This window comes from Tympanuchus pallidicinctus, unplaced genomic scaffold (assembly GCF_026119805.1).
Source record: "Tympanuchus pallidicinctus isolate F22 unplaced genomic scaffold, pur_lepc_1.0 scaffold8, whole genome shotgun sequence".
In the NCBI taxonomy this organism is placed as follows: domain Eukaryota; kingdom Metazoa; phylum Chordata; class Aves; order Galliformes; family Phasianidae; genus Tympanuchus; species Tympanuchus pallidicinctus.
The window spans coordinates 32,946,103-33,018,191 of NW_026294802.1; the positions used below are offsets into that span (position 1 = coordinate 32,946,103).

Here is a 72,089-nt window from a genome sequence, read left to right on the forward strand (position 1 = left end):
CAGAAGTAAAGCAGGTGGAAGAAAAGTGAAGAAGAAATAAACTCTTGTGATGCAAAGTTAATAAGGCAGAGGGATGTGACTTGATTTTTAATGACATGGTGTACCCAATGAATATCTATACCAATATGAATAGTGAGATGTGATATTTCCATGGCTCACTGTTGTGGCTGCCGTTTCATTAGGGGAAGAGGTTGAGACTGAGACCTCCCCTTCAGATCAGAGATCAAAGTCCAAGCAAAAGCCTGTGCTCATGCCAAATCTCATTTTTAATAAATCCAGTTATAAATAGAACCTTGTCTATTCAGGTCATGGATTCAAAGGGAGCCGAGCGCATTGCTGGTCATGTCCCACCTCTGTCTGTCACTGGTTACAGAAAATGGCACACTTCTGTCACACTTGTTTGGATAGCCATATAAGCAAACCTTTGGCTCACTTAGATACGGGTTGTTGAGGGTTTACTGATTTATGTTGACAAGGACGAGTAACAGCACAGATATACCCCCATGACTGTTAAACAGAAGGACCTCAAGTCAATACAGGGAAATCGTAGCCAGCATTGATACTATGCTATACTAGCATTGACTACTTACATGTCTACAACTGCAGTGAGTGTATGAACCTAAATCTTTAATCATAATCTAGATTATTATTATTTTCTAATCAGTTCAGTTTGCATTATTATTTCAGCCATCTGAGAACTACAACCAACAATTCCTAGTTTTCAGTATCTAACTTGTGGGGGATGTCACCATAAGAGACAATGCCAAATCCAATAGACACCAAAGAGAAAAAGGAAACAAACGGTACCCTTTCCACAGAAACAGAATTGCAGAGGTATTATTACTTGGAAAGGAGGGTTGGAGAAGATAGGAAGCTAAGGCACGTCTAGGTTGCTCTGCAATACATTGTATGACCATGGGAACATGGTTTACATTATCCCTAGGCTGGCCAACAGCACAGTCAAAACTGAGCATCATGAGCATCTCAAAGAAAATTAGCTGGAAAGTGCACTGTAAATCCTGGCATAGGCAACCTTCGGTGGTGTTTCTCTATCAGAATAGCAGCGTTATACCCACTAACAGTAATAATCAGAGGTTAAATGCATCTTAGTGCAGTACTTCTGTGAGGAAAGGCATCCATCCCTCTGGGGTCTTCAGAGGGCAGATTTCTGGGTCATATGGAGAGTTGAGCTACAACCAGAAGCACCCAGGTCCTAAGGTAGGGGAGAGATAGGCTTACGAGCCATGGTCAAGGCTGCTTGGGTCTGGGGCGTGGAACACATAGTATTGCTGGGAATCATCCCTTTTGTTGCTGTGGATCATCAGTTACTGTGAACATAAATAATGCTCCATGAGAGAAAGAAAACAGAAAATACAGTAGGGAAACAGTGCTGTAATTGAAATAAGTTACATTTGAGGTGGATGCGCTTCATGAGGAGATTTCAGCATAAGATTTTTAAGCATCTTTGGTGAAGAAATATGTTCGTTTATTTTGTGTGTATACATATACACGTATGTATATACACTTAGAGCCATTAATTAAATCTCCAATTTTGTTACTAAAAATATTTTCATTATACTTCAGGTTTTTGCATTTCTGTGCCATGGGAGAAGACCTTCCTGAATTTTCCTATTTTGAAATGTCATGAATTCTCAGGACAAATGAAGGAGCGTGTCAAAATAATGGGTAGTTCACTGGTTAGCAAACAGGCAAAGATTGGGAGATCCAGTATGGCAGCAAGGGCTTCATGAAATGCAGCAGTAGTTTAAACTTTTAACTTGTTTTCTGAGGTATATAAGAGCAAGAATTTTGACAATAAAATAAACTTCACTAAACAGTTCTTATCTATTTTCTAAATCATTAGAAGTCTAGAAATTCAAAATAATCGAAAGGTATTGGTAAAATAAGGCAGTGATAAACATTCATCACTAAGCTAAAAATCAGTTTTAGCCATAAGGAAGTTATTAAAACTATATTCCATGATAGTAAACTTTTTCATTCTTATTCATATATATACATATATATGTATGAAGTCTGATAGTTCGCACAAGTCTATGATTTCTAAGCACAGAAAAAGCAACTTTGAGCATGAAAAAAACGTACATTCAAAGACATAAATTTCAGTAATCTGGGGGCAGCACCATTTCAACCCTAATCTGTGTCTGTTGGCACGTATTTCTCAGTAATAGCAAGGGCACTTTATCCAAGCATATACTCCTATTCTTACTCCTACCTCACATCTGACAAACCAGAAACTGGAATTATTAAAGAGTAATGTGTCTGAGCCTGTTTCAAACAATTCTTTTCATAACTTCTACATTTAGGAAGATCCTGGTTTCTTTAAAAGTTATATTTTGAGAATATTGCCAAAAAAATAGGTTATACTGCTTAGTAAAATTCTTTTAAATAATTATTAAAGAATATAGAACTTTTGCGTATTAATATCTGTTTTAATTTTTTTTTTTTTTTAGATTTATTTAATTATGTCTCTGTCACTGAAGCTGTTTCAGAGCACTACAATGGTTGCTCAATTTTCACATTATTTTTTTTCTGGCAAAAACATCTATGACATCTTCATAGACTGATAACTGATATTTTAACAAATTTGTTTTAACATAGCTCAAGATTTTTCACTATTAATATCTGAGACAAAATATTTCTAACACAGAGTTCAGAATATTAAATAGAGGGCATAAATCTAGAGTACGTCTGAACAATAACTGCTGGATCATATTGTATTTGCTTTTCTGAACTTGGACATTTCAGAAAAATTTCAGTATACTGAAGATACCTACATATTTTGCAGTAACATCTTTTGCAGAGATTGCAGAGATTGCAGAGATTGCAGAGATTGCGGGGTTGCAGAGATCTCTCATTTGGCCTTCAACTGACGTTGGAGCTGAAGCAATATTGCAGTGCCCAGGTGTTGTTGATGTTTTTCATGAAGTACAGTGCTTTCTTCCATGAAGTGTAGAAAGCAAGTGCTACTGTTGATTACATTGGATAAAAATTCAGAGGTAAAGCCCATAGACAATTCATGCAACATTCTTAATTTTTATTAGTTTTGTGATATTCTGTAGAAGAAATCTGTAGGTATAATGTTCTATAATGTACAGTGTTTCTATTGACAATTGGCATCTAGGTACATTATGGTTCATCTTACTGTGTTGGCCATGTTGGCCATCAACAATCACAAATGCGAAGCATTTTTGTATCCATTGTGAGCCACTATTTTGAACAACACCCTGTGTAATCTTTTCTCCAGAAAAAGAGTAGATGTCTTCAGATATCCTGTTCACTACAAATTAGTTAGTTTTTTTAGTGCAAGGAGGCTAAAGTAGTCTTAGAAGAAGAAGCAAGAAAAGATAACCAGATAAGCCTTTATATGAGTAGTAACTTAGTAGAACTAGCAATCTCCTCTGTCTCCTCTTCCACTTAGTCCCCATGGGCTAGATACAGAGGGGAAAGAAGCCTTTAGCCCTTGAGCACATAACCAACTGATTAAAGATGTTTCATGTGTCTCCCAGGAAAACTCGCCAGCAGTAACAGAAGAACCTACAGAAATAAATGCAGGAGAAAGAAAAAGAGAAGAAGAAAAAAAAAAAAAAAGAATATTATTAATCTTCTTAATCAATCTTAGATGATGTGAGAAAATGTGTGATCCCCTGTACAAGTGAGATCTGGGAAGAGAAATTACAGTTGATTGATATCAAAAAAAGATTAAAGCAGTTGTGATCACTTAGTTCTCCTTCCAGAAGCAGCCTGTTATGGATTGTTGGGTAAAGTACATGGAAGAACTGACTGCAAAAGCTGCCTTGCAGCTAACCCACCATGCTAACCCACCAGACATCATGAAAATCTTGTTTTTTTGATCCATATAAACAGGCATGCTAGCAAGAATTTTGGTCAAGATGAAGTTGGTGATACATCAGTAGCAATCTAAAAGCTTTTATTAAGATACAAGTAATACTGGATGCATTAAAGAAAAGGCCTCCAAAGTAAAAGTGCCAAAATTAAACTCAACAGAGGAAAAGCTTTTATCAGCTATAGGAGACTCACTAAAAGGATTAAACATTTAAATGAACAAGCAAACAAGCAAACAAACAAGACATTTTGCTCATGTATAGGATGGAAATTCAGTCTAAGTAAGGTCAAACAATACAAACACATATTAGAGAATAAAATTCAAACTGAATAGATAATAAAGGGAAAACAGTTGTAAATTTAAAATTGAGCTGCAAAACAGTTCAGCAGAAAACCTATTTCCCACTTTGGATGAATTCATATAATTCCGTTGGATCTCTTGTGGTGAACAGTAGTATTTGTGAAGAGACACCAGAAGGAGGCCTAAAAAGGACGAGACTCCTGGTTAAGAATTCATAGGGACGTTCTGGAGAAGCTCAGTAGAGCTCTTGCCACTATTTTGCTCGCAGAGATTGGGCAGCTGCCTAAAATTACATTTTGAGGCAATAATCATTGGACAACAAAAGGCAAAGTCCAGTCATAAATCAGTAATTTATGTAACACCAAGCTACATCACTTTTTGTTATACTGTATAGCAAAGTATTTTGAAAAATAATTTGAAATTGATAGATGTTTACCTCAAATTCAGGTACATTTCTTCAGAAACATTTGCCGTATCTTAGAAGCAGCATAACTGCAATGTGAGGCAGGAGTTGCTATGGTGAGTTCACATCTCTTATTTAATGCTGCACTTGAGTAAATACACATTGTAACAATCTCTAGTAGAGGTGCTATTAGTAATGTTATGTCAGCATTTCTATCATAAATACTTATTTTCATGTTGCAACTTCTCCAAAAAGAAAGAAAACTATTCCTAGGCAAAATCCATAGAAGACTTTGCACTCATCTATTTTATTTTTTCACAGCTTCCATCAATTTCTGAAATCTTCTGTCATAAAAATGAAATAAAAATTAGTGAGTTTGTTTCTATTCTTTTGTTGTTAGTGATTTCCATGACATTCGTAACATTTTCCACCTATAAAAATACTATAAAAAATTGGGGAGGTCAATTTTCATTTCACTGTGCCAGTCTGTGCCAGTAGGCATTTAGTCAGGCATTCATTGTGCTACTTGTTTTACAGCTCTTCTGTACTGTCAGAGTGGTATAAAGAGACTTTTGTTTAAAGAAGAATCAGGTCTTTAGTTCACGTATTTAAAGGCTCAATTTAACTGAATGGCATCAGAAATTTAACTTGTAGACTCCAGTGTATTCTTCCTGAGGAATTTCATTTGAGTTTGTCTCCAGAATAACACAGAAGAAAGAAATGTTTTGCTGGAAGTAATAAAATATGTTTAACTTTTTGTCCTGTATTTGTTTTTCTAATAGTTTACTTTGAAAAATAGTAAGTAACTTCCTGAGAAGGTTTTTCTCTCTGAGATTCCCCCATGCGTGTCAGAATAACTCCTACGTTATGCATTTGTATAAATTTGTATGTTGAAATAACTAAATGTTTCCATTTTATGAGTTTAACTAAAATAACTTTTGTAGGAAATGTCTACTTTCATCAAAATTGTCTCATATCTAACAATGTTTTTGAAACAAAACTATCTTTGAATCAAAACTATTTTTGGTACACATCCATTTTTGTTTGGAAATGCAGGGATTAAGCATTGGTGGAAAAGTCAAAAAAGACAAAAAAATCTTTTCCAACTTGCCTGTAAAATCAGATAATTATACAGGAATTTTCATATGTGTTTGTATGTTGACATTATGAAGAGTATAAGTTTAAGTAGAACAGTTTATTCTGTACTTCATGACAGCGTATAGAGTGGATACTGATTACTGGATTGGCTGAACAGTGAGGCTAAACAAACACCTCCTTCCCATAAGTTAGGAAGGTTGGATGAAGAAGTTCAAACAGACCATAAATGTGCATCATTAGCTGGTAAGAAGGGAAGGATATTTTTTAAGAATTTACTTCCAAAGTCAGAAAGAGAGAAATGGGATGCCACAGTTTTATCTCTAGATCTGTGTCCGTGACAGAGGGACAGCAGGCCCAGAAGTCCACCAGCTCAAAAAGCAGGGAAAGTGAACAAAAGGGAAAAGAAAAAAAAAACAGCAGCAATGATCCGAGGAAGAAAGCAAATGTGGTTTACAAATTATAATAGCAAAAATATAAGTACATTGGGATTGAAGCTAATAAATCAAATAAATGAGAGTTTCTGAAAACCAAAGTTCTTACTCTGATTCATAAGGGTCAAGTCATAAAACCACAACAGATGTGTTTCAGATATTACCTTAACTAGACTTAGAAGCTGGGTGTTACCCAGCACGAACAAAGTCTGTTCATATAAAATGGAGTCATAGGAATAATCCTTGAAGTAATTTTGATGGTGTTTTTGGGTGGTGACCCTTTAGGCTTATTCATCGATGTCCAAGAAATTCCTCTGATACTGAGTCAGCATATTTGTCACTTTCTTTCACTTGTGTGTATAAAACTATAGAAAAAAAGACTAGAAGGAGAGGACTTGTGATCTTTAGTGGCAAGGCTTTCAGTCCCCAAGGGTGAAACTCCATATAATACCAGCAGAGTAGAGCACTGCAGCCAATCTCATTCATGATAAGACAAGTATGAGTTTTTCCAATAGGTGGCTACAAAAAAGTAGCCTTGTGCTGTCTTGAGAAAAGCAACAAATACCATGTGTGTGATGCATAAATGTGCTCCATAAGCATACCTCCATCATCCGGTAGAGAGGTCAGCAGCTCCCTGACCTCTCCTCAATTCCCTGGTCTCCTCACAGAAAATATCAAGCAGAAACATTCTGTGTATATCCTTGAGATGGCAAAGATGTTCGCTATAATGTCTAAAACCTACAAAAGATGGAGAGAAATCCAGATCTCTTCTTAGAAAGTCATTCTAGTGTGATATTGGTTACTTTATGTACCACTTTTCCGAGGCACAATGGATCACTATGAAGTTAACCAAACATTTTCATAACTTTTCTTCTGTTATAAATCTAGCACTTCTTAGTGAACCTCAATGGTTTGCAAGACTTATTGTTGTTACCTTCTCTATTCTTACAACAGAAAATTAGATAAATCTGTAAATTCAACATCATACGTACATATTTACCACAAATCTTATAGCATACCATTGGGTCACAGAATCCATATCTTGAAAGTCATGCAACAGACACTCTTAGTACATAATTTGACACGATTGTAGCCTGTTGCTATAAACTGCTAGTACCAGAAAGCAAAAATTCAGAACCACAACCTGATAATACTAGTCATATAAAAAAATCAGCAGTATTATCCACGTATGTATAGTTCAGAGAAGGGGAAGATTCTCTATCTTGGCAATATTGTGATATTCTTTTTCAAATCATGGAACACACAGACCTTTATAAGATATCAGCTGATAGACTGTATTATAGGTTAGAATTCAGATTTTGAGGGAAGGTGTAAAAAAATTAAGATTTATGCTCTTAGGAAATATATTAAGAAAGTTTAAGCAGATTAAGTTCAGACATGCAATCAAAAGATGAGTATTCATAGAAGTACTCATAGACTTTAACCAATCAAAACATTCTACAGGCACTAACTGAATTTCACAAAATCATTGTGAAATAGGGAGAAAATTATCATTACACTTTTTCTATCACCAGAACTAAAAATTGGGACATGAAGTATCACGCCATTGCCATTGGTGAGTTTTGCAGGCAGTAACAGTCAAGATTGCTATCTGTGATACATTTGATGGTTTGGATTTCATAACTACCATGACCAGTTTCTCTAAAAAACATAAAAACTGCAAAAATTGTCTATTTTGCCTCAAAGTATTGTGCTTTTTTTATTATTTTTTTAAAGACATTTTCATAACACCGCATCAAAAAATACACAATATTCCTGGTTGTTTTTTTTTTTTTTTTTAGCAATTTGTGACATTAATGATAGAACAACTGATTCCTACGATAGCCCGTTTTCTGGTATTTTTCTTTTATTTATCCAGAAATTACACTGGAAAATTTAAAAGTAATATTTCAGAAATAAATCTTAAAGGCATTGAAAAAAAAAAGCAGAAAAGGCATAAGTTAATTAAAAATAAATAAATAAATAACCAGAAAATTCTGCTAAAATGTGAAAGAAAATATTGAAATTTAAAGGAACAGCCCCTTGGTTCTGAACCCCTCAACACAGGTCCTGTCAAGAGGCATAGTTTTACCCTTCTTTCAAATCAGATTTATATGCAATGTTCTGATTAGCAGAACAAAATTGCTGGATGAAGTAGAAATATGGGTTTTTTTGGTTTTTTTTGTTTTGTTTTGTTTTGTTTTGTTTTTATTTTCAGTATTTTTTTTCGCTTTTGCAGTAAAAACAGTAAGGTATGATGGGTTACTCAGATAGACATTCCTTTGCCAGTAATAAGAGTTTAGTTTAAATGAGTATTTCAGGATTCAGTCCATGTTTCTACTTCACAATTTGCTCTCCAATGACAGTGTAGGTGAAGACACAAAGCAAATTAAAAAGTAAGCAGCTGATGGACACTTCCAGTTTGGTTTGATACAGGTGTCAAAGAACTCTCACACATCTTAACAACATGATTCATCTTGTACTCTGTTTCTATTTTATTATAAAAACATCATCTCTGCCCTGAGCTGTTTTGTTTTTGTGGCACTTAACGTACCATTTTGTGAGCTCTAATCTTCTTCCATGCAAAAGTGAAGTTGGTCACATGCATAAACGCTGCCAACAGCAGTAGAAGAGACATTGGACGCAGCCCCTCCTGACAACTTACATCTTTGGCCAGGGGTGGAGGGAAGGAGGAATGACACCACCTCGCCATCATGTATTCATGGTCTGCCTTTTTCTCAATCCTGACTCCTTTCTGTGGAATTTCTAGAATTGCTGCAGAAAGTAGCTCCAAGAATGAGAAACTTCTCCAGCTAATTAAAGTCAGGTGCTGACAGGCTGAAATGATTCCCTTGCAGACATTGGCAGAAGAAAAGCTAAAACAGAGCCCAGAAAGGAAGTGTAAAGTGTGACTGGCTCAGGAGATGCAAACTTTCCCCTCTAGGTCACAGTGCTGAACTAAGTCCAGAACGGGGGTGACTGAAAATTTTCAGTTATTACAAGTTACTGCTAAGAATGCTATGTGTAGTTAAGTGATGGCTAGTACAGCTGTACACATCATAAAATTCTCAGTATTAATGTCACTTATTCACAGTTTAAAAATCATAACCAGATCTGAAACAAGTTGTATATCTTGAATTGAAATGATATTCTCTACACAGTAATTCTTATTTCCTTCTTTCCAAAATGGGGAAGCTAGAGTAGCCAGATCTTTAACACCAAGCCAAATATGGACAAGTAGGATCTCTATATACAAACAATTCTAGAAATAGAAGTACATTCATTTTCAAATTTAAATGTGACTTAGCAGCAGTACACACAGACATTGCATCTGTACAGGAATATGGAAACTTTTCACATTCCTATTTCAATAGAATCATAGAAAACAAATTTCTCACTTACCACGGAGCACTACTTGCAATAACAAAACAAATTTTATCTTCTGAGTCTCCTTGTTTTGCTGGAATGGAGGTGGGGATAAATCCAGCCCAGTTCATCAACATGTTTAAATAGTGCCTTTGAGAAAGGATTCAGAAGCAAATATGTACCGTTGCACTGGGCAGCTGCTCTGGTGGATTTCCACTTAAACAAACATCTATTGCAAGGTACGTCTCGTAATGAGGTTGTTTTCTCAAAACTTTTTCTAGGGTCATGGTCATCACCTGGGAATTGTGTTTTTCAGATTTACGAAATTACTAATCAATATTTGAGCAAAATTACACAATGATATAAGAAACGATAATGGTGTATGAAAGCGCAGCACATAAAAGTAAAAATTATTTTCTTGTGATAACTGTTGGTTTCCAGATTTTTATTCAAATTCTGCTTAACAGTAAGTACTCAGAGTAGATTACAAAACTTCTACTAGACACATATTAACCTAGGAGGAAAAAAAAAGACATATAAACTACTGGTGACAGTTCACAAAAGCAATATAGAAACACATCTGTGCTCTATCAGTACTCATATATATGTATTTGTAATTCTAAATTACAACCAGTAGACATGTGCAAAGTAAAAAAATATAGATATATGCTGAAATGGTGAGCATCACTGCAGTGCGCTCATACACTTCTGAGCCAAGTTTATTCAGTCTACTAAGCCTGGAAAAGGCTTTTACTAATAAGATTTGATTAAAAGAAATGTTAATTGCCATTGGAAATCAAGAACTGCCTTTTTCCTTCAATAAATTAAAAAAAAAAAAAAAGAGAGAGAGAGAGAGAAAGACTCATTTTTCTCTCTTTTTCTCATCAAGTACCATTTTAACCAGTAAGATGAATACACACATTTTCAGCTTCCATAAAACAAAACTTCCCAAAACAGACTTATTTCCTGATTGCTTTTATAACTGCACAAAGTTATTACAGGTTCTCAACTACTGCCAGTAATACTGTACTCTCTTTCTGAGCTCAGTGCTTAAACTGCAGTGAAGTGCCTGGCTTTTCTTCTCTCTGATTTTTAGCAGCTGTTTTCGAACTGAAAGCTTGATTGACAATTATCCCATCTTGATGTAGAAGGTTGATTACTTGGGCTGTGAAAAGATTCTTCAGGCTATTTTCTAATATTTTGTCATAAACAATTACATTTTTGTCCCAATTTTTGATATTAACTCTTACTAGTCCTTGAAAAACCACAATCACAGTCCTTAAAATAAAGCCAAAAGCATGAGGTGGTTGTGGTGGTGGTGATGATTCAGTGGTTAGTAGTATTAGTTCTTGGATTTGCCTGTATCAGCAAAGTTTTGCCACTGATAAAATCAATTTTTCTCAGAGTTGTTCTCAGCAAGAATTTTGATAAACTTTTACTTTACAGTTAAAGGCAGGCTAAAAGCCAACAATAAAAGCGTTTTGATAACAGTGAGAGGGATGAGGAATGGAAAAGGTTCTTGCTGTGATCTAATCATAGTGAAATTGCTAAAAGAATCAAACTTTCATTAATTGAAAAGGCAGTGAACTCCATTAGTCACAGTGCCAAAATATTGTAGTTCAGTCAAAGAATTTTTTTGAACTAGTTGTTGTACATAGTGCTGTTACAAGATCACTGTTAAGAAAATTATTCTCAATATCATTTTCTGAAGCATAAAAACTTTTTGTAAAGCAAGAGATTTTCTTTTTTTTTTTTTAAGATGAGAATTATTTTGATTTAAAAGAGCAACTTGACAAGGTTATTTGTATATATATGTACATATATATACAAATATATATATGTATATATATAAGGTCATTTGAAATTATCAGTACTTGATTTTAGACATCACTGTGGGTAACGTGAAGCACTTTGTAAGTGAAGGGCACATCAGCTATGTTTAGACTAGCTTAAGTATTTCTGACAGCATTATTCTGGAGGCTGAAATTTGGTTTCATCCTGTATCCCTAACATGGGTGTAATGAACCAGGGACATCTGCCTCCTGCTTTTGCACAACCACCCTGAGAGAACATAATACAAGGGCTCTTCTGACTTCCACATTCAGTTTAAATTGGAAAGAGTAGTGCTGGCTTACCTTTCAGTCTTCACCTGTGCCTATTTACTGCCCCTGGCATTTCTCTCTCCCTTCTTCCAGATGTTTGTGCATTCACATAATGAGGGGGAACAAGGCTATGCGATGGGCTAAAACTGTGCTCTTTTTTTCCTCTCATATGTATTTATGGCTATTTGCAGTCCCTGGGGAAACAAAGAAAGTAAAAACTGTGATTGGGTCTGTGGGAAGCTGGCACTGCCTTTTTTAGCATCAGCATTTGCCTATGTTGACTCAAGGGAGCTGTGGGACTACAGCATTAGAATGGCCCCTCTGAGGACCATACCCAGCAGGGTCTGTGGAGCAGGAAGCAGGTGATCAGATATGTCTGTCACAAGTTCCCTTCCTTTCCAAACAGTATTTTGAGTGACTGAAAAACCCGACTTGCTGGCACCAGTTATGATGCAATTTCACTCATATTCAAAAGCAGAAGGAGAGTGTTTTATATAACCCTACATGAACCACAAGTGCAACATCGTCACCAAGACTGTGTAATCTTCATGGGTCTGTGACAGTGGCAATAAATATTGACATCACTGCAAAGCCAGGCAGACTATCTGAGAGGTTTTCATGCCATAACGACACTGAAGTGTATTTTTAACTACATCCCACTGGTTATCCAGTCATAGACAGTCCCGACAGCACAGGATTGTTAGGAGAAGGCAAAGCAATTTGTCAGACCAAGATGCAGAACTCAGAGGAAACATGCACATCTCCAGATGCTGGGTACAAAAGGCAGAGCTTGTTAGGCTTTCAGATACAGACCACAGTCACAGAGTATAAGTTCTCATAAGGTGAACTTTCTTTGATTTCTATTTGTATTCAGGAAGACACGTGGCAACGTTCTTGCCATCAACCTGTGGAGTCAGCAAGGCACAGGAGTCCAAAATGCTCTCCTAAGTGCCTGGAAAGTCTCTCAGCCAAGGTTCTGCACATATTCACTGCAGCTGCAATATGGAAGTAGGGATGTCATTACTGTTACTCTATTGTTGTTATTTTTAGCTATTGCATATGTCTCCTACAACTTGTCTCCTTGATCAAATGCTACTGTGCTAACAACTATAAAGATAGGCAATATTGAACTATTTGTAATTCAATTTTTTAGTAAAGAATAGAGCTCAAAACTCAGGAAATTTCATGAATGAGGACTCAAAGTTGGAATTAAACTTTCCCCATGCAGAGCCTCTCATGCTTAGGTGCAGCACTGAAAGGTAGAGGACAATCTGCTGGGTCAGATACTGAGTGTCATCACATGATGCTGCTGAGCTCACTGGATGGATGGCTTGATCAGAGAGAGCAAAACCTTGCAGAATTTTCACACTTAGGTCAGAGCAAAAGTATGTTCTTCACAAGGTAGCAGGAGGGATATGAAAACATGACAATGTAATAAACATCTTTCAGCTGGTATAAAAAACAGTTTAGAGCCTTCAGAGCTGAGCCAGATTTCTCTTTTTAAAGGGGGAAAAATGCAAAGCCAGGCATTGTCTCATATGACAAATGATAATAATGAGCAATAACAATAACATGAATCAGTGTTGTAAGTCTTCTGGTGATTTTACTTATTGTTTTTTATATAAACTAATAAAGCATTACAAAAAATTGACTACCATGGGGTAAGGAACACTATCAATAGAAGTATGTGGTACTGACAGAGACAAAGCTTTTCTGGATATGAAGTTCTAACAGAAAAAAAAAAAGTAAAAACCAAAATGTTTCATACAGAGTATGTTTCTGATCTCTTTAACCCTTTTTATATTTTGATCTTTTTAATTTGCCTTTACTATATCTCATTCATTAAATAGCAGTGGATAAATGACAGCCAGTTTTCCTTGAGGACCTGTACACTACTTTGCATCTTAACCTTGGAGATACTTATCTCTACAATGTTCAAGTGAAACGGATGCACTACATTACTTGTTTTTCAGGTGAATTAGATCCATGAAGGACATAGAGACATCTTATTCTGAGGTGATGAGAATTTGTCTGCATGTTTATTTTCAGGCAGATACATTGACAGTTCGTATTTTCCATAGAAATAAATAGCAGGCATTACTTTTGGAGTGATCTATGTAAATATAATCTTTTTTAAGAGTGATACCCCATCCTGATTTATTGTAAAGAGCTGACTGCTTCCAGGGTCTAAGTAACATCATTTAGTTGCACAAAGTGTTATATGCTGCTCAGACAGTACAAATAACTATATTGCTCTCCTGCAGAGTCAGCTAATAAAAGGGAATTCTGATTGTTTTCGTTAACTGATTTTAATCTCATCTCATTTAATGAATATGTTGTTACTTTAATAAAAAGAAATCTAGTCATAGGACCCTAAATGTGCCTGTTGAAATTAAGTTATTGGTGGCTTCTTTTCATGTGTTTTATAAAGCTTGTTGAGTCCTAATGTTACATCTACTGAAACATAAGCAGCTAAACCACGGTAAATACAAACACGTTCAAAGAAAGACTAGACAAATGCCTGTTAGAATGGACTTCCTCATTTTTTTCCAACTAAGTCACTTGTCTGATAAAAGTTGTGCCCTATGGCTTTGCCTGCTTCTTTTCCTTACCTCTCCTTGGGAGCTATAACATATGCTTGAGGTCACAGTCAGAAACAACCCACGTATTGCTAATCCTAGTATAAACTTTCTGTGTTAGTACCTCTTTGACTCCATGGACAGCCTGACTCTGTCTTCCCCATATCCCTGTGAAGTGGTTTAGATAGGATTAATACAGACTTCTTCAAGCTGAACAAGCATAGTTCCTTCAGCATCTCTTTGCAGGCCCTGCAGTCCACCACCATCCTGGTACACTTCCTTCCAGTTTGCCAACATCTTTCTTGAACTGGGAGGCCCAGAACTGAGACATATTTTCAGAAGTTCCAGATAGAACAGAATAATCTCTTCTTTTTCCTTGACCTGCTGGCTGCAATCTAATACAACCCAGACCATATTGCAGCTTCATGAGAACTCTTCCTGCTTTTCAGCCTGTGATCCTGAATTGAGGAGTGATGGTGGCCAGCTCTCCTGCCCTGGTACACCATGCTAGCACATATAGAGGCATTTGAAAGCTTTACATTATCAAACAAATATAGGTTTCCCCAGATGAGTCAACACGAGCAAAACTGCACATATGTTTGTTGTTAAATGAAAAATGACGAGCTCTCCACAATCCTGTGTGGATGAAAGTATGTTTACCTCATGGTAGAGAACTGTGGATGCAAGTTACAGTGGACATCTCTGCTCATGCAATGGGACAAATCCTTTTGGGACCCAGAGAAGAGGGGCAGGAATCAGGCAAGCTCAGATCTGAAGGGTCTCCACAGGAGATGACAGCTTGGACTGGGGACTGCCTGGGTGAAGAATTTCCCATCTGAGCTGAGTTGCTTATGGTTAAGACTTCAGGACGCAGAGGTCAATCCAGCAGCTGTAAAATTAGGCACCTTAGATGTGCACAAAGACCAAAATATCAAACTAAGTATAATGTGGCAGCCGCTAAGAGAAAGCACAGGCATTCTGTCAGGAGCCTTAAAAGGCAGTTCTCTACACTAAGTGAATGGCACAGTGCAAAGAGAGAAACTGCAGTGCACAGTAGATAGATCAGGATGCTAACGCTTTTTAAATATACCAGTATGGTAAGGGAATAGGCCATTTGGATCCTACACTGAAAAATTTCTCAGTGAGATGTTATATGTAAAAAACACACAAAATCATGATGGTATCCAGCAGTGGCTATTCATTAAATGAATTCATCATTCCTCTGCTCTGCAGCTTTGTTTGCTCTCTCTCCATGCAGAGAATGGACAGTATGTTCTTTCTAGCACACATGGACACTTTCAGAGCAAACAACAGAGACAAGTATACAGTGAAAATCTCTAGGTAGCCCCTGTCTTCACTCAGATAAGTCTCAAAGCCAATAATAATTTCCAGACAGAGCATGATGTTCCCAAATATGCTATGAAAATAATTTAGGGGGGATTGACACTACTGAAGTCATCATTTTTGTGAGGGTGTGGAACAACAAGAAGACGTGGGGCAAAAAAATTAGAGAGGATGTATTTGTATATTCCTAGTATCATTCAAATAGAAATAAGTCAACACATATTTTGCATGGTCAGACCCTCATGTATATAGTATAAGTAATATCTATACCTTGCACAAAGCTCAGGCTCATACCATCAACCTTTAAGCACCTGACTGAAGTGTATCAGTCAAGTATCACACTGGCTTGTGACCATAAACCCCTTCTAGGTGGGCTGAATCATTGACTAAGAAGTTCCTGTATCCCTCCGTTGTGCTTATACATACCTTAAGACAAATTTTGTCCTTGGTCAACCACTGTAGTGAAGTCTTTTGTCAGGGAACAAAAGTGTCTGGAATCTCTCCCTCTTTATCTTCTATTTAAAAATATTGGATATTAATAAATACTTGCACTCTGCATTGGCAGGAATCATTACAACAGGGAGATGTGTAATGTCCCAGACTAAATATTCTGTGTCATCCATAATCATGTTGAATGTGATAAGAACATTGTCACAAAGCACAATAATAAACTGATTAATATATTATAAATTATAGCCATCATTCTGAAATTCTATTTATTAAAACAAATCACTCAAGTTTTATTAAACAGCCTACTTTAGCTCTTCCCTAGTTTACCACAGGCAATTGCAAATGCAGCTTTCATACTTGTCCTATGAAGCTCATTATACCAGAGAGATTGGGTTAAACATGTGGATAAGAAGAAATTATGTGTTTGGAAGTGAAAAATAGGACATTGCAACCTTCTTTCAGAACATACTAGTAATTCTGATACAAAAAAATATTAATGCATTTGCCAACTATCCTGGGGTTTTTTTTGCAAAATTTTTGAATACTGATATTTTAAATGAACACTTTCACCTGTGTGTGGGTGGCTGTGCGTTTAGTGTATGTGTGAAGATGAAAAGACGTCTTATGCCAAAAGTTTTAATACTTTCTACAGAAAATCTCAAGTAATCAATAGACTACTGAGTTCCTCATTAGGTCTTTCCTTTTTTAACCTGCTTGTGATGCATGATACATTGTTTGCCTAATCTCTGGCCATGGCACACTTAATCACACTACCATCATTGGTAGTATTGAAGGCATCTTCAACATCTTTACATTTCTGCTTGTTTTCTTATACAGCTTCACAGATTTATCACAATGTCAGCTGGGAGAAACCTGTGGAGGACAGCTGGTCCAGATGCCTCCACAAAGCAGAGCTGTCACAAACACCAGGTCAGCTCAGACATGGTTTATCCTTGCAAAATCTTGAAAACTCCCAGTGACTGCAATTTTGCAGCATCCCTGAGCAATTTGCATTACCTACCTATAAAAAACTTTGTCCTATAGAATCATAGAATCATCAAGGCTGGAAAAGACTTCCAAGATCCAGTCCAATTGTCCATCTACCACCAAAATTTCCACACTAAACTGCATCTCTCAGTACGTGTAAGAATTTCCTGAACACCTCCAGGGACAGTGACATCACCACCTCCGTGGGCAGCCCACTCCAACATCTAAACGATCTTTCAGAGAAGAAATTTTTCCTCATTTAGCCTGAATCTCCCCTGGCACAACTTGAGGCCATTCTCTCTAGTCCTATTACGTGGGAGTGGAGGCTGACCCCCAACTCACCACAACCTCCTTTCAGGTAGTTGTAGAGAGTAATAAGGTCAACCCTGAGTGTCCTCTTCTCTAGTCTAAACAATCCCAGTTCCCTCAGCCATTTCTCACAAGACCTGTGCTCCAGACCCCTCACCAGCTTCATTGCCCTTCTTTGGACATGCTCCAGGGCCCCAGAGAGTTTGTGGATGCCCTGTCCCTGGAGGTGTTCAAGTTCAGGTTGGATGCCAGGTTGCTGACAAGCAGGAAGTTTGTTTGTTCCAGTCCTACCTTCCCTACGGCCTATGGTTCCTGGCATCTTTGGGGTATCATGTGCTGTGCTGCAGCAGGAGCACTCCTGTGTACCAGTTGTCTTGATAGCTCCATCCCTTCACATCTACCCAAGCACCCTGATGTGACTAACGAGGAAACTGCCACACAAGTGGATGTTAGACAGAGGTACTGAAGTACTGATATCTGTTGTATTTGAAAAGGAAATGAACTCTAGTCTTGATTATTATTTTTTTAATCATGCTCAAAAAATGTATCCACAGTAATTTTCACAGCTGCTGCTGATTTGTTAGTACAACTATCCCCAGATCTCCCCGCTGTTTGCCTTATGGTTTACAATCTTATTTTCATTTGTTCAAAGAAATGTTTTTCTCTCCCCTTCATTACATGAGGCACTCACGTGAACAACAGCATGGGGAGAAAACTGTCCATACCCACACCCCTGTCAAGCATGCAAAGCAAACAGACATGAAAGCGGGGCCCCCCAGCCCATATCACAGCCCCACTCATCGTGACAAAGGTATAAACACTTTGGTGTCCATCTAAGAACTGCTTTAATTCATTAAGAACACCTATTCTATGCCACATGCTTCATAGGGAAAGCCTGTTTCCCTCATTAGGCCAGTTGCTGCAATGGAAAATACAGGCAGCTTTGAGGCTCAAAGACCGCTCAGCAAGTTTAAGTCCAGAATTTGGCCCATTTTTCCAACTGTGCACACAATTCAAGGCAAGATAGGACCTCTGGCTGTAAACCATTTGCCTCCTAATATCTGCTTTTGGCATCTTGCAATCCGACAGCCCTCAGAAGCAATCCCATTTTCATGGGAATGCAGAACTGAAGGAGACATAGTTTATTTTTGTTAAACTATTTGTCTGGGGCTATGTCAGTAGTCAGATGTTTTTGGAGGAAAGAACATGAAACAACGCACCACAGCCAGCAATGGCAGGAAGCTGGAAGGAATCCTGCTCCTCCATGCTTTACAGGGATGGTGATACCCAGGAAAAGACAACCAGAAGGTGCAGAGCAGCTGTAGTTCCAACAGATCAGCAATGGCTCAGGGAGAAACACAGCATGGAAAAGCACCCAGACAGAAGTGCCAGTCCCTCCAGGCTTCACCCCCCCCCAGAGCTAACTTGATCTGCTCCACAGAGACTCAATGTCATCCCGGCCTTCCCACCTTCCCAGGGGTGTCAGGCTGAGGGCTTTTTCACAGAGCCTGCATGAGAGGGAGGAAAGGAGGTAAGGAAGAAAAGAGGTGCTTTTTTGTTTGCTTTTTTTTTTAATTATGGTCATTATGTAATTGGATAAAAGGTAGTAAATTCTGAAATAGAAAAGACTCATCGCAGACAGCGAAATTACTACTCCACACGTCTATACTGCAGTTAAATGAATAACACTTGACATATGCCTCTGCAATTGCTATCATGGTAAATATTTCAGCTGCGAAACTAAGGCACAGGTCAGGCACCTGGCTGCAGTCACACACTTCCGACCCAGCCCTGCAGTGCACACCTCGCTGCCATCTCAACATGTGTCTCTGCACCATAGAGATAAGAGCCATGTGGGAGCCCAGATGCCATTTTCAAGGCTTATCACTATCGTGCTACGGTAAGTTTAATCCACGCTGGTCACTCAAAACTCAAGATTGTCAAATGAAAGCACCATCAAGCATGGGTGAAGCATTCTGCAGATACACGTTTTGTAACAGCGCTAAGCTCTGAGAGCAAATAGCTCCGGAAGGGAGATGTTTGCCCTCAGTGTGCTCCAATAAACTGATTCACTTTTTTTTTTTTTGACCACTTTTTTTTTTTAAAAAGCTGACGCAAGTTTGTCAAAGGGAGTTGTTGGGGTGTAGCTGCTGTTGATTGGCTCATCTGATACACTCCCATTTGTCTTTAAATCACTGTCCAACTGCCGTGGATTGCACACAAGCAAACTTTTCAACACAGGTGCAAATCCTAAAAGATAAAACCCGCTTAGCAAGCAAGAGAACCAGCTCAGCTCACAGGTAAACCTAAAACATTCTTCTCTATAATGTATGATCAATTCATTTTAGACACCATCCATACTTTCCAAAATCACAAATGAGAAATGCAATCAATTAATCTGTAAATTTAAGTGCAAGATGAAAAATGGGCTCCTTAAGATTTACTGACATGGTGATTTATGTTGGCGAGTATTTATTTGTGGTATTTCTTCCAAAATGAAATATAGCTTTTTTTTTTTTTTTTTTTTGATGCAGAAGAACAAAATGTAAACAACCAACCAGAACTAGCAGGAGGTGTCTAAAATTGACCAGACAATTAAGAAATGCTTGCTTTCCTTTGGAACCCTTGCCTAAATTCAAGGCTCTTGATTTACTTGGCTAAAATTTCAGAAAATAAATGAATTTATGGAAGCAGACTTTGCATTTTAATTGTTTATTTCACAGTGATAGCACATTTCATTTTGAAATAGCTGTGCAGACAATAATATTGCAAGGAAGACGAGGAATCTGGCAGTCTGCTAACTCAGATACCATGGTGGAACTTACAAATCTTGCCACTACAAAACCTGTAAAAATGTTATTAGTTATATCTGTGACCTGGCATTATTTGTGATCAGTAACCATTCTCTAAATGTTCTAACTGCAGATCAGATGGAAATCAGTAATACTATGATATCACATGCCAAATAAATCCACTGATTTCCAAGTCCCTTCTGAAAACCAGTATTTAATAAGCAAAAATAACAGTACTCGGTACTTCAACAGTAAAATAGTTGTATAGGAATTAATAACTTTCCTCTAATAGTGGGCATATCACTTTTGCAACCAGTATTTCCATTTTAATGCCATACTTCTTTCTGTTCATCAGAATGACACAGGAAAGAATAAAGCCAAGTTTAAGGAATACTGTAGAGCTAATGCAATTTTTTTTTTGCAGGAAAGCCTAAAGGGAAAACGTATCAATTTTAAGTGCAAGAAAAAGCAATGGAGAGATTTTCGGTTACTTGCAAACTTAGAGAATTCCTCTGTAAGGCAGAGAAATCTGGGTAGATTATGATTGGTTTAGGTTCTTCCAGAGTGTTTTAGATTCAGAATTATGAAGTAGGAATCATTAAATCTCAGAGGAGCTAAAGCAGATGATCTTTGATTTACATCAAGATCATCTCATGTGATGAGTTATATTCCGGCAGGATGCAAGACCACTGGCCTTGGTGGCCATGCCCTGATATGCAGCCCTGTGCCTGGCCCTGACCATCACCCAGGGGCAGAAATCACCTGTCTACCAGTCTACAGGGGTTCAGATTCAGCCATGATTTTCTTCTCAACATAGCTAGCTAGTATGTGCCCCTGCTCCTAAATGACATCTCACAGGTACAGAAGCAATCCAGCAGTTGTGTTCACATGTAGAATGGTGGCAATGATCCCTTTCGCTTTGCTTGCCCTCAATAGATCTAACATTGCCATCTGAGAGCTTGTGGCTCCACTGGAAAATTCCTGCTTTATGCAGTAATTCCATGGCCTCTTGTGATGACGCCCATAAGTCAGATTATTCACTTGTGTAAATGTTTGACAGGACAATGTCCAAACAATTCTTATTCTGTAATGTGTATTTCTAGTCAATTTTTTTTCCCCCTTCCAAACTGTTTACTGTGCTGTACAAAATTTCCTCCTCAGTCTAACCTCTGTGTAACTCAACTCTATGCAACTATTTTTGCTTACTTCTCTCGTGTCCAAATCTTTGAAGATGTGTATGCTTTGGACTGCCACATCTGGAAAAGACATTTCTCCAATGAGCAGCAGGCAGTGCACACAGCAGAGATTTGGCTCTATATTAGAATAGGGTTAAGTGCAAGCAGACGTGCCTGTTTGGTTTTTAGACATTAAACTCAAAATAAGCATCAGGAAGAGGAACAACTCTCTTCCTTGAACAGGACAGAGTCTGTATTTAAAGGTTTTGTGAATGAAGCCGCAGTTGGGAGGGCTCTGGTTTTTTAATTTTTTTTATTCTCCCAGCGTTATTCATACCCCGACTGGGCAGAATCCCCAGGTTGCAGGAATGTGAGCCTGCCAGCTGCACTGCCTGCTGCTCACATCCGTGCTCACACTCCCCGAGTGGCAACAGAAAGGAGTAAACAAAGCTGCGATCTCTGGTAGGAAACCTCCTAATGCACTCTGATATTGCTTTTCCTTTTCGGTTGTCTGGTCTGGGTGGATGGTTTTAGTAAGAAGTAAGGAGGCTGACTTTATTTTCTGGATCAGGGTCAGTTTTAGCCCCTAGGACTGGTATTTAAAGTTTACATTTGCATTTTAAGCCTATGCACTGTAACATTTTGCCACTACAGATACATAAGCAGATGCTCTTAAAGACAGCATGTGATAGTGAAGGTCTGGTCATCAAGAGAGAATGTACATTCACAAATGCAGAACCAGGAGAAATTGCAGATTTAGTGCAACAAAGGACCAAACGTGGAAATTATTAGTAGCATTGTTTTCTGATATTGCTGTTATGCAGTGTTGGTCTGTACTTAGCATTTGTTTTTTATGAGAAAGGAAATGGGTCCAGCCAGTGTGCTCACCTGCGAGGCAGAGGCGAAGGGCCGGGAGGGTGCAGGGCTGGCACAGGTGGGACAGGGACTGCAATGATGCCCAGTCTGTGCTCGCTTCCTCCTTGTTCTGCTTTGTTGTCTCCCAGGCTAAGAAATAGAGACGTGACATGCCTCAAGGAGTATCTTTATGAAGAGAAAAGTGTTATAAAACCAGAAGGTTTCTTCCAAAATAGTTTGCTCCTGAATGTGGGAATAAGCAGATGAATGTAAATGTGTGTTTGAAGACTGTAACAAGAGATTGCTGAAATACTTCAGGTGAAGTCCTTTTTGTAACTGGTTTGCACAGCTTCTCTTGACCCATACGGAAATTGGCCTATAGAATATATAAAAATCCACAGAGAGCTGAGCATTTATTCATACCATTTTTTAAAAGCAAGATTTTTTTCTAATAAGAGTAAAGATCATAAGACTTTTATCTGTGTAATAACCCTGTGTGAGCCAGATCTCCAGCTGCGGGGTGAGTGAGGGCTGGACAGAGAAGAGCAGAAACCACTGTATGAGAACTGCACCTGCTATTTATCAAAATAGTGATAATGCACAGATGTTCGTATTTACAGATAGAATCTAGGGAAGGGGATGAATCATCAAGGCATTTAAACCTGTGGCAATATTCATCTTACAACAAATGATTCAAAACACTGAGAATTTCTTCGAGTGTGTACATTTGGAAGCAGTGTTAGCAAAACCCTGATGTACTCTTCATTTCTAACAGTGAGCTTTTCTGCATCACCATCCTCTGGCAATACAAGATCAGCAATTCCAGTAACTACTTTCACCTGGATTAGTAATTATGCCAGATGCGTCTATTGGCCACTATTCTCTCCACCATTTTGAGGGAGATGGAAGGGCCGAGTGCCAGCATATAAAGGAACATTATGCTTGCCCAGAATTTTCCCAGTCTGCAACAGTCTCCTTTCCTAATGCTATTTACAAAGAACAAACACAAGCCCAACGATTCACAGTCGTTTATCTAATTTGAGGAAAACTCTAATGAGTCCTGTTGCGCGTTGTTTGCAGAACAGAGTGTTCTGGCAGCTCCCCATGGTAAGGAGAACCCACGGGCAGGCACCGCACTCCTGTTTACCCTGAAGAAGAGACCGTATGTTGGAAAGTACTGACCACTCTATGGATTGCATGGAGCAGCAAAAAGTAAACATTGAACTGGAAGAGCAGAGCAACAGTGGGGAAAGCCTGGAAGACAACTACACAGAGCTGATTGAGTCTGAAAAGGCTGCAATTAGGAGGTAAGCATTTAAGTGGAGGACTTATCTGTTCTGGCTAAAAAGCAGTAATCAATAAACAAGCTTCACTAATGGCATCTGGAGCTTAAAACATTTCCTAGGTAATATGCTTAAATTAGTGTGATTGCTTAGATAGTGTCTCCCCCGAGTCCCAGCCTCCCTGCTCTGCTCTACAGATACAGTACCCAGCACAGCAGGGGCAGCCCAAAAAGCGACCATCACCTGGCGTGACCTTTGCAGGCTCCCCATCCCAATCTTGGCAGCTCCCACCCACACAAATCAGTGTGAAAACTGATACCTACGTAGGGCAGTGCAAGCCATGCACGCTCCTTGCGTGCTCCAGCCATCTGGGACAGGGGCATCTCTGGCCAGGGCAGGGGATAGAGGGCAGCAGTTTCCACTGGGAGATGCTCAGGCACCTACAGCAGGGACCCAACGTGCTGCCAGCCTCTGTGCAGCCTCAAGAAGATATTCAAAACCAGCCATCAGCCTCCAGCCCCCGCTCACTGAATCCATTTCCAGCAAGACTGCCGCAGGGCAGTTTCCTCCCCTGTGACAAAAGGCATACACGTAATGTGTGTCATAGGCCTTATCTGATGTTTTCTTATTTTTCTTTGTGTTTAGTCCATTTGCTAGTGATGATGCAGAAAGTCAGAAGTTCCTAACAAATGGATATCTGAATAAAAAGAAATTGGAAGACTATAATGAAGAATATGTAAGTTGTATTAATTTTAAAGTGTAATTACAATTAAATCCCATTAAGCTGATACCAGAAGTTTCAGTAAACAACGTTACTCTGCAGCTTGATCAGCAAAATCTTGGCATTAGAACAGTAAGCAAACATTTTCTAAGTTAATGTAGCAAACTCCTTCTGTTGCCTTGCAACTAAAACTAGGTCTTCCCAGGCAACAAGAAAAATTTTCTCAGATCACACTCTGTACAGCACTCATGACATCCCATCCAAGATATCCAGCCCAGAGTGGATCTACATACCTATTTCTGATAGGAGTTCTCGTTCCCAGATACTTTGTTTCTTCCATTTAAGGCAGATGTGGGCCCTGCTTGTTTCCAGCATCCATGTAAATGAATCTACACCCAGTTGCATTGTGTTAAAGAAGGGATGCTCTTGATCAGATCCGCACAGACATCCTTCCCTTTCAACCCCTGTTGCCTCCTCTGGCACATTTTTAGCTCCACAGAGAAAGCAGTATATCTAACTTTGAGAAAAATAATCCACTTGTTAAGCCAATGACTGGGAAAGTTACCTGATAGCAACATGTATTTCTGTTGAAGTTGGTCAACACGCAGCCAGCTGTGGCTCCGTTACCACAGCAGTTTGCTGGCTTCAAAAGGCTCCACCTCTAAGGATTGAGAGCAATGAAGGAAAAGCCAGTAGTTAGAACAGTTAACTTATTGCACCCAGTAAAATGCAAGCTAATAGTCATCTCTGCTCTTGCTTCGTACAGCACCGGGGCAGAGCTTCCTTTGGCATGTCCTCCTTCAACCTCAGCAATGCCATTATGGGCAGTGGTATCCTAGGGCTGTCCTATGCCGTGGCCAACACAGGAATCATCCTTTTTGTGTAAGTACATGGAAATAAAATAAATAGAATATTAGCGCTAATCTAGAGTTGATTTTCTTTTGTGGTTAGAAAGGTAAGTTAAGCTTAAGAATCATGTTTTGTTAGCTGAAATGTTTTATAAGAGTTTTTGTAATGAAAACGTTTTAGCTGCACCACAAGCAACCATCCACAGATGACATACCTTTTTTTTTTTCCTTTTTTTTCCTCTCTTGTTTCAGCTTTTAGCTCTGTTTTATGTCAGGAACACAGCTGACAATGGATGCTGTGTAGTCCAAAAAAAAAAAAAAAAAAGAGGGGGGGAGGGGAAGGGAAGAATGGGAGAAGAACAGCATACTTGTCCTAAAATAATAATACCTATCTTACTGGTTCATTATGGGGAGCTCACAGGAGAAATAAATCCCACGTGAAGTTTTACACCATCCTAACTATCTAATCACTATGTAGAAATGGGAGAATAGTATTTGGTATAGGTCAGAAATGGCAATAGATTTTGATTGCAAAGGCATGCACTGATTTATTCAGATTTGATGTGGCTCCCCCAGTCTATTTGTATTCAGTGTGCACATATGACAACAGAGGAATGTGGCTGAGATATTCTATCTATACAAGATGAGATTTGATAGACAGTAACAGATAGTCATATGAAGGTTTTTAATTTATGGATAATCCTATCAAATGAGAGAGACTGTACAAAAAGTTAGTGGGGTTTGTTTTGCTTATTAATAAATGTATTTAATCTTAACTCTGGCCTTAATTTTAATCCTCCATAAGGTTAGAACACAGTATGATGCTCCATATGACACTAGGTCACTGTTTTCCATTATTGAACTCCAGGGAGCCTTTAAATCAGGCTGCATGGCTATCTCTACATGGCTTTTTTCTTCTCAATGTTTTTTTTTTTTTTAACTAGAACAGCAGCAATATTTGAAATGCTACGTGTAGCTCCCAGTTGCTAAGAAACATCTCCTGTTTTGCCAGCCAAATCTGTACCTGAACATTAACTGTTGATGCAACTGCTGCCACAATCCTGGATAAGTGTTTCCCAACACCTGTATTCAAATGGTTAAATATAGTTCCTGCAGATACAAAAATGGAACTTAGTTTTATAACTGAGTGCATTAGAATCTGGAAAATGTAGGATTCTTTTTCCCCAGCTTTCTCTGAGCACTTGTGCTCTGAGCACAGTATTGTCATAAATTATCACTGCAAAGAAAATCGTGATATATTGAGACTTGAGGGGAAAAAATTACCGTTGCAACATTTTTGTTCTTCAGGATCCCTTCATCCAAAGGATTGGCTGTCTGTACTGTCAGTGCTAAAGCAGAATGCAAGCCTGCAGTTATGCTAGAGCAATCCTATGGAGTCATATAACAAAAACAAAGGATGTCTCCACCCCACAGTTCATTTTCTTTTCTGTCCTACTTCCATACTTTGTGCATTAGAACATTCTTCCTTCTGGCAGAGGAAGGAGTTTTATTTAAAACTGAAGAACTGTGTGAGGATATAGTTACCCCTGTGGCATGTATATGCTTGCTGGAAGTTCCTCTGTTTCCACAGATTGTGAAATTAGTAGCACAGAAAAATTCCATCTACTAATGGAAGCTGCTGCACATTAATTCTAATTTAGAACTCAGAATCTCCTCAAGAGCTGCCATTGCGCCTTCCTCTCCCACAGCGGAGGTTTGCACTCCATATGCCAGGACTCAGAGGTCATGTCTTTGTATAGAGGCTGGATGGGTCTCATCAAGAAAGATGCCGTTTTGGAAAGATACACTGCAATGTCAGATGTGAGCTCCCCTTAATGTACGGCCAGAGCTCACTGCATGAGAGAAATCTACTCACTCAAAGTCTGTAGTGTTGTCTGTCTCTCTTAGAGAAAGCAACTTGGTTTGGTGATCACCACCTGACCATTAAACGAATGTCTCAGGCTACAATTCATATACAAAGAATTGGCTGTCACTATCTCCCACTTTTATATGAAGCTTTGTGTTCAGAGGAATGGAACTCTATTCAGCCATAGAATAAGGCATATCAGTAGAGTTGGTACTTCCTAGCTCTGTCATGTTATCATGACATCTCCTTCCCATGCTTATGCAGGCTGACGGCAAGATGGTTGTGATAGTAAGATATGTTGCCCACAATGTTATGCACTGAAAATATCATGCAATATGTTTTTCACCAGCATTTTGCAAGAGGACAGTATCTGAAATCACAAAAGATGCAAATGTGTGGAAGGAACGTGGCAGTAATCAGAATTAATGAAGGCAGGCACCAGTACCTTTAAGCAGACTAAGTTAGAAGAGAATGCTGCAAGTGCTGCAAAAGCATATCTTCCACTGTCAGACCACACTTCAGCATTATGTAGGATTCTCTATATACTTGTACTTTGCAAAGTGTGCATCTGAAGTTAATGTCTACAGTTATACAATAAAATAGGAGAAGTCTAGGCAGAAGTTGGCAGTGAATTTGTCACAGTCACAGTTTAGGTTTTGAGGATTTTTTTTTTTTTTTTTTCATAAATCTGTAAAAGGAGAGATAAAACATGAGGCCACTGAACAGATGAGTCCAAAGACCTAAGATCTGTTTATTTTTGTTGAGTCTTACTAAAACAGCATTCTGCCTCTGTGAAATAAATTGGCACCTGTCTGGACTTAAGCAAACATTGAGAGACTTTTGAAGTGTCTAAGGTGCAACTTCAGCCATGAATAACCTACAGCTAACCCATATCTATGCATTTGGTACCATGAGTCCTGGTACTAGGCACGCTCTTGCTAGAGGTGTTTACACGTTGAACTCCGGAACAAGCAAGCATCCACTCAAATTAACTGAGTATTCCTGATGTGCTGCATGAGATTCTGATTTTTGTTTTGCTTTACAGAGTTCTGCTGCTCAGTGTGGCAATGCTGTCACTCTACTCAGTCCACCTCTTACTGAAGACATCAAAAGAAGGAGGTATGAAGATCAGGTTAAAACTGACCAGAAATCTCTATTGCATGCACATTTTCCTCTCACATGCATTCACTGTAGTGGTCCATGGCTCTTATTTATTTTGGTATTTTGGGTGTTTGGTTTTTTTTCAGGTTCATTAATATATGAAAAACTGGGAGAAAAGGCATTTGGATGGCCTGGGAAGTGTAGCGTTTTCATTTCAGTTACAATGCAGAATATTGGAGGTAAGGGTAAAAAGATTTTAGAATAGCTTTCTAACTTCCAGTGCTTTTCTAGAAAACAGAAATACTTTCTTCTCTCTGACTAAATTACATCATAGATGACCAGGATACAACACATGTTATTAACAAAGGAATGCAAAAGGAAATCTTGCCTTGTTTCAGATGACACAGTAGTGTCTGCTAAAACCTTGTTGCATGAGATATCTGCACGAGCAACGCAGGTACTTCTGCAATGACTAAAGTGGCTTGGCCAGGTCTCTTCATTGACTGTGGCACAAGCTAGGCATCTGCCCTAGAAGAGATGAATATCACCTAAAACGAGAACATAGTTCTGACTTCTACTTTTCTACCTAGACACAGCTGGTTCATATCTATCTATTGCAATAGCTTTTTTGATTGCATACATAATATATCCTATTCCAGGTCTTCCTCTTATTCTCCAAACATGTACGCTTTGGTAATTGAGAGGAATACCTCTTTCTTGTGGACCAGTGGTTTTCAACTTGTCCAGGTTGATCCAGTGAGTTCCAAAGAACTCTCTGTGGTCAGTGTAGGATAAAATGTGTGCTGTCTGCCAATATATTTAAATGAGATGTGGAAGTCGTCTGCTGCCAAAGCTCTTGAAAACTAGCTTTTTTTTTTTTTCCTACAAAAAGTGGGTAGACAGTGTCTGCTGGAAAAGCAAGATTTAGAAAGAAAAACAAAAGGAAAACTTACAGGTGTAAATTTCATAGCAGTGATTTGAGTATGTTGTTAAATTAGTAGTAACTGTTGTAGTCTAAGACTAAATGCTAGATTTCATTCAGGACATTTTCATAAGAGAAAAATATCTCTTTAAATAACATTTCTTTATTTGCATTGTGATTTGAATAAAATTCTTTCTGTATTTTAGCTGATTTATCAAAACTATGTTTTTCATGTAGCATCAATGCTTTTTAAAACAAATTATTTTTGTTGGATTTATTCTGTTTTCTCTGAAAGTGTTTGCTTGATTTTCAGCAATGTCAAGCTACCTCTTTATCATTAAATATGAACTTCCTGAAGTGATCAGAGCATTTATGAAGCTCGAGGAGAATTCTGGGTAGGTACTTTTGCCTAACCTGAACCTGAGATTAAAAAAAAATTTTGCTATGTCAATGATAATGATTGCTATCTTTTATTTCCTCTCTTTAGAGAATGGTACCTGAATGGGAACTACCTTGTCATACTTGTAACAGTTGTGATTATTCTTCCCCTTTCTCTTCTAAAAACATTAGGTAAGGCTAATGTCCCACTTAACCTCTTTTTCTATTTCTATTAGGATTGTGAATTTATATGTAGCTGAATCATATATATACATATACATTTTTTTATTTTTTTTTTATTTTTTTTGCTTCATAGGTTATCTTGGTTATGCGAGTGGTTTTTCGCTGACGTGTATGGTTTTCTTTGTCAGTGTGGTAGGTAATTGTTCAGGACTTGCCTCTAAGCAAATATAGAGCCTGTGAACTGCACAACACTAATAAATCCCTTACCATCGCAATTTAACATGGATGTTAGAATAGCACCTGCAAAACGAACTGAGTGCTGAATAAAACCAGAATTAAAAAGATCAAACTAAAAAGCAGCACTTAAAATGATAAAACATAAAGCAGAGCAACAGCAGAACCAGAATAAAAGCAATTATTTGCTGGAGAAGCAGAAGTGATAGTGTTTGGTTTCATGCTCCCTCTTTCCCTTCTCCTTTCTCTGTGCCTGTTTTTGTTCCTGTTGGTTTGTCACGGCTGTAAATTTAGTCTCATATAGGAGTACTCTACTGATGACATTTTCTACTGTATTACAGGTAATCTTCAAGAAATTTCAAGTACCCTGTCCTCTCCCCATCATGGATCATGGGGCTGGAAACTGGACAGCCAACAACTTCACACTGCCAATGCACCTGGTCATGTTATCAAATGAGACTCTCAGTTCTGGTGTGAATTTCATGATGGACAATACAGTTGGGCACGTGCCAGGCCTTGAGGAGCCAAGAGATACTTTCCTCAAAAGTGGTGTAGAATATGAAGCACACAGCGACAGCAGTGACACATGTCAGCCGAAATACTTTGTGTTCAACTCACGGGTAAGGGAGATTGTGTAGAATTTATCTTTTGCCATTTGTGCCACAGCTAAACTGCTGCCTGCCAAAAGCCAGAGGCTTATAGCAGTGACCATTCGTACTAATGGGAGCTTTATTTTACAGACTGCCTATGCAATACCCATCCTGGCATTTGCATTCGTATGCCACCCTGAGGTGCTACCAATATACAGTGAACTGAAAGAGTAAGGTTCTTGAATTTTGTCCCATACTTCCAGTTAACGATAGCAGACATCACTTTCTTCCTGTTCTGCCTTGATTGTGGCTCTATAGTCACCTACCTGATAATGATTTATTTTGCACCATAATAAACGGATATCAGCTCTGCTTTCACCTAATAGTTAAAGAACTGACAAAGAACTGCTGTTCATAGAGCTGCATTAATATGAACTAAGGAAAGGATGAGTTTGGACAGTTCTTTGAATGACATGAAATATGACGGGGAATTTGGCTGCACAACAGACAGCTCTGAAACCAAGAATTCTGGTCTCTAAAAATATCTTAATGAGTTCTTCGTCAGAGTCAGCTGTCGCTTACTCTTAAAGTTCCCTGGGATGCCATTAGTTAATGCCATGAGTGTCTTACATAGACTCTTAACCTACCTCATTTTGATTACCAAATATTAAAATAGACACATTTGCTTAAACTATCTGATAGTTGGGAAAAGCTAAGAAAATGCAGTTGTTCAGCAACAAGAATTATATTCCAGGAGTTTGTGTTGCAAAACTCAAGGAGGCCAAGCCGTATTACCTCCTATTTTAGCATGCTTAACCTCAGAATTAAAAATTATCAGATGATATGAAATTTGTTTCCAGGTTCCATAAGCTGAAGATTTCCTTATAAAGAAATATTTAACCAAGGGTTCTCTGAAGAAAGGAGTTGATTTACAAGAGATACTTGAACCTGCAGAACAGTGCTGTGTAGATAAAAAGGAATATTCAAACAGAGCTGCCTGAAAACTCATCTCATTATTGTTACCAATAATACGGTAACAATACGGTTTTAGCTATTCCATTTTTTATTTAAAATGCACTATTTGAAATTTATAGTATAGAAATAATGATATTTTTAAAAAATATTTGTTTACATGTTTGTCACTCAGTAAGCAGTAGAAATGAAGCTTCAATTCATTCTTTTGGTGCTGTTCTGTGTAGAGCCATTGTCACAAAGCTTCAAGAGATTTGCATAATGCACACAGCTGCTATGAACTTTCTAGTCACGAGGGAATGTTGGTAGAGGCTTCTCAGAGTACTTCTTGTGCAAGTAGAAGCTTTATAAGAATAGCACTGTTACTCTTTTTCTCTCCTACTCCAGTCGTTCCCGAAAGCGAATGCAGAATGTCTCAAACATCTCCATCACTGGCATGCTCATCATGTATCTTCTGGCTGGTCTCTTTGGATATCTTACCTTCTATGGTAGGTTAAAAGTCTGTTCTTTACAGAATTTTCTCTCTTGTTTCAAAACAGACAAGATGGATCAATCATATAAAGACAGAAGTGTTCATGTGTTTCCTATGGGCCTTAATTCAAGCACTAGTATTATTCAAAAGTAATATACTGTATGTAACCTCCCGCATAAACAGTGAGACTTATCCAGCTCTCTGGCCACACAGTCCTCATCCGTCAGGGCCTTAGTTGGTCTAGTTGTGCATCTCATGGCTTTGTGAGCTCAGACAGCAAACTGCTGTAAGCTTGACTCTTGGAAAAAGCCAAGAGTGAAACATTAAAAATACTCTGATGCTCAATAGTTTTACATGACACTGTTAGCTGCTACTGCTGTTAATTCAGCCTCACTTGTGCTGAAAAACAGGAGCAAACCATTCTTGCATAAAGAGAATACAGATGAACTGGACTAAGCAGTAGGTAAACAGAGTAGCTCCTATATTAGCACACTGGTTCATGTAAACGCCACGTCTTTTTACCTCATTAGTTCCTTTGTTACAGCAAAGAAGTAAATAACACAGTACTGCTTTGGCAAAAGGGCTGGGAGGCTTGGATGGAGGTTCAAAGATGTTCCCAGTTCAGTCATTCGTTTTTTGTCTTGTATCAGAGAAATTTTTTTGCCCTAGGTTACACATCCAAGCAATGACTTTGCGAAAGTCATTTGAGAAACTGAAGTAGAAAGCATTATCTCATAGATGTGCTATACTCGTCATCTCTGAATGATGGACTTGTATCAGTCATGCCGGGAAAATTCCTCTTTGCTGTCCAGCCTGTAAAATGGATCTGATGGCAGCAGCTGGGCCAGAGCTAATCTTGTCTGGCAGCAAAATAAAGACCTCTCTTTCGTGTGTGTAGGTACCATGTAAGGGACTTAGATCCCTTCTGTTTCCTTTTTGCAGGGGAAGTTGAAGATGAGCTACTTCACACATACACCAGGGTGTATACTTTTGATGCCCTCCTTCTGTCCGTGCGCCTCGCGGTGCTGGTGGCTGTCACCCTGACTGTGCCCCTTGTCCTCTTCCCTGTAAGTAAAAGAGCTGCTGGAGATGAAATCGGGGCTGGCCTGTAGACACTAATGTCAAGTGCTTAGCAGAAGCAGGCCTTAACACAATGTTAAGAAAAGCAAGCCTGGGTTTTGTTTCAGGGAGCAAGTTGTTTCATATGCAGCTTGCCCACAGCAACCACATTAGGCAGCTAGGGTTGCAAACTTTGAAAGACTGAAATAAATCAGTCCTTATAAATAAACCAGAAATAAATCGGGAACAACTGCCCTGGCTCCCTCTGGCTCTTTCTGTGCTATATTTAACAGCACAAGCACTGAAGACTGGAGATATACTCAAACTGCCTACAAGATTTCCTAATACGTACCTACTACAGCATCCAAACTCAACAGAATGCATGCAGTTTACATTGTGACTGTCCCTTGTGCCTTCCCAATGTAGCCAGGCAGAAAACATTGGTGGCCAGCAAGTTCTGGGGGGCTCGTGTGCTGTTCTGTGGAGCAGGCCTAGGTCCAGCACCTTGTGCAGGTGGGCTCCCATTGGCCTGCATTGTGACTGTTGGTGTCTGACAAGAGCAGCAGCCCTGGAGTTTTGCTTTTCTATTGTCCTGGATGCAAATATCAGTTCTATGTAGGTATTGTTTCCAGGCTCACTGATAAATGCTTCAGAGCAGCGATCATCATTCAAGGTTGCCTGCCAAAAAATATGTTCTGAGGTGAACCAATTACTTTGAGGGCTTTATCCTGCTCAGAATACTGTGTTGGTCTGCCCTAAATGTTATGTTTTAACCAATGACTCAGTGCTTGAATTTTTCTTAACTAGCTCAGCATTCTTCATGGGAAAACAGAGAGCACTGCAAAATCCTCTATCTGTCAGAAGCAGCATTTTGCATTTTTAGCTTTCTGCATAATTATTTTTATGTTTGAATAATGTGCAAAGGCTTAGCAGTTACACACTGCAGAGTTAATTGCCCTAAAAAAAAAAATACAGAGGAAATATAATTTTCTTTAAAGCCTGCCCATCAAATGACTCTCTTGCCCATCAAGTTCAACATCACTTATAAATCAATTACTCCAGTCAAGCAGCATAGTTATACAGCAGTTTTTCTATGAATTACTACATTTTCATAAAGTGGTCAGAGTTTATTCTTTAAAAAATAATAATAAAAATAAAGAAATCATTGCGTTTCCTTTAAAAAAAAAAAAAGTCTATTTACCATTATTCAGTGTGAAATTTCAGTCTTGTGACTTCACATTAGCGCCAGCATGACAGCAGTAATAACGCACGGAATACTGACAAGTGAACAGGAATGCAGGCAGTGCTTCTTCAGAGTGGTAAAGGTGTTTTACACCAACTCAGGGACCAGATGAAAGTTTTGCTACCTACTTTCTTCGTAACATGTGTTCATGTCAGCCTGAAAAATACAGCATGCAAAATGAATGCTGCATTTTCATATGATGGGCTTTGAGTCTGACAGAACTCCATACTATTACTGAACAGCCAAACTTATCCAGAAGCAGAAGTGAGCCTTGAGCTTTTCCCAGTTTCAACTTCTACCTTTCAAATCTTCTAAGCTTATCACAGTACTTCACAGTAACATTATCTACTGCCTCCAGAGGGATTTGCAGCTGACCTTTCTCCTACTTTCCATTTTCAATGATGAAAAAGCAAAGACAAACCCAACTCTATTGTGTGAGAAAGTAAAGCAAAAAAAGGATCTTTTGCAACAGCTTTTTTTTATCTATAATTTGATATATTTTCTTTTCCATGTGGTAAGAGATGCTTATATTTTGATAGATATATTTGTATGTTTAATGAAAGTAAAACAAAAGTTTTCTTTCTTTTACAAAAGTAAATTGCAGATCTCCTGTGAAATTTTCAGGGGGATCAGGTTCAGGAATACAGCAACTCAACTCAGATTTCACCTGTGCGTATTTTGCCTGCTGATTAGTATTCACAGTGGGGGGATCTCTGGACTGGTTTGGTTGTGGTTGTTGTTGTTTGTTTTTTTTTGCTGATACCACATCTTTCAGTTGAGCAGATTTCATCTCCCCGATTTTACACCCTATTTACCCATCTTTCTCCTACACAGCAAATATTTGAGTTTCTGCATGAAACTGTGAACCCAGTTCTCAAAAACCTACACAAGAGTGAGATTACGTTAAGACTGAAAACACAATTCTTTGGTCAGAATTTCTCACAGCAAAAGTAACCAGTGTAGGCCATTTAAAAAGCAAGAAGCAAAGATAAAATAAGTGCTGTTTTACTTTCCTGGATTATTTTTGTCTTCCAGATTCGTTCATCTATCAGTGCATTACTGTTTCCCAAAAGGCCGTTCAGCTGGATACGACACCTTCTGATTGCAGCAGTAATTCTTGCTTTTAATAACATGCTTGTGATTTTTGTTCCGGCTATTAAAGACATATTTGGATTTATTGGTAGGTTTCATAAATATTTTTTGTTTACTGTGTTTATGCTTTCTACAACATATTTACATTTGTGGACTATATGATAGTCTCCATGTGGATCTTACAGTGGAATAACATAAACACCAATTTGATTTTATATGGGATAAGTTCAAAAGGTAATTTGAAGTCCCCATGGTCTATTGGCTGGCAACTCTGCCCATGGCAGAGGAGTTGGAACTGGATGATCTTTAAGTCCTCTCAACCCAAGCCATTCTATGATTCGGTGCTCTTTTGTCCCCACATGAACAGCTCACATGCAGACATCTACTTGCAGACAGACAACTAATGTCTCTTCAGCTCTGAGAACTCAAGTACTTGGATATCTCTGTGCTAAACTTGAGGATGGGTCTCAGCGGACAATAATAACTGTACTCCAAAGGAAGTTGCCCAGATTAGTCCCCATAAAACCCACAGAAATTATTACTTAAAGAGAAACCCAACTCTTCTGCAGGGGGCTTTCAAGCCCCCTGAAGTTGAAGCCATGCAATTTGAAGGTCATGCATGACCACAGGCGAGTTCTGCACGAATATTCGCCATCTCTTTTCACCTTGTGGGTGAACTATGCTGGCAGAGTGTCACACAACATGGTGCTCAACTTTGGTCTCTCTTCCAGGTGCCTCTTCTGCCACCATGCTGATCTTCATCCTCCCCTCTGCATTCTACCTGCGGCTTGTTAAGAAGGAGCCCATGAGGTCTACCCAGAAGATAGGGGTAAGGGTGCTGGCAGCAATTTTTGAGGAAGGATGATGGGAGGGTGTGTGCTTTCCATCAGCCCCAAATTCAAGGGCTTTTACTTGCAGTGTCTGAAAGCTGATCATAAATGGTAGGGGCTCACCAAAACATAGATTGGACAATGTGATTCACCATAGCATGGAGACCCATGCTGTGCAAGTGAAATTGCTTAAAGCTCTACTCCAACTGCTAAATTAACAATAGCAAGTGTCTAAGTTAAAGTGTCTCTTAAGACACTAGAAAAACTAATTTATTGAATTGGATCTAAGCTGTAGTTAACATCTTCACCTATATGATTGATACCTAAATTGTGCATAAAAAGCTGTTGGTCCCTGCTAGAAGGCTATCTATGAGTTAATAGGAAGATGTAAGGTCTAGATTAAGAAGGAGGTTATACTGAAGAGATAATGAAGTGATACAAAGATGAGAGCTCTCCACTGGGATAGATTCATATGCTGAAAGGAGATACACATGAAGATCTATCATTTATGTGCAGCATGTGTTTATACATCATGCTGAACTGATGAAGCAGCATCTTATATCCATGTATTAATGCACACAATAGTCACCTGAAATTTAACAGTATCACTGAGGATATGTCCTTTGAACACTTAATCAAAATATATTGATGTAATATATATTCAGGCACATAACATAAGCAGACATATGTAAGTACAGCTTTGTATACATTTTTTAAAAAAAGAAAGTAAATGGAAATGGGAGAAGTTCAATTTGTACATGATGTGTGTGGCAAGTGTGAAAGAAAAGGATTGTTACCATAAAATGATTTCTGAAGATAATTTTTAGAACAGTTGTTGTTAGAGAGATAGACTATGCATCTTCTTCCATGGCTCTTTGTTCATTCTTCATGATTCTATGCTAGGCATATCTAGAATTTCACACTCTGCACAAAGATCACGTACAATATTCCTCTTTGTGTTATGATGTAGATTATTATTAAGCGTGGACAGATTCTGAAAGCTAAAGCCTCACTGAAGCAAAGTGGAAATGTAAGCACCTAGATCACTTAACTATATACAGAAACGCTTTCAGAGAAGAAAGATGGGCTTATCTTTTGTCTAATAAAGATGTAAAAGATTAACTCTGAAACTGTTATTGATATTGGAAACAATGAATATGCACTGAAAATTGGTCAATTTTTAAAGGAAAAGAAACTGTTCTTCAGTTACAATTTGTATAATTATTTATATAAACAAATTTAGGTTGCTTTTTTTTTAGATTTAGTTTTGTAAAGCTCGGCTCTTTTGGACTGAAATTTTACATAAAATTAACTTTGATTCACATAGCCCTGTACGGTTCTACTTAAATTCAGTCACAGAGAATGGCCCAAATTCAAGACCTCAGCATTATAGAAATGTGGTTACCTTGAAAAAGTCTAAACTACAGTATGCTCAGTCATTTTCTTCATTAATACAATTTTATTTTTCAATTACAGGCTCTAATTTTTCTTATAGTTGGCATAATCTTCATGATTGTGAGTATGACTCTCATTGTAATGGACTGGATTTACAATCCCCCAAGTTCCCGACATCACTAATCTGTGGAAAGAACCAAGTGCTTTTCATACCATAATGTTTGTATTGTGTGCTCTAAAGGACACCAACATGGCACAGCTATTCCTAGCTAGTAACTGCAATATGTTGAAGACAGTTTCTGGGTAGGACACTAGAACCCAATGGAGTCTATGTCACAGGATGGTTATTTATGCATCAGGAACCGGAGCTTAGCATTTCTAGCCAGGCTGAATAAAATGTGTGATGTGGGTGCTTTCTATTTTCAAAACAAATATAAGAATAACTGTGTACGTAGTCCTTAACAGTCGTTTGGTCCCATCCTTTTTCACCTCTCCCATTATATTCATAACACAGTTCCTAGAGCACTGGAAAGGTAATGGCCAGAAAACCAGCTAGTGCCTTGTTTTGCACATGAAGCACATAGGAGCAGGTGCCCAGCTCCTAGAGAAAAGGTATGATTTCTGTAGGGGATCAGAAAAGTGACTTCTCCCCATGTACTGGTCTATCAGAAAGGTGACAGATTTGGCAAGCCAGTGGACAAAGCCAAGCATCAGATAGATACACTGCCCATATTTGTCACCCTTGACACATGATGGCTGTTGTATGGAATAAAGCTCTCTCGCACAGGAGCCCCTGTGCTGTGACTGAAGAACATCTGACCATTCATTTTTTGTTGTTAAAGATGTCTCTGCTGGAAACATTAGGCAATTCTAGGGTGGGATTTTTGGTTTTCTTAGCTTTTTTAATTCTTGTCTGAGCTTGCATCACTGAACAAGTTCCATCCTCCATAGAAGCTTGTCTTCCATTCTCACGGGAATTTAAGGAGACCACATGGTGTGGCTGAGCACCCTATGCAGTATTGTGCAGCACTTGTCTGTTTGATAAATGTTCAGTGCAGGAAACTGTAATTTGCTATATATATAAATATATGTATTTATGTACATAATCCTTTGTTTTCTTCTAGTTATAAAAATATTACCCTCTGGTACATGATTTCTGATTTTTTTTTTTTTTATTTTACTTTATATGTCACTCTGTTTTCACAGCCACACACTTAGTATTGTTTTGAAGAATATATTTGGGATTACTGGATTTGTTAAAGGCTCGTTTTATTCAGTAGCATTTGAAATACACTTGCCACAAACCCTGGCCGTTACCTGTGTAAAAACAAATTCAGACATTTACTACTTATGTTACAATAAATGACAAGTTGTTTTCCTCTTGAGAATTTTTAATATGTGCATCAAAGTTCTGCATTACCAGTATAAACCAAGAATTTGGCTAACTTGCTCTGTGGCTTTATCTCAGCTCAGCTATGCATATGCCAGCATTCAAAAGCATGCATAATTAAGCTATGCAAAGGAAAAGATATTACTGATAATCTCAAGTGTATTGTGCTACACAGCTGTGCGAGAGAAAAGAATGTGATGTTCCATGCTATAAGGATGCTTAATTAGCATCTAGTAGCCTCCAGACTGCATTTTGTCAGATCTATGGGGAACTCTACACATGCTCTCTGTACTATTTTTCTCAAAGGAAAAGTAGTCAGAGAGGTGACAGGGGCTCAGTAGAAGATGGAATGAGTGGGAAAGTGCAATTGTTGGGTTTAACATGTTTAGGAAAATCCAGTCTCCTTTAACTGGTGTTTCCATTTTCCAATTTAAAAATCTGTTGTATGCACGCATGTGAACTCTGAAAGCCAGCAAAAGCTGCCTCTGTCCACTGTTCAGCTTCACGTAAAATTGACCATGTGTGTCTCTCTGTGTGCATGCCTGCTAAGTGTGGGTAGACATAAAAGTTGGCTGGAAAAGTGTATCAGTTATATATTCCATGTCAACTGCTGTCCTTCTGAGCACTATTTTACACTCACTTGAGTACTGCATCATTAATACTCTATGCCATACACCCTTGTGAATGCTGACTGGCTTTGTTTTTTTTCTTTAAAGTTTCCCATATTTTGTTCAATTTGAAGCAGACGAATACCAGTAACGTTCTATTAGTAGTGAAGAGCTTTGATGTGAACTAAAGTTAACAGCAGTATCCCAACACCTCTCTTCTTGTTAGCATTAGTGAGTTACATGTAGGGAAAAACGAAACACAACTGAGTTTCTGTTTCAGAGCAGTTACAGCCATTGTCTGCAGCTGCATGTGGAAACTTAGAAATACATGTCTCACATAAAATGTAGATGACCTCAAGAGAAGTAACCAAAAAACTATGGAATGATGGCTCTAGTCACTGGCTTTTAATGGCACAAAAATATTGGTGTCCAGCATAAAGGTGGAGAGTCTGTAATATGTCAGATATTCTAGTTAATAAGCACTGCTCACAGCAACATGCAGCTGTTAGTGGAGTAAGGCTAGCATTGCACACTAACTTCTTAGCACTGCTGGAAATGGAGGATGTTGCATTTTCTTGTTTGTCCTGTCATGTTGACAATGAGGATTTTTATTACAAAACTATCCATTGATGTACAATAAATGAATTTTTCAAGGACTGGAGATCTTTTTCTTCTGTTTTAGGCTAGCAACAGAAGGAATATTTTGAAAATCAAGCAGAGACAAACTAAGCCTTGACATGAGCATCACTAAACCTGTGCTCCCTTTTAAGAGAGAAAGGTGTGTATGCATAAATTTGTAGCTTCCTCATACAATAACCATGATACATACTCTGTTTTGTATCTATTCATGGAACTTCACAGACATCATCGAGTAGAGAATGGCTGGTGTTAAAAGTGGAGCTACCTGCATGACACTGAATGCATCATTCTTTGGGGCATGGGATTAGCCCAGATACGCAGTGCAGCAGCTAAGGATAGCTGCTGTTAGGAGTGTGCACCAGATGGCACAGCTCTATATAAATACTTCCTATCGTTGAGCTATAGATTTTCCTACTGTTACATATTTGTCTGATGTATAATCACAGCCCAAAATACATGGGTCTATCCAGCACCAATGAGCTCATGTGAGAACTGCATACCCCATGCCAGACATCCTGCTCCCATAGCTGCCTGCTAGCAGGCCCAGACACTTGCCAGACTCCCAGAACATGAACAGTACCTGCATTACACCCAGGATCACCCTCAGAATCCTCTCACCCCTTCATCCCATCTCATCATTCCAAAGTGTACACCGCCACCTCTGCCTGGGACACAACGTCCTCGAAATCCTCACGGATCTTCTCCTGGTGGTTATGCCTCCTTAATTCCCTGCATCATCTCCTTTGCTCTGTTTTCACGTTTCTTGAGCTATAAATTCCCTATGTCCTGAACTTGCTTAATTAAACTCATGTAGTTGATGCAAGTGAATGAGTTTAGCTAGAGAAGAGGAAAAAAAAAACATGTCTTCAAGGACAAAAAAGAAAGAAAGCAATGAATCAGTATTAGACATTCTTTCAGACAAAAGAATGTATCACTGAATGGACATTACAAGAATACTAGGATTGATTTGGAAAGAAAAGAAAAAGAAAACACAGAAAAAATCAACGCATGTTTCAGTTTTGGATTTAGAAAGAAACTGAACGAGGGACACTCATCAGAGGGCAAAGTCCTTTCTACTCTGTAAGTAATCAAAGACAATGTTAAACAACACCTATCTGAAAAAAGGGCAGCAGGCATAGATAAGCCGCAAAGCAGCTGGCTCTGGTGTTAATTTTCAGTAAACGTTGTCTTGCTTGGCTACTTCTCAATGGCTGACATAATAGTAATTAAAGCTAGTCAGCAAGTACTGACTAAGAGGACTAGTTGATGGTATAGATTGGAATTTTCCATTCATTTGGCTTTAAATTTCAGTGGAATTTTTCCCAAAAATGTGCTACTGCAACAAAATTTTGGTCTAGCCCATACAGACGCAAATGGCTTTCCATTAAGAGTGGCATCCTCTGGCCCACGTGCTTTGGCTGAGGGTCCATGATGAGCTTGGGATGTCATGTTCTGCCACCAAAGTTGTTTTTAGTGCAGCAGTGTCAATTCCTTCAACACATCCATGCAGTGTTGTGCAATCTGGTAGCATCCTGCAAAAAATGAACGTTCGGAGAACAGAAGCTGCTGCTTGTCTTAGCTAATGAAATGACAACTTACTCAAAATACTTTCAAGCTTGTGCTGAACGTGGATCATAAAGACTGCTTTTGTAAGAGACATGCAGCTGGAAGGGGTCTCAAGTAATCTCCCATTGCACACTTGGATCAAGCAGCAGTCCTGGATTAGTGTTTGCAGATAACAATGGTTCCAGCTGCTCATTTCAGACCTTCAAAAATTCCAAGAAAATAAAAATAATTGTTGTGCTAACTGGCTTCACAATACAAAAATCTGCTGAGTGTCTCAAGGGACACCACAAACAGCACCACAGCCACCAGCACACCCTCTGCAAGGGGCTGTGGGGTGGACATCCCCACCTCTTGTGTGTGAGGAGTTACGTCAGACAGAGCCCAAATCCCCCTGCCAATGTGGTGAGCTAAGTGCTAAATCTAACACATCATAAAGTGGCAAATATCTTTGGAAACCAATACAGCACCCTAATTTGAGATGAGATGGAGACCTTGTTCTGTTACTAACAATAAACCAGGAGATGTTTGTCTCCCAGCAGAAGCAAAAATAAATATATTGGGACTCCTGCTTGGCCAGAGGTCTATGGGACACCGAGATGGATGCTTCAAGTTCCGCATGCACAAATGGAAAGTGTTCACGGCATTCATTCATCTTTTTGTACAGAACATGCCTCTCCTGGCATGTATGTATTGGGAAAGTTACCCTGTCCTAAATAACAGGCTGTCTGCAAATAAATTATTACCTGTCTGTTTATTCACAGGAGGATCCATACCTCATTTCAGAGGAGGGTTGATGGAAGCCTCTATTCTCTTCTCTGAGGGGAAATTACTTCCTCTCCCCCTACAGAACACCCAAATCATTCCACCATCTCTGCCTGGGGTTGGTGGATTCAGCTTTCATACAAGCAATTGACCCAGTTCCCACATTGCCACTGTCAAACTAACCCAGTAGCTTCATTTACATAATGCAAGTGCTGATAGAGACACCTCTCCTTTGAATCCCCACCTCTAAATTGGTCCATCTCAAATGAGTCAGAGGCTTAGCATAAAACAAACCACTGTCTCCTAATATTTGGGAATTAACTCTGGAAGCAACAGCTGCTCTTTTCAGATCCCCTTTTTGAATACCCCATGTTATTTAGTTTCCTACAGATCAGTCAGTGCTCTCCCCCTTGGCCTGCGAAAATACCTCCTCTCCATTCAGAGGCACTTGAGCCTGATGTATTGCTAGTGGACAAAAATAGGTGCCCTACTTATGTCCTCAAAACCCTGTTGAAGGGATTAGTAGCCATGTGTTTCCATCCACCAGCTACATACATCTGGATCCTGCAGTGACCCAATATAAACCTAGTCATGGTGCCTCTGTTGTCTTAATGCACTCCTTGTCTTTAATAATGCTTTGAATACTACAAGTTCTTTTATAAATTTTCTACAAAAAAATACAATTCAGACCTGTTTTAATCCACCCTAAAATAAAAAAAAATTGAATTATCTGTATTTTGTACGCTCAATAGAAATAAATATTCTACATTATCCTCTAAAGGAAATAACGTCAAACCCTAGACTGCCACAGAGAATGTGGATTCTTCAATTGCTCATGAAGAATATGCTGGACACTGATTACTGCTGCTAACTTCACAACACCCTCACAAAGTGCAGCTGAAGCAACAGTGGGCAATTAAAGTAACTGTGTTCTTGAAAGCTATTGAGAAATGAATGACAAAATGACTCAGAATGCACCCTGAAATTGTCTTGAATTCTGAAGACCTCACAGTACTACGTAAATTCAACAAGTTACATTCAATCTAACTGCAATTATGGCAGAGTGAGTCAGACAACCTTTTCAGGGGCAATTCATTTTCTTATATACACTCATACACATCGCCAGAGTTATGAACAGACATTTTGGTTACATGGGAGAACTGTACTTGGCTTCAGGTACACAAAAGCAAGATGAGGACAAGCTCAACATTCTTGCAAAAGAAAATGGCATCACCAGCAGCAAAGTGTTCACATCCTTAACTTCTAGAGTTGGGAGCATGCAGTTAGTATCAGCTAAATCTGTGCTCTAGCCACTTTGAAGCACAAGGATGAAGGCTTGGTAACTTATTCAATACAGGAGTCAAGTGAACACCTAAACCTTTAGCTACCATTTTCTAGATTCAAAGCCAAGTCAGAAGAAAGAACTCACATTTGTATGCATGTGTGAAAATCTTTCTTACAGTACTTAGTTTATGCTTTGAGGGATAATCACAGTAAATTCTAGGAACCAATCTACTTGAATGAGATTAAAAAAACTTGTCTACTGTCAAATTTTGTTTTTTCCATTCACAAATGACATACTCCTGTTCCACTTTCAATATTGCTTTATGATTCAGAATCAGCAAATAAAAAGAACTAAACAGGCTATTGGTGATATAGAAACACGTGAATTCTAGGAGAAAAGGGCTCGAAGGGCATGCTAAGTATTGTCTTCTAGCACAGTGGAGCCAAGTACATGATTTTGCCCTCTTCAACCAGCAGCAAGTGAGAAAGGCAACATATTTTGCTCTGGAGGACATACACAAATATGCACTGAGAGAAAAAAAAAAAAAAGTTACACAATAATATCAACTGACTCCAAATATCCAAGCCCCTCCTTCTTATTACAGAAGGCTGGATCCCTATGCCATACATCATTTTCAGCTGCAGTTGAAGGTAGAGCTTTTTTTCCCCACAAGCTCCAACTAAAATTTGCTTGTTGGAGTTCAGATTTCTTTCCCAAATCTAAAATTAACCTTTCTGCAATCATATTATGGAAGAAAAACAACAAAAGACTGTTAAAATGAGCAGACCTCTGATTTGTAAACATTACCAAGCAAGTACATGGGGGAGGGAAGGCAAATAATTCCAAGTCTCTGCAAGATTGTATGGGAGGAAGGCCTGTAGTGTCTGTGTTCACAAGTTCTATGTGCTGAGATTTCATCAGAGCAGTGGAAATGACTCCATCACCTTCTTTGATCTTTATGTTCTGGTTATCTTAATCCTTCCATATTTGTCAGAGTCAGCACTGGAGGATGATGTCAGTTACAATGGCTATCTAAATATATTTTAGCACCTACTGTAAAACACCAGGAGGAAGCTATTAATAATAAGTAAATAAATATCTTGGCTCTTAAGGAACAACAAAGAAAACTTTTTAATTTACTCTGGTTAATTCACTACTATCTTCACATTGGTCTATAATTACAATGAAATTGACGATTAGAAGACATGGGATGAAAAGTCATCCCCACCTGGCCCTCACTCTGAAGAGGAGATAGGAAACTCCTCTCTTTCAGATGGAGTACAGAAGGCAGACAACTAGGAAAATAATAACTTTTCTCCAACATCTGTTTATAAATATCCACCATGCACTGTCTGCTCTCCTCATTCCTGGATACAAAAATACTTTGCTGATGACAATTCTTGTGCAAGGAGATTGCCTGGAGAGTGCTGATGTACAAATGAATTCACCAGAATGATTACTGCTGCTTCAGGCAGACATGCAATCAGTGATGTATAATACACAAACACATTTTGCTATAGCAACTCTCACACTGATATATGTTTGTACAGAGGCCCAAGCCCCAGTGGACTTGTTCAAACCTTCATGAAAAGTTACAGCTCACCAATAAAAGAGCAGGTACAACCCTGTGAGAGTGAGATGGCCAAGGCTCTGTATATTGCATGAATTTCTTGTCACTTGGGAATGAAACAAGTGATGGGAAATAGTTTGAGGGAAATTCAATGTGACTAAAACTGTCCAGAACTAAATAAATAACAAATGTATTCATGAAAACCCAAGTTGTCCTGTGGCACTGCACAGAAATCAGTAAATGTGGAGTTACTGCTCTCCTTGAACCATTAGATCATCTCTGCTGAGGTATGCAGACTTCGTACACCATATATCCAGTACTGGCTGGCACGAGATTATTCCATAAAAAGCAAGCAGATGAATTTGCGTGCATCCGTAGATAAGTGGCAACAAAATCACAAGAAGAAACACACTGAAAATGTTCCTGTGTTCCTGAAATAATTTCCCATCTTCAGGGTACCCCATATGTTATCTTTTAATGGAAGAAAATCATACAAACACTAATACTGATTAATGCTAAGCATGTGCTTTATTCCATAAAGCCTATCGCCCCTGTATAAAGAGTTACAGCATAATCCTCTGGGCTTTTTTTCAGGGGTGTTGTCATTCTTTGGAATTCATTGAAATCATAAACCAAAAATACTATGTGCCAAGCACCTGACATATGTATGGAATAAAATGTGCAGTGTTTTTAACTTCTGAATTAAAATCTCTTTATATTTACGTTTATGCTGAATAGAGAATTTAGATGAATGTCAGATGGTACATTTGGATTGAGTTTTCAGCAACCTACTGGTTATATCAATGTGTCCCTTAAAAGCATTCAGCTCAGTTATATACAAAGTTCAAAGAGATTTTAATATCAGTGAGGTAAAATCCCAGCAGAAATCAAAAATATTAGACACAGTCACACACAATGTACATGAGATAAATGACCATTTTTGAATAATCTCCACATTGCTGCTTCCTGATTGCTCGTGCCCATGTAAAGAGCACAAGTTCTTGAGTTCCTGCAGAGCATGATATACTAATCCTAAAATCTACTACAAACAAGCTGAGGAGGAATTTCTGCCGTATCCACTCCTATTCTTAACAGCATCAACATTTAATTGAATGTTATGGTGACAGATCACACACAGTCACTGTTGTTCTGTACCAGCTTGCAGAGAACAGTGGTTTCTGTCTGTCCAACCCCCTGACTCATGTTTTGAGGATTCTGTATCATGTGGTGAGGGTCATTCACATCACTCCTGAGGCACCACACAGTCAGCACAGATGAGGAGGTAGAAACAAAGCTGAACTTAAAATGACAAATTTAACACAATAGTTGCTGGATGGGAAGGGGAAAAAAAAAGATGTTCAGAGAAGGCTTGGTTTACTCCAGTTATAACTGAGAAAATGCCAGGCCAGCCTGGCTCATGCGCTATTAAAGTAGGAGGAAACAGGTGAGTCTATCTTGACTCTCTGAGAAGGCAGCTCCTGTCTGACTGTTTTCAATACTTGCTAAGTTAAAAAGAAATGAAGGTGGAATATTCACTTAAGCACTACTGAGGCCCTCAGTGAGCTGTGCAGTAGAGTGGCTGTGCAGGATACTGAAAGCCATAGCTATACAGAGAGAGCTGCAGAAGAAGGGATTCCCTTCCTTCAGAGCATACCCAGGGTGCCACGCCAGTTTTGCAGCCCATGTTTCAGGGGCTCACATTATAGCAGCACCTGAAAAGGTGAGACCATGTGGTGCAATCATGCAGGGGCCAGAGAGGCTATGTTTCCTGGCTTCTCCTCAGCAGAAGCAACAACAATTTGGTCAGCTCTCAGTTGCCAGCCTGCATATTATCTCCTCTGCAGGCAGAACATCCCAGGAAAGAAACACCCAAGCTGGCCCTACTCAGGGTAATGCATCTGTGGCTACATTAGCACATAAAATGGCTCTGAGATACACCCAAGAACAAGCAGAACCATACAGCTCGTGTTCACATGGGCAACTGCTCTAGGCGGCCCTGCTTGGGCAGATGGGTCGTACCAAATGACCTTCAGAGGTCCCTTACAGCCTCAGCCATTGTGATGCTGTGAGAAATTCACTTCCATATCCAGGCAAGATGATCATGTCTGTACTGCCTCCGGGGATGTTCACCAGCCCACACTCTCCAAGCTGTCCCAGTTCACCTTGCTTAGCAAGACTGATAATTAGCAGAAGAAAAAATCACACCAAGGAGCATGTGAATAAATAAGGGCAGCTATCCAGGCCTGTATTCTTTCCCTAATATTTTCAGTCCCGTTGATGTTCCCAAATCAGCTTTCTGTGGGCTGAGCCAGCTGGTATCAGCACATCCACAGCCCCAGGACCATGTGAACCTGAGCTACCTCTGTACTGTTACACCCCGTTCCCTCGTGTTCTGCTGCAGGAGGACAATTACAAATAATAAATATGTATATAAATATAAAAATAATTTTCACTGGCACAATGTCTCTGGTCCCATGTGAGCCAGTTTCCTAGCACCCACAGGACAGCCCCAAACAAGCACTCCTAACAGTACAGTGCAGAAATTCAAGCTGGCTTTGTGCAGAGCCACCTCAGGAAGCTGTAATGCCTGTGTTATGAGGGTCTTCCAGACCCACTTATCCTTAAACAATAAAATTCTAATACGATGTATCTTCAGCAGTAAGGAAACAAGTCATAGCTTAAGGTACCAATTGTCATTTAGGAAATAACTTACAGTAGAACAGATAAACTTTAATTTGATTTTTCAGCTTCCATTGCAGGAATTTTGTTTGATGTAGTTTCTCCATCCTTCATACGGATATTAAATGATGTAGGGCCTGATCCTGAAGCTTTTATGCCTTCTTTTATGTTGAGTGTCTGCTCCTGCTAGACAATGCGGTGTGTGTGTTCCTAAGATCTAAGTAACCATTTTCATCTCTGGTTTTGTATAATATTGATCATCTATTTCGTACTTTTGCCTTATTTCACTGGCAAAATCTCTCAAAGCCAAAGGAAATGAAACAATACTTCCCTCTACTGGAAGACCCAGGAATTCTGGAATTTAATCTGAAATGTTCAATTTTTCTGAGCTATTCTTGTTTGACTGACAGCAGCATAGAATGAAGAAAAAAGAAGGGAATTATAATGGTAGATTTTTTTGGTAAATACCCTTGGCCTAACGAATTGGAGACCTCATAGACTCTTCACTTTATAAGTTATAGTCAACGTACCTTGTTTACTATTTTCATTATTTACACACCTCTGAAAATGCTTGTGCCACTCAGATTATATGCTGAGATTTTTAAAATCTCACTGTGCACATAATGTGCTGAATCTGTTTCATGACTGTATTTTCTCAAGCTGCATTTGCATGGCTTATTTCATATCTCTAAAAGTCTTAGAGATATGAAAAAAATCAAAATACTGGCAATGAACATCTTTGACATTTCCATTGGAGGTGTGAGTCAATGGCAAGAACGTTGCTCCACTAGGCTGGAAGTGGTGAATCCCACTAGAGTTATGGGAACCCTGAGGTTTCCAGTGTTTTTTTATATATCAGTATCATATAAAGCAAGGTCAAGTATTCCACACCAGCTGTCCCATTCTTGTCTTCCTGGAATCATCTGTTGGCAGCTGTCCATAAGCTTTTCTATAGATAGAGAGCTTTCTATTGGTTGTAGGGCCAACAAGGAAATTTGATAATAGGGAGAATTTACACTGAGTAATTCCCAGATACCTCTGTTCCCAATTTTGTCTCTGTTAGGTTGTCTTCTGTCTCTCACAGGGATCTACACAATTACAGTACCTTGCATACCTTCTGAGTACACATAACTTAACTTCTATCATCAAATTAGGACCAAAAAAAGTAAGTCTGATCAACAGGCTTAACATCTACAAATATATCTTCACATGAAATCCAAAGTGTCCTGGATTGCTCTTTAACTGACAAAGTATCGTTATCTAACACCTATTTAACTGATGAGATAACAGATGAGGCATTTCAGCCACTAGCAAATGTTACCATTTCTGGGCTGAAACATAGAACAACACAACAGCAACATTACAGGCAGGAAAACAGCCACAAAATAGGTTTGTCAACTGAAACCTAAATGGATTTTAAGTAGGATTGCTGAGGTCACATCCTGATGCTGTCTTTAGTATACATCTAGCTCTTACTAAAGGAAAGCCTTTACTGATTTAGTAATCCATGTCTAAGGATGGCAGCTCTAATCCCAAGCTCATATTTTTCCAGGGCTCTGGAATTAACACCTGCCACTTTGGAAAAAAGGCTGTGGAGTCCCTCAGAGGCTAGAAGAAGTCAGGCTGCCCTCCTTAACTTCGTAAGGTTCACTTGATTCACTGTGTTAGCAAGTCAGCTTAAAAACAAAACAAAAGGTAATAACACAACTTGATTCATGGGTTTGACACACTCCACTGTGGATTCTTTCCCCCTTTTTGTATGGTTAGTCAGTTCCTCTGTTTTGCAAGGGACGTCAGATGCTGTGCTCCTTTTCCTGCATCCAGGAACATATTTGCCTCAAGTCTGAAAAGGAAGGAAAATGTACTGTTGCTAAAAATGACCACTCTGCCACTTCAGGCAGGTCATGAGCTCTTTATGCCAGCAGCTAAGCAGTCATGCTCAGCTAGCTCCATTCAACTAAATCAGATTGCATGTATGAGTAACTACTTATTCAGCCTTGTACAAAATTCAAAATCTGCTCATTTAAAGTCAGAATCAGATATGAGAAGACCAGAGTAGATCACAAGACCTAAATCACACTGTAGGAAAGGACTCTGTGTTCCCAATTATTCAGAGCAGTGGGACCTCAAGAGTTGGCATCTTGTATTAAGCATAAAAAAGGGCCTTTTTTTTTGTAGGAAAACAGCACACCAACCTCCCAGAAACAACATAGCTGGAAAGTACAGAGCTCGAAAGATTTCCTTTTAGGGCAAACCCCTCAGCCGTTCACTGATTTATTATTAACATTCTTAATGCAGCTATGCTAAAAGGTTCCAGATAGCTGAGGCTCCACTGCACTGACTACCAGACCAATAACTTTATCTGCAGCTCAGGGCTCAAGTTCAGCCCATCCCTGGATCACTGATACTTTGCGCAGCTGAGAGGTAACCCACTGGTCCTTTCTACCAGGAGACTGAGGCAGAAAAAGAGAGGTTGCCAGGTGAGGGCTGTCCTGACATCTGATGTGGTTACTGTAAGCTCAACAACATTCACTCTGAAACTGGGACCAAATTTGAGAAAAGTAACCAGAAGTCCCTGTCAGATTCTTCAGAGATGTATGCCTTTCTTTTGAAAACAGGAATCCATCATTTCCCATGTGTAAAAGGCATTTTGCAGGACAAGGAGAAATTTCAACAAGCTTTATGAAATACTACTGAGTACAGCAGCAACCACTTCTGAAAATGCCTGACAACAGCCCACTATATCTGTGGTCTCACATGGGCTTTGCTCACTGTGAGCAATAATGTCATAAATCAAACCACTGCAATACATGAGGCTTTTTTCTTCAGTGATCCTCAGCTGAACATGTTGAATCATGTTCCTCAGGACTGACACATCCCCAGTGTGACAGGAAGAAAGTCCTGATGGAAATAGTGTTACTGCTGACCGTCAACTGCTGTCATCCCCAATGCACCCTGAGGCCACATTGCATCTTGGCAGTGGTCAGCGTCTCAGAAAACTGCCTGAGCTTGCACTACTCTTCTCTGTGTTTATATTTGGCTGGACAGCTCAAGTTTATTCTTTCAGCCTGGAGAGCAGTGGAAGCCATGTTTTACAGCAGCTGAGTACTGCTAAAATAATATTTCTTCTGTGCATGCACTTAAAAGTAAGGATGTAGTGTCCAAGTACTTCAAGGAGAGTCTGTCATACCTGGGTATTAGTTAGTAGTAAATGTTTGATTACTGAGTTTCAGCCTTACGGATGCTGCAGGGTAGAATAAAGTTGTCACAGACAAACTAATCCTAGATGGATGAATTGTACATGAAATATTTCATACTTCTGCCTCTGTATAACTACATCTGATGAGTTTGTGGTCAAGACCAGGATTTTGTGGGTATATACAGCCAATAACTATGTTTAATAAAGAGTCAAAGAAAGCAAAGATCAAATAAATGGCATGTGGCATATCTGTAACATCCATGAAAAGATAAATTGAGTGCTTTAAGATTCATCATCTTTTAATGCTATTTTATTTTTTTGTTTCCCATCTCCCAGGCTATGAAATGTTGGCCACTCCAAAGCTGGCTGTTGCTGAGCAGTCTTCAAACAGCATGTAATTGCCAGCACAACCCCTTTAGATTTTACATACCCTTCTCATGAGTTATTAAACTTCACTGCACAAAAGAGGCTAAAAAGAGCCTTTGAAGATAATATCCCATGTGCTAGCAGTGGCTGCTCTCTGCCAAGCTCCTAATGACTGCCTTGGAAGGAAACCATTGCCAAAGAACTTCCATTTCCTGATGCACCAATGTGACACCAAAACTATGAAATCAATTTTCCTTTTTCCTTGTCATGGCTACTAGATGCTGCATGCTGTCAGGGGCTGCAGGATCAGCTATGCTCACTCTCATTCAAGGGCCAAAATTCAGAACCAAATCTAGAACCTCAAAATCATTTTCTGTGAGGAAACACGGAGGTCATGTCATTAACACCAGCAGTGCAGTCTTCCTTCTAAGTTTTTATTTTGAGATGGTATGCCCCTCTGAAACACATGCCCTAACCAATTGCAGGACATCAACCATGAAGGACTTATTGCTATAAGAAATTCTGGGGGCTGTGCTATCCTAGCTATATATTCAGAGTATCTTATTAATGTGGCCATTCTCTACTTATTTTTTTTCTCTCTCAGTCTTCTTAAACAGAACATCCAATCCAAAGAGTTATGTATTCTCAATCTTTTTCACAGGAGTTGTTATCTTAAACTCTAAGTTCATCTTACTCACTTCTTGTCTCCATCGAAGATTTTATCTTACTTTCTGTTTCCATCTAATCTGCCTGTATTTTCTATTCCAGGTCCCACAGCACCCTTGTTCACATGCTCCAGAATTGCACGTGCAGTCTTTGAAATAGCAGAATAAGCTTTATGTGTCCAGCCTACAGAGTGGGAGAATAGGTTAGCAGTCTATCTTCTACTCTTCATTTGCAACTTTGCCTATGGAGGGCAGAGAAAGGACAATACCTCTCTATGCCTTTTATTCTAATTCTACAGTTGGCTGGCTGCTATTTGGCTTGTGATCCAATGTAGCGCCCAGACAATGTAGCGTCCAGATGCCTTTTTCAGCTTTGCTGTTGCACAAACACTTTGAGCTTAGTGAAAATGGTAGAGAATTTAATGTTGCCTCTCCAGACACAGCATTTATTACTTATAATGACATTACTCAGATGAACTTTCATACTGACATATTTCCCCAGTTGATTTAATTTAAAATTCTCTGGCTAGCCATGTTAATCCTCAGATTCTTCCTGAATCCTCACGTAGACTGCTTAGGCCTTGCACATCTCCACTAACTCATGCCAATGTTTAGCCATGGCTAAACATTTATCAAAAAATTTGCTCCTCTAGTCCATTTGCTCTGAGTCCCTTAGGGGTAAAATTGTGTCAAAACCAGAAAACTGCAAAAAATAACACATGAAATTTTTCAGCCTTCTGTTATCCTTTACTGACTGGACAAAGGAAAACAATTCAGGTGGTTTTTTTGGCACATAAGAAGCATTTCATTCTAGGGCAAGGAAAAGTTTTCTAATTTGGTCAAAAGATTTTGGGTTTGGAGATTTAAAGCCTTGATAATCCATCCACATAAACGTGGATTAACTAGCAACCCAAGTGTTCTCCTGAGTCTATGATTCACTAGTCTTATTCATTAAAAAAAAAAATTACCTACATTTCTTCCTCTACTTCAAATGTGTATCTTGCATCTCTTACGTCATCTGTAAACTATGACTCAACTTCCTCCTAAGTTTTATTTCCCTTGTTATTCCATCCCAACAGATATACGTAAAGGTTAGGGACTGCTATTTGCCTTCAGGAAAACTCAGACTCCCTAAAATCTTGTGAGGGAAGGAAATCAAGACCTGAAGGAAAGATTCCTAGTTCTGGAGTATATACTGCTGCCATAAGCAACTAGTTTCAAGGATACTTGCATTATTGCAGATAAATAAATGGCGCCTTGATGTAAGAGTCCCACAGTCCAATAGCAGTATTAGGAAGAGAGTTCAGACAGCTCACGATCCTAGCACTGACCTCTTTGTTCAGCAGCAGCACCCTTGACAATAGCTCTTTCCACTGTGCTTCTTTGGCTGTACATCTACATTTGAAACTGAACACAACCTACCAAACAATATCGATTGAAACATTATGTTATCATATTACTTTCAATAATGCTGTACTCCAACCTAAAATAGAATTTGCCTTTTATCCTATGCACCAGCTGTTTTCACTGAGCTTTCCACAATGACATCTGATTTCCTGAGTAACTACAAATCATCCAGTACAAATTATTCTTCCCAGGTGCATATGCAGCATTTAATAAGCTACTGTATCACTGAGTTTATTGGCTTAGTTAGAATCCTCTGACTACCGAATTACAGTGTTCATATTAACCTAGATAAAACATTATTGGCAAGATTTTTATCTGATCGTCATTACTCCATCTTCTTCCAGCTTAAGAGGAAACAGCTTTTAAAACACCACTCAAAACATACCCCTGTGTTATCAAATCAATTTCTCCCATCTTTTAACCAGTTACCTTTATCCATTTGTTCATTGCATAGCTAATTGTGAGGACTTTTGCCCAAAACCTGTTCAAAGGAAAGCATTTGCATTATCAGTACATCACCTTGATGTCGCTCTAGAAGAGTAGTGTATAAACTTCCCTTTTCTTCCTGGATATCAAATTGCTTTTCATGTCCTTCAGAGTACAGAAAAGTGAAGTGGTTGGAAGAATACCAAATACCTCCCTGGAGGTATTTAAGAGAATGTGGCACTAAAGGTCATGGTTTAGTGATGGGAATAGATATGTCAGGTTGACAGAGGGACTTAATGATCTTGTAGGTCTCTTCCAACCTAGATGATTCTATGATTCTAAGTTGTCTTATGCAACTATTTAGAGTGAATAAATACCTAAGCATTTTACATAGACTGAAGCAAAATATCACATAAATGAGAGTTCTTATCCATCAGTACTATTAATAACAAAAAGGGCTTGGTCATGTAAAACCAAGATCTAAGCACTCCAGTCAAAAAGCACATTTCTTCAAATCTCTGTTGAGCTTTCATCTATTCTGCACTCCACAAACTGCATGGGAGTAAGAGCCGGCTAGGGAATTTCCACTGTGCAGGCTGCTCCACTATAAGGCCATGAGGACAGCCCTGCTGGCATGGAGGAGGGGTCATGTGGGGTGGTAATGAGAAGCAGATGGTGAAGGAGCGTGGGGGCATGAAGCTCTGCTGGAAGCCACAGCCTTCAGTTCCACAAACCATGTAATCTTTTATCTAGTCTCACTATTTAGAGTGGACTGATAGAATAAAGCATATCATGTTAGAATGGGTTTCCATGGAAACGAAGATTATGCAATTTCTCTTTCTCTCTCTGTCTTTCAGATCTTCCTGCTGTTTTCCATAGCGTTTCTTGGCCCATTTCAGCACAATGTGACAGAACATAGCAGCATTCACTGACTCAATATTTCTAAGAGTTGCATGAAAATGGGCATCTAGAGAGAGAAGAGAGATTCAAATAAGGTCGTTCACCACGACAGGGGTTGTAAATTGATTCAGCTTCCTCAGGCCTGTTGGGCCATTTGCCCATATCTCTGGCCAAGCACAAAATGCCCAACAAGCAGCTAGGAGGAAAGGGCAGCGTGCTATAGATACATTTAAGGAACATGGCGGGAAAATGGAAATTTTGCCAAGAGCTCATGGAACATTATTTCTACAGACATCACTGAGTTCCCTGATGCAATTAACACAGAGGCAGCTGCTCCCAGCTCCCCTGGGCTTCCACATCCACAGGAATTAAAATACTTCTGACCAGACGAAAATGCCAGCTAAGCCCTAAACCAGCTTTACTGCCTTTTCCCTGTACAAGTCCTGCCTTTTCCACTCATTCCTCAGGCATGACTAGCACGGTGGACTCCATCTGAGCCAGTTCCAGCCAGACTCCATCTGAGGCACAACCTACATTGTTTTGGAGGAGTTGGGAAAAGGCTGTTCCTGTCTGAGATAGTAGAGAAAGGGGTGGTTTGGGGCAGAAGCAAAATTCAGCACCTACCCCAACACATATTGAAATGGAAGAAAGCAACAGATCTGCCTTTCCAAGATGCTGGCCTGGTGATAAGGCCAGAGCTGTTTTACTCTCCCATGGATCTACTGTCCTCAGCCAGGTGCAGAGCCAGGCCTGGGTTTCCCCTAGAAGCAGTAGCTGCAACTTCCTTTGTAGCTGAATCCCAAGAGCAGCTTTCAGGTTGGAAATCCTTAATTCTGAAGTGTTTCCACATTGCAAGGAAGCATCAGTGAGGCCAGAGATGTTCTCAGTGAACTCCACAGCTCCTCATCGCCTCAGCTCAGTAAGGTGGGGGAAGACCTGGCTCCCATACTGCCTTCAAGAACCAACCACATTTTATCCAAACAGTGTGGATTTCTGAAGAAATAAGTCTATTGGAGAAGTTTTAAACTAGTCTGTCTGGTGAAAAAATGCTGTGCAAACAAAAGCAGAAATAAATTAATGTTGCCATTTCCATTTCTCAAAGTCCAGCGAGCAAAGTCAGCCAAACAGCATGATCTGAAAATCCTCAGACATTTTGAACAGTTTTCCATTTCACATCTGTAGGAGAATGAATAAAGCCAAGGGCTTGATATGTGTTTTTGCAACACAGAACGATATACCGGGGGAGAGGTGGAGTGTGGCAGCCACTAGAGTTATGTGTTTCTGGTGTGGATGAACACTCCATTATCTGAGAAACTGAACCATTATGCCTCAGTGGTAGTGTTATGACATTTTTTAATTGGGAGCTTGTGTTGATAACAACTAAAAGCACATCATCTTTTCCAGGAAGCCAGCCTAATGCGGAGATCCATTTGATCTTTTGATTTCTTTATCGACTTTGTGCTGCATGCCAAAACAACAAGTCATGCCTTCATGTCACTGCTAGAAGTGAGCTTAGCCAGAGTTCATCTCCAGACAGAAAACATACCCAGAGTCTAAGGGGATTTGAAATCACTAAATCATAAGTCAGGAAACACCAGTCAACAGTGGAGTTAGGAGGAATTTGGGAGGATGGAAATAAAAGTGGTGGAGGAGAAAAGAAGAAATTTCAGCATGACTTAGAAAAGGAGACCAAGGAAAGCACTTTAAATGCAGTTTGGTTATGATAAATTTTTAAATAATCAAAGACTACTGAATGTGCTGAGAAGAATTTGTGCCAATATGCAGAGGACATCCATAATGAGTGTGTTATTCCCGGTGCTTATGGAGGAGGGATTTGACGGCTGACTCTCCCCAGTAATGCTGCTGCTGAGCAATGCCCCCGGCTCCCTGCCAGCTGCAGGAAGGCAGAGAGCTCAGTCTCGCTTTTCAGCCTCAACTTTTATCTTTAACCCAGAAGAAGCAGTAAATTTTTCACCCTGAGAAAGTATCTCAGTCACTCATACGAACAACCCTGTACATTTATGGACAATTTGCTCAGCTTTAACAGTATCTTGAAGAGTTGCAGTAACAGCACTCTCCAGAAGACTCCTTGGCACATCTAACTCCCAAGCCAAAGCAGACTGCACTGACACTATGGGAGGGATATCCCACAAAGGTGTTATCCATAATACACATGGCTTGGATAAGACGTGCAAAATTTCTCCTTCCACTAAACTATTTAATCCAAGGCTGAATTCTCCTGATTGCCATGAAGCTAGTCAACAAGGGGTCCCCATTTCACTCTATGCCAGACCTGTGCCACAGATTTGCCACTAGAGGACACTGAATCAACGTGAGACCTTGCTGGAAGTCTGGAGAAGGGGTGCTTCTGGGGGGATCCATCAGTCTATACCATTGTCTTCTTCCATTTACAGTCTGAAAACTGGTCTGTAGAGTACCCAGCTACACTGGTGGTGGCTGTCACTTGAGGCTATGACTTTCCTGTATTGTTTTCCATCCCTTTGGGATTCTTTCATCTTATATTTGGGGTGCATTTCTTTTATTTCAGGGGATGATAACTGGGAAATCAATGTTATTTTGTATTGTGCAAAGCTCAGTGTGTTTGTTTATGATGGGCTCCTTACTAGGGAGTTCATTCAAAAGTAATTGTGAAAGAAACCAAACAGGAAAGGGTGGAACAATGATCTCAGTAAGAAGCATCAGAGGCAATGCTCAAACACAGTACTTAGATTTACAGTGTGGAAGATGTGATGGCTCTGCCCCAACCACAGTGAAACTCTTGTGTTATTTTAAGGCTGTGGATCCGGAGATCAAAGAGTCAAGATCAAGCCTACAGAAAGAGTAGAAGAGAGAGCTGCAAAAGCTCTTTTAGGCTCATCCAGACTGACAGAGTCGTGAAATCTGCTTTTAGGTAGGTTGTAACTTGGTCTCCCAGAGAACAAAGTTTCATCTAGCTATGGGCATGAGGGGAGTGCTGAGTACAGGATGGCAGCACGTAGTTACATCTCTGCTGTTTTAAATCAGTGGCTTAGAAATCCAAATGCTTTGGACACAAGAGTCACTCTTTGTCATGAAGAAGTTCTCCAATACTATGCAGTTGTACACCCATGCTCCATGAAGGGTTAGTTGCACCACCACAGCTCCTGGATTGGGTTGGCTATCAACCTTCATGAGCAAAGAGCTGGATCCAGGAAACTCCTTGGGTTGTTGCGGGTATGCCATAGCAGCATTAGGGTGGAGAAAAGGCTTCAGGGAGACCTCATTGCAGCCTTCCAGTACTTGAAAAGAGCTTGTAAACAAGAAAAAGAGCTTTTTACACAGGCAGATAGTGATAAACAGAGGAGAATGGCTTTAAACTTAAAAAAAAAAAAAAGAAAGAAAGACTTAGATTAGATATTGAATGGAAATTTGTTACTCAGAAGGTGGTGAGGCACTGGGACATGTTGCTGAGAGAAGCTGTGGGTGCTCCATTCCTGGAAGTGTTCAAAACCAGGTTGGATGGGGCCATGGCAGCCTGAGGTGGCAACATGGCAGGAGATTGGAATGAGATGATCCTTGAGGTTCCTTCCAGCCCAAGCCATTCCATGATGCTGTGATTCTCAACCAGCTGTAATCTGGGGGGCAGGTGCCATCCAGGGTGGCCTGAAACCATCTCCAAGCACAGCCCTTGCAAGATACTTGAGGCGATCCTGCTGAGACCCAACACCAAAATTAAACAGTGTAAATGACTTCAAGGTGCTACATTAACCTTCATTCAGTTACTGTATTTGCCATGTTATCAGACAGCCCATTGTAACTGCAAAATCTGAAGATTTCCCTCGAAACTCCCTACTTCCCAGCATGTTGAACAAGTTCACAAAGGAGGAGTAAGACCAACTCAAAGGAGGGTGCAAATCCCTTTCTCAGAAAGCATCTTAGCCAGGAGACTATAGGATACTTGAAGTGAGAGGGGAAAAAAAAAATTGTCTCTGCCACTTACCCCCGAAGACCTGCCTTCTTTTTTGAATCTAAGGAGTAAATTTGTTTTATTTCTGAAATATCAAACCAAAGATGTGCAACAATTCTGAATAGTTCTTCCATGTTCTGGTCACCAAAGCCAAGTTTGTCCCCACCTTATAGGCACCCAATGTTAACCCAAAACTGCATTTGCAAAACACCAACACTTTGATGAGATAAAAAGAAAAAGAAATCCATCCTATTTAAATATCCAGTTGGATTTCAAGACAGTGATTTCCAAATACAGACAAAGACAGAAAATATAATAAAAAGTTTCTGGAAAATTTGTCCATGTTAAAATATTCACAGCCACCAAGAGGTAAAGACTACAGCTCTAAATCACAGCATGAGACAGGAGGAGCTGCACATCCTTGTCAAGCATAGCCAAAATCAAAAGCCTGCAGGGAACCTAGATAAATCCCATATTGACATAACTCATACTTTCTTTCACCTCTCCAGCCCCATCCCTCGGGACTGTATGAAGACAGACGTCTGCCAGCTTATCCAAACTCTGAGTTATCACTGGATGCGGTGCATCCCCACCTCACCCATCCCTCGCCTCTGCTCTCTGGCACCAAGTCGAGGGGAGCTCGAGGTGGATCCTCCCACATACCTCAGAGCCTCACTCCAACAACTCTAAAGACAACATTTAATGCTTATTTAACTTCTGGGATCGCTCAAAAGGGCTATATTTAGGAGAAAAATCTAAAAAGTTGCCCCTTTGACTTGTGCTCTCAGGAAGTTCCTGGCTCCTTCAAGTCTCCCTATATCCAAACTAACTGTTGGGCTCTTGTTATTGCAGCCCATTTCAGCAAAACCAGTTGCCCAATAAGCATTATGCTTGCACTTCACAAGTTTCCTTCTGGAATTCACATTAACATATTAAGGACATTTTGCCCTGTCAAAACACTTTTGCTCCTTAATTTTCTGCTGTTATTCACAGAATAAAAATAGAGATAACTGACAGCCAAAAATAAGTTCCACCACTTCCAAAAGGTGACAATTCCCTCAAATATATCAGATATCTTCCTAGAATCAAATGTGTACGCAGTTTTAGCAGTAATTTCTGGCCCAGTCTTAAAAAAAAATGAATTGAAATTAGGACACCTGCTGGTATTCACCCTCCACCTAATTTCAGTTACTGCAAGCACACAACAGAAAAGCAAATACAGGCAATTTTGAATAGCACTAGCATTTGCAATCATATATCAACTCTTGTTTTAAGGTATGCAAGCTGAAATAGGTTATTTTTGTGGGAAAAAAAAACCTTAATGTCACATTCTGATTTCATTTTTGTTGCTGAACATAGACTTCAAAGAGTTCCAAATTGAACAGTTTTAAGAAGCCACAGTGCAGTTATTATCTCCATTCCACACATTTTCAGAAACACTGAGCAGCAGATTTTAACAAATATTCAGAAATATACACTCTAATTATGGGATGAGCTTTTGTGATCAAAAATGCCAGCTTGAAATTATGGACATCGTTCATTCACTGCTTGTCTTAGAATTTATGTTAAAGGAAAGAACTGGATTTAGGTCAAGCTCTCTGACAGAAACTTTGGAAATATTATTCCTGGGTATGTGTTAAAAGCAATATAAAATCTCAAACAATTTTTTTTTTTAATTCCTTTTAGCCAAAATACACTGTGGAGAAATGACTTAAATGGTGGTTCTCGTTACAGACAAGTAATCCAGTCTTTCACAGCTGAACTCCTTGCTGCTTCTCTGATAGGCTGTGCTGTTTGAAAACATCACCGAGCTGGAGTGCAGTAGGCTTCGACTGGTGTCAGTTGTCATAGCTCCAAAGGCAAGGAAGTAGAGAGTAATCTGAAAGAGCTTAGGTCTTTAATACCTTCGTAAACATGCCAAAAGATTTAAATACACAAAACTAACATCCATATTTTTTCTTCATTCCAAGGGAAACTGATGTAGAAATAAAAGCCTTCTATGGCTTCACAGTTGTAATGTTGATTTCAATGTTAATTCATCCAACAAATACGTTTTTCTAATCCTTTCTCAAATCATTTCAGAAACTTTTTCTAACAGGGATCAATAACTTCAAATTTACATCCCTTCTGATTCCTCAGAGTGCTTCCTGCAGCTCAAGAGACTCAGCCCCAGCAGTATTATTACAGGCATCCACAGAAGTATATCAGCTTGCAGCTGAGCTCTGTGTAATTTTGAGCACAAAACTTGGGCCCAACCTCAAAAATGTTTAGTCTGATACACATAAACATTTATGAGGAGATTATGTGCCTCTTAACTTTATGTTAACCAGCTTGTGGTAGAAGAATGGTACAGGCCTGTGTATGTCTGCCTTGCCTTTGTAGCCTGTCACAAGTTTCCTGATGCTGATCTTCTGCAGGTCCCTAATGGGACTCAAGCTCCCACTATGGTACTAAATGAGGAGCCCAATGGCAGCTCCCTGGAGTGCCCTGGACAGGAGAAAAGTGGGGATGGCTGCATATGTAGCTAATTTTTCCCTATCCATGGCATGGATGTGCAAGATGACATGTTGAATAATGTTAAATAATCAGGCTTTAAAACTATTTATTAAAACAGAATAAGCCACCAGGATATAACTAGCACTGAGAGGCAGAGGCCTACATGCAGCTTGAAAAGTAAAGAGGGAGAAAATTACTGTGGAGATTTTAACAGGAAGTGTAGAAGAAAAAGAAATCCTATGTAATGTAGAAAAAGAAGGTAAAAAACATAACAACCATCCATTTGCTGAGGAAGCAAAGAGATAGCCTGAGGTGAAGTGGCTGCAGTGACACAGTAAATTCAGCTGCTGGAGGAAGCCTTTCAACACTGTCATGCTTAGCTTGTACACCACAGAAAAAAAAGGAACAATAAGGATTATTGTGCCCAATAATGTTGCTCCAAGGGATTCCCACTGGATAAACAGCCCAGTTTATTTATTTATTAATTCTGGGCTGTCTGAACTTCTGGCTCACAGGGTCTCTGCTGCCTGAAGGATAACTTAGTGAAATGTTGCCTTCTAGGTCCCAGCAGCCAGAGAGTCACTTGACTTCACAACCGTGCTCTGCATCCCATCTCTGCAGCAATTTGCTGCTATTCTGTGCTGGAGGTTGCCACCTCCAGGAGAAAGGCCTGCAGGAGAGAAGATGTATGACTGAGAGCACCAATTTCTTCAAAAGTACAGCTGTGCTTGGAAAAAAACATCTGTGAACAGCCAGCTCCACGCACAAATACCTGTTTAGGAAGATGAACAGGAGAAAACTTGTGTTGGGAACAAGGTAGACATCAAAGCAAAATATTCAAAATAGCAAAAAAATGTACTCAGTGTCTTCAGAAGCAGAGCATTTAATGAAGCTTTTAACTTTAAGCATTAATTTCTTGCCTCTGAACAGCTGGCAATTAGGTTTTTGCCTTTAAAAAGAGCCTTTACAAGCAGTTCTTGGAGCCTGCTGTAATTTCAGTGGATCCTGATGAGGAACTCGAGAACCATCAGGTCACCAATTAGGACCAGGAGCCTAAGAGTAGCAGCCTGTTTTCTGAGGGCTTTACAAGTCACCATTAATAGCACATGAGGAAATCTGGCTGCATTCAGGAGAGGAATCAGAGACAAGATATTCTGCTTCACTATGTACAAAATATAACACCCTCTAGATCATGTCTCATCAGTGACTCTTCTTCTGTGACTCCTAAACCCGTGAGAATAACTGAAACTGGATAGCCTCTGCAAAGGCCATCAGGGTAAGGGAAAAAAATATCAGTAGGACAACACTACAAAAGCTTCTGCAATGTCAATGAATGTAATCATAACCTATGTTTGTCACATGCTAATTCCTCAGGACACTGTCCAAAGATGACCTTTGTTTCTCACCGTATTAAAAGCATTGCTCCATTTTCCTTCAGCTCCCATACCTGCCAATTTGCACCCTTCAGTTTGATTTCTCCAGCCTTAGAAAGATTTCTGCTTTCTCACAGATCTCTTAGATGTCTCATCCTTCTGCTTTGGTTAACAACCAAGAACATGCTGCATTTGTCCTTCCCATTTGAAATCAGAACAACAGAAACACTGATACCACTTGCTTGTGTAGAATGGGCAATTTAAGGAAGGCAGCTTGTCTGGTCCTCTGAGAAAAATGCCACACAAATGACACAGTTTTGGCAGATGCAAGGCCCTTCTTCAAAGGCACATAGAAATTTTCAAAGGACCTAGTTCCAGCATTGCACTGCTTGTTACCATGCACAACTATATTGAGGAGCTGGCAGACATTCTTCTCTGAAAGACTCTCTCCTTTTCAGCAAGCTTAAAATCCCACAGCACTTTAAGAAACTGATGTGTTTTTGGGTTGGAGACACAATCTGTTCCTCTGCATTCAGCTGCTAAGTGCGAGTCATGTCAGAGTCTTTAATACTCTTGCTGAGTCAACTCAGTCTTGGTGAAAGTGTGTGGACCTTCACCTATTCTACGTATTTCTGGTACAACATAGGCTTTATATAGATCTCCCTTTTCTGATTTAAAACTCATAAAGGCAAGATGACCAGATATTTTTCAGTGGAGCTGTGCAGCCTTTCACCACATCAATCTCATGGGAATAGCATCCTTCATATCTAAATGCCCTGGGTTTGTATCATCAAGTGTACAATCACAAAACAGCATGGCTCTCAGAACTCCTGCCTTTGAGCCTGAGTATCACTGGCCTGCTCTAGGCTGCATCTCTCCACAGTCAGCACTGCCCCTAAGAACTTGACAACAAAACCTCCCAGAGAGGAAGATGACCAAGGTGGCAAGTTTTGCTTAGGCTTTTTTCTTTTGAAATTTGCTACATTACCTGTGAATTCTGCATCTCTTTCTTACTTTCCCACATCCACTGATGAATAATATTTGTATCTCTGCCATGTGCACTATAAAAAATGCCACATGGGTCTCATAGTCTAAAGTATTTTTTCAGCCTTAAATTGTCCACTAGACATGTCACATTTCTTCAAGTATTCAGAAGCCATCCATCACCAAGAGAATCAGCATCCATGGTATAACAGACCAGGCAATTATTTCTGTCCTGGTTTACCAGCGATGCTACCAGAAAATAGCACGTGCTACAATGACAACAGCTCATAAGCACAGCTGTGACTCAGACAGAACCATCACTGCAACTGGTGTCTTCCTCAATACGCCCATGGTCATATACAGCAGAATAAAATGAATGCAGTTCTCAACAATGTGGATATTCTCAGTCAATCAAGAGCTGTTCCTACCTAGCCACCCAAAGCATTTAAGTTGCTAAAGCTGCACATTCCTTCTCAGTGCATACTGTCCCAATGCAGCTTCCAAACTCATTTTACTGTGGCCATGGTAATGCAGCTGACCTTTTCTCAGTCAAGAAAAGCCATGATTTCTTCAAGGCATGCCAGTTAAGGAGCCTGCAGTCACTTTTCATTAAGATTCCCACAAGAGCCAAATGGTTGATTAGTTCTCACCCAGGCCATTAAATTACAACCTATTGTCTGTTTCACATGGATGTACACAAATAAATCATTCTCCCTGCACAGTTTTAATGACTATCAGAGATTATTGAGATTATTGTTCCAAGAGAGCATTTATTTTGCTGAAAACAACTTCAGCCTCCCGTTTGTAACACTACTCAAATCTCTAATTTCTTTATCACTGCACCCTCATACCATTTTTTTAAAGGATAAGATCTTGCTACCGGGTGCTCTCTTGCTTGTGTGCCCCTTGGTACAGAGAATCCTCCATGTTATTTTCTCTGTGTGGTTTTGACACCCCTGTGTAAACAACGGGGACATTTTTCCCAAGAAATGCTCATGCAACGTGGATACAATGCAAGTTCTCCTGGAAGCCTGACCTTTTCTTAGAGCAGTACTAATGAAATCCCTCACTGCAAGGCATACCACCCATCTACTTATTGCCACAAGACAGAACTTTCCTCTAAAGGCAAACTATCTCCCATATTTTTCCTAAACCTAATGCTTCAGGAATGCAAATCACCTTCTTTCACCTCCATCTTCCAAGGCCATTACAGTATGCTGGCCTGCAAAAAGCAGAGCCAAACAGTCTTTTAAGAAAGGCAGCGTGTGGTATGTTGGCACTGTGGGTGTGAGGAGAAGTCACTCTCCCAGCAGCACTGCCTGTGGGCTCAGCGGAAGGAGCCCAGGTTTGGCAGCCTTGGTGCCAGCCCTGTGCAGCCTGCGGAAGCCTCCAAGACTCCTCTGTCTTCATTAAAGAAACAGAGATTTTCTGGCTTGATATCAAACAGCAGATTTCATAAAGAGCTGCACTCACACCAAAACTTGATGAGATTTGCCAGAAAGAATCTGTGAGCAATGAAGCCTGGCAAGCCACCGATGAACAGTCAGAATATATGCTAGTTATTACCTACTATAATTGCAGTAATTATTAATTACCTGATATTCTGCCATGCCAGAGAATTTCCTCTTTCTGACAGTCTCTTCCCCTTTGAGCTTATTAATGACTCTTGCCAACAAATCTCTCTTGTTTTGTCCTTACTATAGATGAGTTCCTCTTCATATCACATAGCCCTGTCTTTTTTTTTTTTTTTTTAAATAAATCCTATTATTACTTTGGAGAAGAGCTTTCCAAAAAAAGCAGGCTTCAACTTAAAACATTCACAGCAACAGTTCACAAAACGTGTAATTTCAGAATCCCCCTGATCTCCCTCCAGCAGCTCCTTCCTAGTCCTGTTCACAGCCCAATGAAACCATCATCCTGTTTTACAGAAGAGCATCTCTGCATGCCGTGGGAACCAGACCCCCTGGGGAAACAGGGCATGCAGAGGCAGTTGAGCAAAGACCTTGGTCCCAGCATCACAGCAGCTCTGCAGCAGGCTGCCCCGCCATGCTTCCCTGGCCCTCTGTGCTCAGGTATGAAGATTTCAATGCTTGGAAAGATGAAGTCTGCATAAGCTTGCAGAAATGCCTGCAGCCCAACTGAATGTATCTAGGAAACATATTTTGCCCACACTCATGGCAGTCTCTTCTTCTGAGATAAGGCCGATAAGGATGACAATAAATCCAGCTTTTTAATACTTGCCTGTATAGTACACACAAGTGCACACATTTTCAAAGCACAATTTTACATAAGAAGAAATCCCTGTCATTAGATGAGGACATGCCATTATATGATTTTTTTTATTTTCACCCACTCATACTCCAAAGCTTTGGTTTATCATCGTAATAATAGTAGTAATGAGTATTACTTCCTAACCACTGAGCTTGCTATGCTTACCTAAACAAAAACAGACATGTTTTAAAATAAGGCTCTACAACTGTATCAAACAAAAACACGCTTAAAGCAAAATTTTACATTAATTTGATAAACGCCAGTGGGAAACTTTTTCATCTTCACCCTACAATGAAAACAGGAATTATGGCTTGGAAACATCCTGCAGAAACAGAAAAAAAATACAGATATATCCATAGAAATGGGGTAATGAAAGGAACGATTATGCAGTTTGCAGTATATCAGCAGTTCTTCAGGATCCTGTCTGGTGTAAAAGACAGAAGGCTCTCTCAGAGGAGACATTCTCCATCCATCCACTGCTTCATTTGATCTCCAACATCTACAGTGGATGTCTTCTCAACGTCTTAACTTTGATCAGAACACAATGGATAGGAAGAAATGATGCACTTACTCCTTCCTGCGCCCACTTCTTCTCATCTGCGAACCAAAAACTCTGTTTTAAGGGAGTAGGTTTTTCTATTCTAGCATTCTGTTGGAAAAGAAAGCATTAGAAGGCTTTCTCACAGAGCTTCTTGGTGGTCCCCCAAACTCCAGGCTGGATGTGCCTAAAAGGAATCAGGTTCTGGCCACACAGACTGACATCATCTGAATTTCAGATCTGATAATATGTCTTCTATTGTTAAAAAATGTTAAAGTGAAGAAATACAGCCCATATCAGTATTTCTCATAATAACCAGTATGGTTACCACCACTCTAAAAACACCTGGAGCTGTTCACTTTACAGACAAGATTTTTACATATGTCACAATTTTATTGATTTTCAGGCTTTGACTGGCATTGATGCTCTCCTAAACAAGCCACTCTTTTCTACTTCAGGTCAATCAAGAGATGTACTTCTCAGAGTGTCTTTCTTTATAGGATCCCTGCACTCAGAAAGGACTGCTCAGCCCAGCCTGGACGAGGCAGATACATCAGTGCATCCCAGGTCAGGCTCAGTGAGTCCAGAAGCAGCACCATTATTCTCAGCCACGTGGCTGGGAGAGACTTTAATTTATTTTTTTGTTTAAAGTAAAAAAGCCTGTTTGGCTTGAGTCAGCCTACTTCATTCAGCTGCATAGTTCCTTTATTTAAAGCCTGAAGACTTCATGTCATGGTAGACACTTTGGCAGACACTTCATTTCCTCTGCCCTGTAGCAGCTCTTTTTGAGAACACAATAGCAGAACTCCCTCAAACTCAATTTATACTGCAGATACATCCGCCCTTCAAAAGCTCCAAAGGGCACCTCTCCCCTCTAAGCCCTCTCATTTCACTAAGGGTCATGAAACAAGGGGTCACTGCCAGCAGCTGTTCCTGCCAAGTTTTTATTTGCCACCACCACATGTCCCAGCATCCCTGAACAGAGTGAAGGGCTTGAGGCTAGGAGCATCAGGAGGCAGCAGCTGCACAACACCATATCACTGATGGCCCTGGCCAAGCAGAGTGGCCGGTCTTCTGCCCACCGGGGCCCACGGCCACGCTGGTGCCACTGGCTGAGGGCAGCAGGGACTGAAATCAGATACTCATCACCTCAATGGGACCTTGTGCCAGCATCATGTTCACAGAAAAAGTTCAGGCAAATAAACAGCAAACTCGCTTGATAAATACGTTTCTCATGTTACTGACTCCATTTATAATTGCTTTAATGAAGCAGCAGCCAACTCTCTGCTGTGAAATCTGAGGACATGGGCACCTCTCTCCCTGCTGCACAGCAAAGCATTGTGTGCCACAAGGAAGAATCAGGCCCTTTGGGGTTAGATGTAATATTTTAACTAATTCCCTCTCTGATGGGAATGTCATTATTCACGAGGAATACTAATTTTAGTTGGTCCCCAAGCAGTTGGTTTCATTTCTGTTTTCCCCGAATGCTAATGGGGAGTAAAAAAAAATTTTTAAAAAGCTGGAAGCAGCTCTTAGTTTCCATGTGAGGAAAGTAAGTAAAGCCAGAAAATAGTACCAGGGCCCTGGGGAGATGTTCAGGGCCAGGTGACTCGCTGGACAGTGTTCTGCTGCTGGGCCATCTGCATCCCCGATAATGCCCTGTGTTGATCACACTGGGAGACCTCTCACTGGAACACATCTGTTTTCAGTCAGACTATGGCAGAAACTGCAATACTGCAATACTACACCTCTCTGCGGGCTCTGAGAGTACCTTGGCGTGGCTGGAGATGGCACTGTGAGTTGCTACTCCATCAGAGTGAGCAAAGTGCTGGTATGGGGGTGAAGCTGCCCAGGGCACCTGCTGGTGCTTCACATGGAGACAAAAAATTGGGGGAGTTCAGCTGCTGCCAAGCACCTTTTGAGTTCAAACTGAGCATGCCAATAACTGCAAAGGCTATGTCTTTGGGAAACTGATGAGGCCATGCCCCAAATTGCTCAAGGCAGAGGCTCAGGGAGCACCTACATGGCCCTCTGCCCCATCCCATGGGAGAAGTGCTCCATGGATGCAGAGCAAGCATTTTGTGTACAGGGGTCAGAGAAGCACAGACCTAAGGAAATGTCTTTTTAAAAAAAATAGATGTGTCACAGGGCAAGGAAGCATTGCTGTGAAACCTCTCCTGTAGGATGAGTTAGATGCATGCAATCCAGGGACACAGGCAGAGAGTGGACCTCAGACCCTGCCTCATGCACTCTGAGCAGTATTACAGGCATGGCAATACTGGATAAGAAGATGGCAACCAGCTACTTTCACATAAGATAAGCCTGATTCCCTCTGATTCCCTCCCTGGCCTACCAGAGAAGATGAGCTGAGATGTGGGACATACAGCTGGGAAGATAAATCCAAGCATGTAACAATGAACAATGTATGGTCTCAGTGGCAAAGAACCTGGCAGTGAGCCACTCAGTCAGCATGGCCTCACCAAATTTAAAGAACCTTCAGGATGTTGCTGTGAAAACAAGAGAACCCACCGGCATGGTGGATATCCTCCAGGCAGCATTTGGTTTCCAGCGAACCCCACTGCTTGGGTAGGACTAAGCACCTTTGAGATCCCAAGTCTCATTACCTACAAGTTGTTAGGCTGTGAGAGCAGGAAGGGGAGCACGGTGCTGGCACGAAGCTGCCCTTGCTCCCCACCACCATTCCCTTCTCGAATGCATTTCTACATGGCCTTATCCGCAGAAGAAACCCAACCACAACAAAGGTTCTACAGCAGTGAAAACATCAAGGAACAGATTCATGGCTACTGCCTATCAATGCTCAGGTTCCAATTTTCATTGCCTTGGCATGCTCCTTAATGTCATATAAAGCCGAGTTAACTGAGACATGAGGCTGCTGATATTATTTTGGCTGCTGCTGCAAGGGTTGCTAGCCAAGAGAGCAGCCTTCCCAGAGAAAAGTTGTCATGCTAGGAAACAAGTTGGTGCTTCTTAACCACAAAACCACTTGGTTCCTATTTTGTTTCTCCAGAAGGTCAATGAGCTGAAATAGTTGGCGGTACAATCAACTGGTTGTCTGCTGAAACTATGTGAGCCAGCCATCAGGCACAGTACTTAATCTTACCGTATTGGATTCACTAGAAATCTGTGGCTTGTAAGATTGGAGAGTTTTTGCTTTAGCCTTGTGTGTTTGCTGGATTGGCACCCCTGGACCACCACTCCAGCTGCAGGTCCAAATGGCCCCAGCCTCAGTCCCCCCACACCACTCACCCACACCATCCACAGGCTGGCACAGCCACGTTAGGAACTGCAGCAATGATGGAGCCACACTGATATGTGTGTAGGAGCCAGCAGTGCTGGGAGAGCCAACTGCTTGGTTACACTTAGAGTCAGTGACGAACTCTGCACACCAAGGGCTTGTAGAGAAAAGGTGCTTATAGGAATTAGGAGCTCATCCCTGCTAATAACATCAGGAGAGCTCTGCCCTTGACAGGAGGGACTTGGGAGGTCACACCAGGTCAAGGATGTGCTGGGAGGGTTTGAGCTGGGACGCTCAACACAACTGATGGCATTCACATGGCCGGTGGCACTGCAAGCTGGCAGCTTGGGAAACCAGTAGCATGGAGATGATCCTCCCAAAACTAAAAGCTGTCACAACAGGAAAGAACTCTGCCTGCCAGTGTCTTAAATAATTCTGGAAAGATAATGTGTTTTTTTTTCAATTGTGTGGAATTTGTAAGTTTGCAAGTATCTCTTAGAAGCACACCAAGAATCCTATTACATACACTGACTGAAATATGATCACGTCAAGCATAGTAAGGGGATGCAAAGATTTTCACCCCTGTGCAGTTATATTTGTAGGCGGGAGTTCCTTGGCTTTTAATAGCTGATAACCTTCTAGAGGAGCTGATTCAGGACTATACACCACACAATATAGTACACGCTACTCTCTGCAATGCACATCTTTTGAGGAGAACTTGTGCAAGGAGCTTACTAAAAGGCCAATTAGAAAATAGTGACAGTCACATACAAACCTCCTGGCAGACTTTTTTACCCTGATAGCTTTTTTTAATAAGTACAGGGCAACGAAGGACCTGCTATAAAGTTTTTATGCGCTTTCACTTACCAATGTTTAATATTCTCTACATCAAATTCTGTGATGAGGTAAACTTCTGCAATTTGTGGAGACAAGAATTGTACATAGACAACCCCTGCTTGCAGGATCTGGCCATCCCACCAAAGCCAACGGCCCCAATTAACATGTTTTGTGTTCAACCAGGAAGCAGCTGGTCTGGGGTTCATGAAAGTTCCCACAACAAAGCTGCAGTGGAAGGGCAAGCAGAGACACACACATGAGTTGAGCACCCTTTATCCAGATCACAGCACATGAAGTTCCCAGAACGGGCCTGTCCAGAAACCAACCTTGGCAGCTACTGTGTCAAGTGTCAGGAAAGGAATAGTGCACACGATGTAACCTAACGAGAGGCTGAAATAAACTTCATAATGTGGAAGAATGTACATGTGTTGCTGTTAATCTACCTGAAGTATGAAAGTTGACCTGCAGATCACCAAACAGATCAGCCTTTCCTGCCCCATCTCTTTAGTAGGGGTCCTGCATGCCACTGGAGTCATTCAGTGTGACTGCAGCAAGGAAGGCAGATGGCGCAGCAGCCTTTAGGCCATTGTGAGCTCTCCCTTTCTCCTCTCCTGCAAGTGGCCAGCCTACAGAAAGGTAGCATAGCTCCTCCTGCACCAGCTCCCTTCTAGCTTTGGGTGCAGTACCCAGAGGGATGGAAGGAGTTGTGGTTTCACCACAGCAGATTTTAACCAAGTTAAAGTTGTCCAAGTGCTGCAGGTAAGGACAGCATGCAGATGCTGGGTAGATAGCTTCAGTTACAATCAGCTCTCCAAATACTTGTCACCAACAGACCTTGCCTACAGTAAAGAACTTGACCCACTGCATGTATAAAAATGTGCACAGACTTGCATAAGACGTGATTAGATTAGAACTAATGCAAATATTAGCCGAGGGGTCTTTATGAGATTAAAAAGCCATGAAGTTGCTACAGCTAATTATGGACGTTTTTAGAAGAGGGCATATACAATACTGACGTAAGTACGACTAAAGAGCCAGTAGTGCAAACACTACTTCTTGTTGATCTCTGAAAAATGAGAAGCCTCCATTTTCTTCCCATGTAACAGTAAAAAGTCTCTCTCTCATTGACCAGAATTTCTGGTCATTTTCTTGAATTACAAATGGAGGAATTGCACTCACGGTATTAGCTTGTAGGCAGTCTTTCATTATAGAGTGCTTGCCACACTGATCTCACAGTGGAAACTCAGGATTGTCCTACGTCAAGCAGACATTAACATGAGTACCTATACTCGGTGGAGTGGAGAGTTCAGCTGAGGCTCAATTTCACAAAAACAAACATCCAAATGTTCTTAGCATTGGACCTAATCTAAATTAGCCCCTCAAAAGACTCAATTAGAGAAATGAGCAGAAGAGACAATGTACAAGGTGCTGCTGAGGTGGGCATCTCTGGGTAGGCAGTCAGGCAGCAGGGAACGGTGTCCTGGAGGTGGTGGTGGTAAGGCCCAGGTTCCAGAGAGCCATGGAGAACTGCTGTCAGCATGCAGGCTTACTCCTCAGGACAAAACCACCGAGAATGAAGAAAGTCCATACTAAAATGTCAGTGTGATGCTATTGAAAACAGTGATTAGACAAAAAGAATTTTTCCCTTTCTGATAAAAAACTAGAATACTGGTCTATAGC

At 40.0% G+C, this 72,089-nt stretch overlaps 1 protein-coding gene and 1 long non-coding RNA gene across 8 annotated transcripts; one reads left to right on the plus strand and one right to left on the minus strand.

The window, feature by feature from the left end:
- Nucleotides 1–3,932: 3,932 nt before the first annotated feature.
- Nucleotides 3,933–11,752, minus strand: LOC128073171 (uncharacterized). Of its 3 annotated transcripts, none has more exons than XR_008202635.1 (5): nt 11,599–11,752; nt 9,500–9,977; nt 6,700–6,835; nt 4,602–4,657; nt 3,933–4,347 (listed from the first exon to the last, which is right to left on the minus strand). It is a non-coding gene; the product is annotated as an uncharacterized LOC128073171 (long non-coding RNA). The 3 variants fall into 3 exon arrangements; XR_008202634.1 differs by having other exon boundaries at nt 9,500–9,759; nt 11,599–11,746; XR_008202636.1 differs by having other exon boundaries at nt 9,500–9,613; nt 11,599–11,739.
- Nucleotides 11,753–19,401: 7,649 nt separating this feature from the next.
- On the plus strand, nt 19,402–38,634 carry SLC38A4 (solute carrier family 38 member 4). Of its 5 annotated transcripts, none has more exons than XM_052667686.1 (18): nt 19,421–19,534; nt 21,527–21,663; nt 22,206–22,374; nt 23,137–23,363; nt 23,985–24,075; nt 24,827–24,942; nt 27,821–27,894; nt 28,023–28,115; nt 29,112–29,193; nt 29,286–29,368; nt 29,493–29,551; nt 29,935–30,213; nt 30,334–30,413; nt 31,543–31,643; nt 32,570–32,694; nt 34,965–35,109; nt 35,753–35,850; nt 37,328–38,634. In XM_052667686.1, exons 4-18 carry the CDS (start codon nt 23,221–23,223, stop codon nt 37,427–37,429), a joined length of 1,671 nt encoding a protein of 556 aa, XP_052523646.1. In that variant the 5' UTR covers nt 19,421–19,534; nt 21,527–21,663; nt 22,206–22,374; nt 23,137–23,220; the 3' UTR covers nt 37,430–38,634. The 5 variants fall into 5 exon arrangements, with proteins under 5 accessions (XP_052523644.1, XP_052523646.1, XP_052523648.1 ...); XM_052667688.1 differs by having other exon boundaries at nt 23,142–23,363; XM_052667685.1 differs by lacking the exon at nt 22,206–22,374.
- The last annotated feature ends 33,455 nt before the right edge of the window (nt 38,635–72,089 follow it).

Bases quoted from the DNA above. Each gene is read 5' to 3' on its own strand.
- SLC38A4 (XM_052667684.1), top strand. From the start codon at position 23,221: ATGTTGGAAAGTACTGACCACTCTATGGATTGCATGGAGCAGCAAAAA. The intron at 30,214-30,333 runs GTAAGGGAGATT...TTTATTTTACAG, and splicing joins ACTTTGTGTTCAACTCACGG to ACTGCCTATGCAATACCCAT. The intron at 31,644-32,569 runs GTAGGTTAAAAG...TCCTTTTTGCAG, and splicing joins TGGATATCTTACCTTCTATG to GGGAAGTTGAAGATGAGCTA.